This window comes from Schistosoma haematobium, chromosome ZW (genome assembly GCF_000699445.3).
Source record: "Schistosoma haematobium chromosome ZW, whole genome shotgun sequence".
Taxonomy (NCBI): domain Eukaryota; kingdom Metazoa; phylum Platyhelminthes; class Trematoda; order Strigeidida; family Schistosomatidae; genus Schistosoma; species Schistosoma haematobium.
Window position 1 is genome coordinate 4,608,249 of NC_067195.1, and position 72,089 is coordinate 4,680,337.

Consider the following 72,089-nt stretch of genomic DNA (forward strand, 5'->3'; position numbering starts at 1 on the left):
GTGATGAGTTCCACTCAACTGATTGTTCGACGATGATCCGTAGTGTCGTGATTTGGTCTGTGCACGACCGATCCTTACGGAATCCAGCTTGTTGATCTCGAAGTTGGGCGTCTACTGCATCTTTCATCCGGTTCGGCAACACTCTGTTAAAGACCTTCCCTAGTATTGACAGTAGTGTAATGCCTCTGTAGTTTTCACATTCGCTCAGATCTCCTTTCTCTGGAATCTTGATGAGGTGTCCTTCTTTCCAGTCCATCGGCACTTGTTCCTCCTCCCAAATCTTTTTGAATAGAAGGTAAAGCATGCTTGTGGTTGCTTCGACGTCTGATTTCAGTGCTTCAGCTGGTATGTTGTCGGGTCCTGCTGCTTTCCCGTTCTTGATTTGTCTGACGGCCATTCTAATTTCTTTCGTCGTTGGTAGTTTGACATCTATGGGAAGATCTGTGTGTGCTGCTTCGATGTCCGGTGGATTCATTGGAGCTGGCCTATTCAGGAGTTCCTCGAAGTATTCTACCCATCTGTTATGCTGTTGTTGAATTTCGGTGATTGGCTTGCCTTCTTTGTCTTTGACCGGCCTCTCTGGTTTACTGTATTTCCCTGCTAGTTTCTTCGTTGTATCGTGAAGCTGTTTCATATTTCCTTCTCTAGCAGCTTTTTCTGCCGTCGTTGCTAGTTCTTCCACGTATTTCTTCTTGTCGGCTCTAATGCTCCTCTTCACTTGTTTGTTTGCTTCTATGTATTCAGCTTGTGCTTGAACTTTCTCTGCTCGTGTTCGGCTGTTGTTAACTGCTGCCTTCTTGTTCTTCCTTTCTTTGATCTTGTCCAGTGTTTCTGTAGAGATCCATTCCTTATGATGGTGTTTCTTTAGACCGAGAACCTCCTGACACGTTGAAGTTAATGCTTCCTTGATGCCCTTCCAGTTGTCCTCTATACTAGTTTCTTCTTCATTCAGTAGATCTTGTAAGGCTTGGAACCTGTTGTTGAGAGCTATCTTGAATTCATTGAGTTTGTCAGTATCTCGAAGGAAGGCTGTATTGAACCTTTGTAGTGCTGTTTGTCCACTTGTACAGTTCTTTCTTAGCTTCAGTTTTAAATTGGCCACAACTAGGTGGTGATCTGAAGCTACGTCAGCACCTCTCCTGGTTCTCACATCTTCCATTGTCCTTCGGAATATTTTGTTGATGCAAATATGATCTATCTGGTTCTCTGTAGTGTGATCCGGTGAGATCCATGTAGCCTTGTGTATACGCTTGTTTGGAAATATTGTGCCTCCTATGACCAATTTGTTGAATGCGCATAGATTTGCAAATCTTTCTCCATTTTCGTTTCTCTGTCCCAGTCCATGTCGTCCCATAATATCTTCATATCCAGTGTTGTCTATTCCGACTTTGGCATTTAGATCTCCCATCAGAATAGTTAGGTCCTTTTTGGGCATTTCTCAATGATTGACTGTAGCCGCTCGTAGAACTGATCTTTAATGTCGTCGTTGCTATCATTGGTGGGTGCATAACATTGGATAATATTCATTGTGATACCCTCCTTCTTTGTTTTGAATGATGCTTTGATGATTCTGGATCCGTGAGATTCCCATCCTACAAGTGCATTTCGTGCTACTTTGGACAGCATAAGAGCGACTCCTGAGTGTGTGAAGCATTGTCCTCCTCGTGACCGGAGTATAGCAGCATCTCTCCCGTAGCTAGCCTTTTCTGTCCAGCTTGGGTCCAGTGGGTTTCGCCGATTCCCAGTACTGCTAAGTTGAATCTGCTCATTTCCATTGCTATTTGACTGGTCTTCCCGGTTTCCCACATTGTTCGAACGTTCCATGTACCTATAAAACTTTTTGCTCTGGTTGTTAGGAGGGGCATCGGCCTCGTGGCTTCCGAAGGAACTCGGCTTTCACCATGAAGCGTCATAATTCTTCTAACTGAAGACCTTCTAACTCCCAGGGTAGAGTTAAAATGGTTCAGATTATTTTTTCTGGTAAGCGTTTTTTTAGCGAGTTAGTTTTCTACGGGATGGGGACGCTAACCCCATGCCCAATCCTCCTCCTTTACCCGGGTTTGGAACCGGCAGTAACTCTGGAAGAGCTACAGGTGGAGTTATATATTATGACATAACATTAAATCAAAGCAAATCGAAGAATAATAATAAATAAGTTTAATTTGATGCTTTTAGACTCTATTCATAGTTGTGATGTTGGATTATTTGTTTTAGTGTAGATCTTTCTTTGTAATCGATAGAATTTCATTAATATTGAGGATTAGACCAATATGACTACTGATGTGGTGTAGGTTACTTATATCCACATAAGCAGTATATAATAGTGGTCAGACATAGAAGGTATTTCAACAAAAGATCGATAAGGGCGGAACGGAACAGTCAAATTTGAGATAATGGATTGATATTTTGCAAATTAACTATTTACTATATGGTTCTCAAATCTTAGTGTAATGCTCTGTAATTTCGTGTCTTATACATTCGATTGTCCCCACTGGTGTTCTTGTTGACTACACTGGTATCGTTCAGTAATTATTTAGTGTCAACCAGCTAGTTTATAGTGGCCACGTATCAAATGCATGATTTTCATATTCAAAGTCAGTAAAACGTCAGAAAAACGGGGATAATTTCTGTTTCCTTATCAACCAATCAAAGACTAAATATCTTTGACAGAACAGATGTCTTCATTTCCTTCATTAAATGTATTCAAGAAAAAAGAAACACAAACTCATAGACATTCGAACCTTTATAAAGCACAACATCATTTATGTGCTTATGGATAATTCATCATTTTTACTGTTACATCTTAATTTACCGGTGATTTTTCTTTCACAAAATCTAACGAACTAAAGTGAAATGAACGTAACGATATGAAGTGCTATGTAATTTTCGTGCACAAAAGACTTAGGTTCTCAAATATTTCCTATGCTAATGTCACATAACTTTTTTAAACTCTCAGTAAGACTAAAACTGATGAACGACCTTTGAGTGACATTAAAGTGAACTTGAGAATGTTCATTTACTTACTAAGGCTAAATGATGGTTATTAAACCAGTGCGAAAAATTAGGATTATGATTGACAGTTGATAGTTAGGGTTAGGAATTAGATTTATGGTTTTCATTACGAATCAACACCAGCTAAACTATTTAAACGTTACTTAGCGGACTGCTTGAATATCGGAGCTACCTGTTTCTGTTATCAATATATTTCAACAAGTTGTCTGTTTTTTTGTTTGTTTCAACGAATCATTATGTCAATGAATTACATAACCTGTTCAGGTGTGTTTGTCAAAAGTTTACGACCTTTCATTGTACAAATTACAAAAATTTACAATCGAAGACATTGTAATAGCTGGCAATATGCATCGAAAAGAATGAATATTATTCAGATGTCAACTTCTGAAATGTTAATTTCTAGTCGGTGATTTCAATAGTTGAGATCATGAGTCAATTAAAGCTAGACCACCATGGGTTTGAATCCCACGAGGCAGGTTCGTGGATGCCCATCACTGAGGAGTCTCACAATGCGACAAAACGGCCGTCCAGTGTTTTCAGATTTTCCATAGTAATCTAGCTTCAAATAACTCATGATCTCAACTACTGAAATTACTACAATCTTCACAAAACCCCTTCTGATCTAACTGGTGATCATTCAATATTTATCATCAGGATCAATCAACAAATAAGAAACTGAAACTTGAAATACTTTCTACTGAGGAGCTTATATTGCACCAAAAATATGATATTGAATAAAGCTAATAGTAATAATAATAACCAATGGAATAGATGAATTTCCCGCCAAACTCCAACACATAATTCGTCTATAAATTATAGTCTTGCCAAAGTTTATGCTAAGTTATGCGAGTCTTATTTAGTTTAAATACTATTCCATTGGTATTATCGTCCATTTAATATCATTATAATAATTTGGCTGATTTATTTCAATCAGCTGATCAGTTTATTTCTTATGATATTTTATATCTAAGAATTTACTGATTAAAATTGATCTAAACAAACAATAAAATAATTCTCATGAGCATTATGTTTATACGTATCTGTATCTATGTGACTAACAAAACACAATACAGACAATTCAATGAAGAAATGAGATCATTCTCTGAAACAATACAACCGTGTATATATACGTAATTAGAATATGATAAGATAGGAAAATATATATCACATCATATAAAAACTAATCAGAAAATAGTACAGCAGACCAAACTGAAAATAATTTAAACATAGAAAATGATTGTCAACTTAAAAGAATAAACTAAGTAAGACAATGATGTAATGATTGAACAACTAATGGATACATACTGCTGATGAGTTTCATACGAGGATGAAACAGTGATCCAATGCTTCCAGAATTTCGATGATGATCTAACATTGATCCATTTATTGAACTCAATCGAAATGAATAAAAAAATATGTTAAAATATTTTGTAAGAACAAAATAATTACTGATTAGGTGAATATTTAAATAGTTGAAATCATGAGTCAATTGAAGCTAAACCACTATGGACAGATAGATCCTGGGTTCGACTCTAGCGGTGGGGGGATCGTGAATGTGCACTGTTGGTCAATAGCATTCGATCTGCACTAAATAAGGACTTGACACACATTACATTGATCACCACCTAGTGATCAATCAATTGTGAATACATCTCAGTCCTACAAGAGGTCGGTCACGGCCTGGATTGCTCAGTGGTAACATCTCTGAATGTGAAGCTGAGTGACATGAGATCGAATCAGTCAGGGAGCACCAGTTTCCTCAAGATTACAGGTACACTTTACTGACGAGTGCCAAGTAGCACGAAACCCGGGTCCAGGGTTTCCTGTCGACTACCTCCAACCACCATCTAATCGCACTGTTGAGGAGTCCCACAATAGGATGAAACGGACTTCCAGTGCTTTCAAGTTTTCGATGGTGATCTAACTTCAATTGACTCATGATTTCTACCATTGAAGTTAGCGAAATCTCCACAAAACCCTTTTTGAATATTTAAATGTTATCATAATGAAATCTAATTAATAATTTTGAAAAAAAATAATAAAAATCGAGTATTTAATATGAAAGGTTAAAATGGGGAAATTTGGAATCATGGTAAAATAAAAAAAGAGAGATTGAACATATTGCTTTAGTACATAGAGATTAAGCTGAAATAATTGAATTATTAAAACTTAATCTGTAATCCCTGTGAATCAGATTGTTTGATTTTGAAAAGATATTCAATTGAGATGATATAATAAATGTTTAAATGGTATTTAAGTGTTTAATTATTGATTGATTTCGGTAATCTTTTTGAAAAACTATATAGGATAATACTTGGAGATATGTTTCCATTGAACTTAGTGATATCGACTACTTTTTCAAAGGAAATGAACTTGTAAATGTTAAATTGTCATGATTTCTTCTTTAATGATTCAATTGATTTTATTCATTCATCCAACTAATCTGAAACTGAAAATCACTTCATGACACATGTGTACATACTGTGAGTATTGCTTTGATATTGCCTTAATTTACAAGCATTATAAGTAAAGATGGATAATGGTTAACAATGGAATCCAGGATGCATGTTTCGTCCTATTCGGGACTCGTCAGCTGTAAATGCCTGCATCTCATAGTTGATAGTTACTCGCTTCAAACATCATCGCGTTATCCACTCAGCTACTGAGTTCTGTCAGTCACTTGCTTATGCAATCGGATGAGATTGAAATTCACTTGGCATTGTTCACTTGAATCTTCCAATTGATGTTTAGAATTGTAATTGATCAGTATGTTATTATCATATGTGAGTACTATGCATATTGCCTCGATATTGACTTAATTCACTAGCATTCTAAGCAAAATGAATGGATAGTAACTAGCATTGGAAACACACAAACTAGTTTCCATTCCTAACGACTATCCATTTTAACTTATTATCTGAAACTTGTTAATTAAAATACATACATTTCACACTTCCATAATTATTTTACTTACATTGGTCATGATGTTCAATACATTGAAATGATTTTGAAAATTAAAACAAACAAAGAAAAATGGGGACCATTCTGATTTTATCAAAAATTTTAATTGAGATCATGAACCGATTCATGTTAGGCCATCACAATTGAAAACCTGTAAGCAGTGGACGGCTCATTCGTCCTATTGTGGGACTCCTCAGCAGCGCGCATCCACGATCCTGATCGCGGGATTCGAACCCAGGGCCTTCGATCTCGCGCGTGGACGCTTAACCAACTGGACCACTGAGCCGGCATCCAATGGCGATAGTTTCTAACATCAACCAATTCACGAAATTGCGCGACCAACTTCCGTTGTACTGAGGTAGATAACTGTCTCTACCCGACAAGGACTAGCTCCACTGGTCACGGCTTCTCACTAGAACTTCGAGAATTCCCGGATGCCGGCTCAGTGGTCCAGCTGGTTAAGCGTTCGCGCGCGAGACCGAAGGCCCTGGGTTCGAATCCCGCGATCAGGATCGTGGATGCGCGCTGCTGAGGAGTCCCACAATAGGACGAATGAGCCGTCCAGTGCTTACAGGTTTTCAATTGTGGTGGTCTAACATCAATCGGTTCATGATCTCAGTCCAAAAAAACTTAACAATCTCCACAACCCCTATACTAGCAAAAATTTTAAGTTTGAATATTTCATTTACCTTAGAAAGATGTAAAAACTAGTTGATTGGAAAAGTGTAAATGAACTGATTCAAACGATGATATTGCAGTGTGTGCTACTTATATTGACATAAGTAGTAGACGATGTTAATCGTGAACAGAAGGTCTGCCAGTAGAAAGACAAGAGGATCAAACAGTAAAGAATGGAAACAGGATGCAATTTGTATGAAAATGTAAGAACAATGAAGTCTGAGTTATTTTGAGACAGTGGATGGACAATTTGCAAATTACGTATTTACTGATTGGATTGTTATATTTTATTAACAAGTCCTATAATTGTATGTTGAATACATTCGATTGTCCCCACCTGTGTTCTTGTTGACTACAATATAACTAAAGTAAAAGGGCTTTTTTTTACATTCTACGTAGTTTGAGTATTGTCTGTTTGTTTGTTTTTCTTTTACACCTACTATATTGGATAAAATCAAGCAGAAATAAAAAAATATGGATACTTCTATGCCAAATAATGTGATGGAGTTATCTTCGAATTCCTATTGATTTAGAATCTTTTTGTAGATTGTTGTAGTAATATTTTTTAATAGTTGAATTTATGAGTCGATTGAAGGTAGAATATTATGGAAAACCTGGAAGTACTAAATGGATGTTTCATCTTAGTATGGAACACTTCTACCGAATGTCCTGTGTTCGAATCCCGCGAGGCGGAATCATCGATGAGCACTGCTGAGGAGTCCCATACTAGGGTAAAACGACCTTCCAGTGTTTATAGGTTTCCCATGATGATCTAGCTTCAATTGACACATGATCTCAATTATTAAAAAAGTATAAATTTATTCAATCAATTTGGGTCATATAATTATTACACATCAATCATTTCAGTAATTTATCAAACAAACAATAACTTTATAACATGATTAGATTTGATATAACGATGTTATTTAGATGAATCGAATTTTTTTTATATTATCTTTTACCTTATATTACTGACATGATGAAATGAAGTCAATACACCGAGAAAGTCTAATATCAGTTATGTAACCACTTGAAAGGATAAAGGATCGGACAACCATTTTTCTTTAGATTATGACTTTTTACCACGACATACAATGCTAACCGGTGTTGGAGACGGTTGGAAGAAAGTTAGGGGTGTCCAAACCAAAACGTGGTATCAGTGCTTGAAGTCACTAACTTCTACTCTGAGCCATGCAGACTACTTGGTTGGGGTCCGCGTGACTATCGTAACCAATGGTTGGAGACTCTTGGTGACATGGCTCAGAATCGATAACAATGGCGTCGGTGTGTACACTCTCTGTCTGCCCTTAAACTAAGAAATTGAAACCGCTTCATATCTTTCTTTCTACGTACTAATTCTTTCTTCCTGTTCTATATCCTTATATGCAAACTTTCTTTTATATATTACCACCTCTGGGTTAATTACTTTTATGAATCCGGTGTTCATATTGTTGTGTTCATTAGGCATGGCAACTTGGACCGATGCATATATATGCCTGGTCCTATTTTGTAGCTGACTGACTGACTTTTTAGAAGCACCTATAAACATGTAGAATTGACTGTACTTATTAATTTATACTAAGTCATTATTTACAAAGTACTTAGTCTCTATTTTCAGTATTTAAATGATTTGAGTGATCTTCGAGTAGTAACTAAGTCACCTTTCATCTGTTCATTATAGCTAATTGAACTTTATCAATCTAGTTGAGAGATGACCAACAGACTAAGTGAGTTGACATTTTGTGCACTATATTTTACGGTAAGACAATTCTATACTGTCACCAAAAAACTTTTCATGATTCGTGTTATGCGATAGTTGCCACTTATCATCAAGACATAATTGCTATCCTGAAGTAGAATAGTTGCTTTTTGTAGGATTTACACAAACTACTAGTGAAAATATTCGCATAATGCATCAATGGACATAGTGTTCAATTGAATTGGAGAGCTAGGCAAACTCCATACATTTTGAGCAAAGATGGATAGTGGCTAGTAGTGGAATTCAGGACGTGTGTTTCGTCCTAGTTAGGACTCGTCATTTGAATGTACCTGCATCCTACAGTCGATGTTCACCTTAGGACTCAAATGTAGTACCGTTCGTTTTAAGCGCCATCGTGTTATCCACTTAGTTATTGGGGTCCGAGTCCCAAGGTACATAGATCTGGTCAGTCCTAAATAAGAAAAAACATACGTCCCGAATTCCACTGCTAGCCACTATCCATCTTTGCTTATAATACTTGTGACTGAAGACAATATCAAGGCAATACGAACTGGATGCATAAATGCTAATAACAGACTACTCAATTGCAGTGCTTAACATCAAGTAAAGAATATCAAGTGAATCTATACATATGATTTTAATTAAACAGAAATACCATATATTTCGGTAAAATCTGAGAATCATACAGTAAATACTTCATTTGCAAAATATCAGATTTGATTGTCCCATCGTTCCCATAGCAACCATTCAGTTTTTTCGTTCTCTTTTCTTCGATCTACTTAACCTTTTGCCTCTTACAAAGCTAGAAGTAAATACTTTGAAATAAACACTGATGCAGAATTCTTGATGTTTATAATTTAAATCGAGTTGAATATTATCTAATTCCTTGAAATATTCTACTCTCACTAGAGTATTTTTAATATCATAATTTTATCATAAGTTTAATTTATTTATTGAGATCATGAACCGGTTGATGTTAGCCCATCATTGAAAATCTGTAAGTACTGAACAGCAGTTTCGTCCTATTGTGGGGGCTCCTCAGCAGTGCGCATCCACGACCCCGCCTTGCCGGCTTCGAACCTAGGACCTTCAGTCACACGCTTTAAGTTTAGTTACAGTAATTCATCATTCTACTCATGGTGTTTTCCTGTTTTCTCAACAAAAAAATATGTGAAATCGGCAATGTTTTTTAATGGAAAAGATAATGGATCATTCTTTTTAACTTGTGGATTATATATGTTGTTTGAATAAACTTTCATTGAAAATTTGAATTAGAAAATGTCTAATTGTGTATATACATGCATCCATGCATGTAATAACATGTCAAATGACTATCTGTCTAAGTTTGGTAATATAAACACTATGCCTAATGAAATGTTTGATGAAACAATGTATTTGTTTACTTGTTCATTTCAATTATTCATCCATGAACATTTTATTATCATCATCAAAGTATATTGTTCAATAACTGTCAAAGGAAACCATCAAGATCCACAACAACAACAACAACAACAACAACAACGAAATGCAACATACGAGTCAAATTTTCAATTTGTAAAATTTTATTTCTTTAAAAAATATGAATTGAACGTCAATAAAGTTTTCTCAATTGTATTATATATTAGTAAGTTTTAGTTTGAAGTTGTAAAGATCAATGTTAGACCATCATTGAAAACTCAGAAGCACTGAACCGGCCATTTCGTACTTACATAAGACAATATGAAGCAGTTATCCATTGAAGATAATAAAGGATGGTTGGGCAATTGTTATATCCGAGTGGAGATTAAATTACAGGTAACTCCCGAGGACTATTAATGCACTGATATTCTATAAATATTCTTATTGTATAATTATTCAACAATTACATTACGTATATTTATATTCCTCTTATTATAAGCTTTATTTTGACCTATAACTTATTATTGTACGATTTACGGTTCTTAAGTTATGTTCAGCTTATTAACTACTGCCTCCCACATTCACAGCCACTTTTTGGGCTTATTTGTGTACAAATATTATTTCCTATTTTATGGTACGTTGCGGTCTGTGTGATTGATATATAAACCATGTATGCCTGAAATAAACGATTCGATTCATATTCGGAAGCTGGTATTGTGTTCTGTACTCAAGTGGAAGGGCTCGTAGGACATAGGACCAATAAGGACACTAAACTGCCCACACCGGTTGAACGTCATTGGTTGGCCTAGTGTGAAGATTCGTATAAGTCGTATTCGGATTGGTAGATAAGTCGTGTGATCAAAAAGTCAGACATCCAAGGTCATAACAGCAATATCATGGATTGGTTGAATGCCGTCTCAGTGGTCTAGAGGTTAATTGTTCGTGCACGAGACCGAAGTACTTGGATTCAAATCAGGCGTGTAGGATTGAGGATAAGCATTATTAAAGAGTCGCATACTAGGCTGAAACTTCTGTCCAGTGTAATCCAGTTTGATGCATGTTTCATTCTATTTGGGATTCGTCAGCTGGACGTACCTGCATCTCAGAATTGATGTTCGCTCTGAGATCGGAACTCACTACTGTTCGCTTCAAATGCCATCACATTATCCACTTAACTACTGATTCCTAATAGCAACTAGCTTGTGCAATAAGGGGAAGTTTAAATTCACTCGATGTTGTTTGCTTATATCTTCGCATTGTTGCGTCAGGAGTGCAACTGATCAGTCTATTATTAGCGTATGTGCATCCTGTGCGGATTACCCCAATATGGCTTTAAGTCACAAGTATTCTCAACAAACATGGATAGTAGTTAGTAGTGGAATCCAGTTTGATGCGCGTTTCTTCCTATTTGAGACTGATCAACTGAGTGTATCTACATTCCAAAGGTTGATGTTCACTCTGGAACTCGAATTCAGTACCGTTCGCTTTAAAATAAAGTTGTTAATGTTGATATGATTCATATGGAATGTTAACTTGAATTAACTTATATGTTAAGTGAAATTTTTAAGATCTAATATCAGGATAAATATGGGTCAGATAGGTTGAGAAAAAGAATAGTGCAATTACAATTCGATCAAATTTTTAGTGGAAGTCTATATTGTATAGAAAAGTATTAGTAAAACATAACGTAGGACAAATTCTAAGTAAATGAATCATGTATTAGGGAGATTAATATTGATGTTTAACCAATAGTAATAATAATATGTCAAAGATTTGTCAATAAAGATAACAGAGACAATTACATTTGACTACGAAAGGTTACAAGTACAATAGTCAAATTAGGTCATTCAACAGCTGAGATTACTATTGATTAATTGACCTTGAGGTTGACCAGAGGAAGAGAAACGTTTGAAGAAATTTCATCTGTACGCATAACTCCAATTTCTTCATCCGGATGGTTAGTACTTCAGCCATTTGAAGGACTTTAAGTCGGACAAGCTTAGGCAAAAAATTACTGGCCCGATAAATAATTGAAAGAGATCGGTTTACACTGGTACTATGACCCGTTTGTACTAAATGGGCCAACATGGAGCTGTTCACTTTCTCCACTCAATGCTCAGTTTATACGATACTACTGACCAATGTTATTTTAATCTCAGGAGCATACTCATTACTTAGTTCCAACACTTGTATCTCATTCAACATTTTAGTGAAAGTAACATTGTTATACCAAAAATGAATTCCTTATATAATCTATAAAAGTCCGTTTTTTCACCATTGTATCATTCTTATGCATGTGATTTTTCAAGAATTTCATTTCTGACATAGTTTCTGGTTGTTTTAGGCTAATGTGCCACCGAACATTTTCGAAAATAATTGATGTCAAGTTGGGTGTAAGAAATACTCACTTTCATACATTCAGATACATTAGTTCATACACTTCACTCAATTCTTGATGCTACGTGATCATCCCTGATTACCATAGCTGACAACTACCGCACAAATTACTTAAAATATAGCCGTCAAGAATTCTCATTAGTACTTACAGATTTCACCCTGAATATAGTTACATGAATCGGAACCTACTTTTATTAGGGTACAGCTATTTGAATTCAACCAATAACTTCTGGTTCTCAATAATTCTCCAACTGACAATGATGAGTGATGTAGATCAACTTCGCGATGATAGCAAGGTCAATAAATAAATCTCAATAGCCTATTTAATGACTTCCTAATAAATAATTTCATTCCATTATACACCATTTTCAGAGTGAATTAACAATGACAGTTGCTGGGGTAAATACTTACTTAAATACCACTTTAAAAGAGATAAATGTATAAATAATTCAGTTTTAAAGCATAGTCTATCGGATTCTGCAATGAATTAAGTGAATTACGTAGCTTTTCAACGGAAAACAAGTAGAAGATAATATTTACCCAGAAGGGACATCAACACTGAGATTCAGGTACATCCAGCTGACGAATACCAAATAGGACGAAACGCGCGTCAAACTGGATTCCACTACTAGCCACTATCCGTCTTTGCTTAGAATGCGTATAAATTAGGGCAATATCGAGACAATACGCACAGGATGCACATGTGCCAATAACCGACTGATCAATTAAAATCCTTTATAACAGTAGGAAGATAAAAGTAAACAACATCAAGTGAATATAACTTCACCCCATTGCACCAGCAGGTGACTGTCATGACTCAGTAGTTAAGTGGATAACGGGATGGCGTTTGAAGCGAACGGTACTGGGTTCGAGCCCTGGAATGAACATATATTCTGAGGTGTAGACACATCCAGTTGACGAGTACCAAAGGATGGGACGCGTATCAAACTGGATTTCACTACTAGCTACTGTTTATCTTTGCTTATAAGGCAGGAGATAATTATCTCAAATATATGACAAACTAATATAATAATCTCCACAACCCCTATATTAGTAATTAACAAGTGCTCACTAGTGATTAGCTTAGTGAGTAAATTCTCGGAGTTCTAGTGAGAAGCCGTGACCAGTGGAACTAATCTGTGTTGAGTAGAGACAGTTATGTACCTCAGTACAATGGAAGATGGTCACTCGATTTCGTGGATTGGTTGATGTTAGACAGTAATATCATTGGATGCCAGCTCAGTGGTCTAGTATGTTGAGCGTTCACGCGCGAAGGCCTTGAGTTCGAATCCCGCGGGCTGGATTTTGAACAAGCACTGTTGAGGAGTCCCACAATAGGACGTAATGACCGTCCAGTGTTTCCAGATTTCCGACGGTTGTCTAACATCAATCAGTTCATGATCTCAATCAAAAACATAATATAATTTCAATTAGAAACAAAAAAAATCGATTATCAATTTTTATTCAGAAGAAACATGAAAATCAACAACATTTAAAAAGAAAACAGTACACTTCACAAATCAATGATAAAATAACATTTTCAAACAAAACAAAGGATATATATATACGAAGCTCAGTCATTACTACTTACTATTTATGATTACATAAGTAGTAATATAAGTAGTATATTATGCAATAAACAAAAACCACAAAAAACAAAATCACATTTATTCACATGAAAACAAAATTCATTTTATTCTTTCAAAGTTTTTGTTTGTTTCGTGATCATCAATAATTTAAACAAGATTGTTCAATGTACAATACAAACTAATGGACAATTGATGAAACGAATTCATATCTAAAAATATACAAATGACTTGTAGTAGTATATATGGTTATTATTATTTTTTATTTTCTTTTAAAAATAAAAAAACGGCGAAAATAAAGAAATTTTGTTTGGTTGGTTTCCATGACACACATACACACGCGAAATTATACACGCAAGCACATACACACACACACATGCACATGCACAGAAACACTTTGAAGAAATCAATTTTTTCATTTTCACAAAAAATAAAAAACCGGCAAAATTGCACAAACACACACACACACTGTCTTTTTGTTTTTTTTGTTGTTTATTTTTTGTTTTTTTTTAGATAAAATGATCAAAATCCGAATGTTCATGTTTTAATGATAAACGTGGACTATTATTATTATTATTATTTGTTCGTGTTGTTTGATAACGATCAATTGAAGAAATAGTATTCACATCTTCAGGTAATATAACTCCTGTTAATTTTAATGAAGATGATGATGATGATACTAATGGAACAGGAGGAGGAGGTGGAGATGGTAATTGTCTACGTTGATTTGTTCCAACCTCTTCTAAACACGAACTATGACGACGCCAAGATTGATTTGTAGAAGAAGAATCATCATCTAAATTATTTATATCTGAATTTAAATTATTATTATTATTATTAATAATTACGGATGGTGTTAAAAAATGTTTAATATTTAATGAATTTGTTAAAGAATTTCCACTAGATAATGAATGATTTGGTGATATGGATCCTTTATTTGTTGAAGTTTTTTTAATTTTAAATGAATCTTGAAAATATGATTTAGATGATGATAAGATTTCAGATGATTTTCTTAAATATGATGATTGTTTAATAGAATTTATATTAGATTCTGACAATTTTCCTCGATTAGTATCATGATCATGATGATCATTTTCTTTGGATGATGATGATGATGTTGAAACTTGAACTTGTTTAAGTTTGTTTAAATGTTCATTCCCTGAATCTTTGTTACTTATATCCCTTCTAAAATATAAAAATAAATTATTACTATTTATAGAATCTTATATTATCATTATATAAAGATGGTAGTATTTTTAACAGTTCAATTTATTCGTTGATCTAAGCTAGAGTATTATTGAAAATTTGGAAATAATAGATAAACATTTCAACAATTTAGATCATGAGTCAATTGTAGCTAGACCATCATGGAAAACGTGGAAGCACTGGACGGCCGTTTCGTCCTATTGTGGGACTCCTCAGTAGTGCGCATCCACGACCCGACTCGCGGGATTCGAACCCAAGACCTGTCAGTCTCGCGCCAGGCGCTTAACCAACTACAGCACTGAGCCGGCATCCAACAGTGTTAATGTCTAAATTCTTAGTATGAGACTTCTTAACAGTACATATTCATGATTCCACTTATATAATACAAATTCAACACTTTCGGTTCAATAGTGTTGATGTCTAACTTCAATCTCGATCCATGATCTTACACAATCATTCATTCATTGTCTGAAGTGAATAACTGTCTCACCTTTCATACGAATTGAACTCCACTAGTCATGATTTCTCACTAGAACTTCAAGAAGCTAGTCACTAGTGAGCATATCATAATTATCAGAATGAGAATTTGTGGCGATTGTAATAGTCAAATCCACACTAGATGGCCGTTTTGTCCTATTGTAGGACTCCTCAGCAGTGCGTATCCACATTCCTGCTTTGCAAGATTCCAACTCAGGACCTATCAGTCTCTCACGTGAACGCTTAACCAACTAGACCACTGAGCCGGTCAGCATCCAACAGTGTTAATGATGTCTAACTTCGACCAATCCACCAAGTTGCGCCACCGTACACCATTGTCTTCAGTGAGTTGATATCTCACAACAGACTTGGTTGAACTCCACTGGTCACTAGTTCTCACTAGAACTCCAAGAGTATCTCTTGAAGTCAGTCACTACTAGTGAGCAGGTGATTATTATCAGAAGTTGTTTTGTGGAGATTTTAGAAATTTCACTGGATCGTGGATGAGCACCGCCACTGAGGAGTCCCATACTAGGACGAAACGGCTGTCCAGTGCTTCCAGGTTTTCCATGGTGCTCTGGCTTCAATTAACTCATGATTTCAACCAGTGAAATTTCTAAAATCTCCACAAAACCCCCTCTCATAAATTATAGTCTCACTGTTTATTGTCCTAACTAATAAAACCTTTTTTTTGGATCTATCCCATATGTGGGAACATATCAAAGTAATTAATAATATCCTAAAAGATGAAAGATCGAAATAAGAAAAAATCTACTTTAATTAAAGAAAAATATAACTGGAATCTTACAAAAGCAGATAACGTTGTCTTGCGATTAATTCATCATAATTTTGATAATCACCTCTACATAATACATGAGAATATAACCATTCAATATGTAATGTAATTGCATTATCACTTGGACGTGAATATCCAAAATTTGAACTACATACCTAAAATCAAAATTGTAATAATCAATGTTCATATTAAAATGAATGATACCTTTATCAATATAGAATAATCATATTTAATTCAAAGTATAACCAAATATATATAAGAGAAAGCTTGTTAACTATAGTTTAGTGACCCTATATATCTGACTCCATTTGGATCATGTGAATGATTGTTGTCAAGATATACATCCTGACTAGTCTGGGATACTATTAATGAACTTAATCCGTCTTAGTGTATATTGGAATTCAATAAGTCAAATACGAGAATGAAGTTTTGAATATGTATACTTTGTACAATCATTGATCCAGTTAGACAATCAACGGAATGGAGTGGAGAAGGAATGTGAGCTAACTCCTTTTTAATCAAACATTAATCAATATTTATAGTTAAACAAAAATAACCTACAGATATGTGTTAAGTAGGATAAGATGTATACACATATACGCTCATATAAAGATAGTTAAGGTTGATAAGTGAATAATTAACAAGGTTTAAAACATTTGACTCAAGAACAACGGATAAATTGACCAGTCTAGAAGTCAGAATAAGGTATTTGGGTTTAATACAGTAAACGACACTACAATAGTATAGATGAAAAATACCCAGAAATATAAGATATCACATGCTGAACGTTAAAAACGGAAGTAATATTGAACAACCCGATCATTACTACTACCTTGACGTGATAGTCAAGCATGCCTAACGTGATGAACCAATCGAGCTATATTGGCTGGAAAGTCCTACTATGCCAGACAGATCGGTTGAGGAACGGTAAGCCTAAAAGCAGCAAACCCAAAGTCCGAAGGTGAAGTCGTACTTCTGACTGTACAGAGATGTGACAACAGTAAGGTGTTTCCTTTAGACAACCAACATAACAGCTATGTTGCCTTCCCACAAGGAAGGGTGAGGTTAGAAAAGGTCAACCCTAAAAATGCACACCCTGCCTTATCCCATGGGTATCCATCTACGGCGGTAAGGTCCCAGCAAGTACGGAGCTAACACGAAAATTACTGGCAAGAAGTTCATGTGTGACCGACGTCAAGCAGTTGTTCCTTAGGCACTGCAGTCAGGCTCTCAGGTTACAAAGATCACCTTTAAACCAATTTTATTCTGAGGTACCTCAAGAAGAACCCTTCTATGGTGTCAGTAACCAGGAAGTGATAACCATCCTCATACCTCCGACAGCATTCAAGATTACTAACTGACTGAATGTTGAACAAGAGTCATGATGAGTCAAAAATTTAATTCTACTTTTTCGTCCTGTCACATCACTCTTCATCTAGTTCAAACCTATGTTACACAGTTAAAGACATGCACTGTACTTTACGTGTCCACGTTATCTTCCAACGATAATGAGCTATTAACAGTGACCAAATACTGAAAAATAGCGATTATTGTGGATGATTTCAAAGTTTCAAAGAAAGATGAATTGTGCTCAACATTGAAAAATGTAACTAACATTTCATTCTGATTGAAAGATATCAACAAGAATATTTACTTACATTCAAGTGTTAATTATCATATTAGAACTTGAATTCAATACATTTTATCATAAACATCAACTCATTATTTATGTGTTATCAAGGGCAAAGATCATCATTGAAGAAGTTTTGATGACATTCTGTTGTGGTGTGTGCTACTTACCTGTGTTCGAATCTCGCGAGGGGCGGGGTTGTGGATGCGCACTGTTGAGGAGTCCCACAATAGGACGAGACGGCCGTCAAGTGCTTTCAGGTTTTCAATGGTGGTCTAACATCAATCGGTTCATGGTCTCAATCAAAAACTTAACAATCTCCACAACCGCTAAACTGATACTTTATGATTATTACATTTTATTAACAAGTCCTGTAATTTTGTGTTAAATACATTTGATTGTCCCCACCCGTGTTCTCTTCACTACACTATAATACATATAGTTTTGTAATTATGTTTATCATACCACTTTCTTAGTCAACTTAATGATTGAATATGATCTGATGGAATGTTCTAAATTTTCAATCTCTACTTATTTTAAAGTCTTCTCAATTCACTTGACAATTAATGTGATGAACTAATTTTAGTCAGATAACTACTGAAAACCAACAAGACATTTATACAAAAATTCGTCAATATTTAAATAAGCAGTTTGAAAAGAAATTAGGCATCAAATACATTGAGATGTTATGACCAATGTAGTTCAATCGGATCAAATGTGATAGGATTACTTTCTAAAAGAAGACAGTTACATAATATCGTAAATGGATTAGAATTATATATAATAATCATTGAATACTGGTCATGAGACTTATACATAAATGCACCCAAATGCGCTGGTACAACCAAGAGTGGAGAGAGTTAGCTCTATTCTTCGAAATGCTCTCATATGGTCACGCGTATACAATCACAGTCATGGAAGTCCTACTTACTACCTTCATGCAGTAAGGGTGTTGTTTATAAAAATTGAGGGGACAAAAAGTGAATGACTGGTGTTTTAACCAAGTTGGTGGATACGAAGAGTCCACCTAGGGGAGTTGGAAAACCCTGACTTCAAACAAATGGTACACATGAGTACCCAGATCCTAAGGGAACAAATGAAATATGAACTATTCGTTGGTCACCGAATACAATAAGACATTATGATGTACACTATTAAATTTATCAATCTCTTTTGATACTTTTATAGTAATACTATTTGTTTATCTTTAAACTGATTAAGATACATTACGAATCTATCATGGTTACACAAAAAAAAATAACATTTCGATAATGAATAAAAAGAGGCGTAAAATATTCATACTTTTACAATAACATAAATATTCTATTTATTTCCGGAAGAATATTTATCAAAATAAATGTCATTTAAATGATTTATTAATTTTATATTTCATTTATTTCCGGAATAAATAAAATTTTTAGCGGGACTCTAATTTATGGACGACGAGCCAATCAGAGGCGTTTTAGAGATTTCAAGGTCACGGCGCCAACTTCAGTGCTTAATGTTAACGTACGATCGGTTCACAGTGGATTTTATACAAAACGTGATATTTGAACGGCTATAACAAATAAAATGGCGTGACTATAATTTGTGGACGAAACAATCAGTTATAAGATAATAGATCTGGGATTTTAATGCGAAAGCCTTTCATCCATTTGACTAAACAGAGTTTTGACATTATAGCTGATGTCAGTTCGTGATGAAAACCACATATATAATTTCTAACTAAGGCAAATTACGACAATTATTGAGAAGTGGATAATAAAAGCACCAGTAAAACTGGATGCAGTCAGATACTACAATATATACGGATGTTTGGAGAGCGTACAGATTCCTACACAGGCTTGGTTATGTGCATCATGTCGTTATCCACAAGTAGCATTTTGTGGACTCAACAACCGGAGTGCACACAAACAATATTGAAGCTATATGGTCGAAGCTGAAAGAGTTTTTGCAACCTTATCATGACTCCAGAGGCCGACTATTCTATAGCCATATGGATGACTTCCTCTACTGCATGCATTACAATTTTGGAACTTCTGAACCTCTTTCTAACCTTGACAAGTTTTTGAACGACGTATTCAAAGTGTATCCACTTTATTTCCTTGGTTTCGTATAACATAGTTTTACTTTATACTGACTGTTTGCTGATTGGCTAATATTTCTCCAGGTCGCCTAAAATTCGTTCAAAGGTCGTCCATAAATTAGAGTCTCTCCAAATTTATCATTACGTAGCACTTATATAGATTATATTTATTAGGTTTTCTTATTTCGTTAGTTGGGTCGTGGATGTGTACTGTTGAGTAGTCCCGTAGAGGACGAAACAGTTATCTAGTGTTTCCAAGTTTTCAATAGTGACATAACATTGGTATTCCAAGTCAAAATGTAGGAAAGTTGCATAAAATTTAGTATTTCATTTCAACCCAGGTTGTAGGTTCGAGTCCCGTGTGTGGGATTGTTGATGTGTACAGCTGAAAAGTTCCGTACTAGGACGAAACATCCATCCAGTTCTTCCAGGTTTTTAATGATGGTTTAGCTTAGATTGACTTATGAATTTAACTATTAAATTTACTACAATCTCCACAAATTTCCATTCTAATATTTTATTTCAACTAAAAATAATAATATAACTTGAGAAGTGTGAAACTGAATTTAAAAGATTTCACTGCATAGTGTAAGTTGTTTCTTCATAAAATAGGCAACATTTTTAATTCAGTATACATTGGAACGGTTTGTTACTGTTTGACTTTAGCTGGAAAATAGAGTATAACTGTCTAATCTATAGCACATCTATTCCATAGATTCCATCTACATAACTCAAGTTTCTCATGGAAAGTGTTACTTTTCAGTTACTGAATTGGTAACCAGTAGTTCAGATTTCTAACACAACTTGATTAATCAGTATTGAACAATTTCACTAGCTGAGATCGTGAGTCAATTGAAGCTGGACCACCATGGAAAACCTGGAAGCACTAGACGGCGGTGGATTAGTTGAATTTAGATATTAACACTGTTGGATGCTGACCGGCTCAGTGGTCTAATGGTTAAGCACTCTCGCGCGAGACTGATAGGTCCTGGGTTGAAATCCCACGTGGCGGGGTCGTGGATGCGCACTGCTGAGGAGTCCCACAATAGGATAGAATCTTTTCGAAAGTTCGTTTTTACTTTAAATCCATCTTAACAGTAATTTCATATTAAATAATAGATAAGCCACAATTATTAACAATCTAAACATTTATTATAAAGAGTCTGCATATGTACACATGCCCAACCGTTCTAGATTAAGTTATTGATTGAGATTATGAACCGATTGATGCTAGACAACCGTTGGAAACCTGGAAGAACTGGACGGTCATTTCGTCCTACTGTGAGACTCCTCAACAGTGCTCATTCAAAATCCAGCCCGCGGGGTTCGAACTCGGGGTCTTCAGTCTCGCGTGCGAACGCTCAATCCACTAGACCACTGAGCCGGCATCAAATGGTATTAGTGTATAACATCAACCAATCCACGAAATTGTGAGACCATCTCCCATTATACTGAGTTAGATAGCTGTCTCTATCCAACACTGATCATGGCTTTACACTAGAACTCCGAGAATTCCTTCACGAAGCTATTCACTAGTAAGCACACGGTAATTATTAGGATGGGGTTGTTGATATTATTAAGTTAATGATTGAGATCATAAACATTATTACGGTACTGGTTATAAAGTGCCAAAGTAAAAACTACACACAAAATATTTATTACATCACTTCATTATGTAATGTTGGTTGCAATGTTTAATTCATATAGCTTATTCTAGCTTCCGAATGGGTAAATTTATTCATTCTTCTCGAGTCACATTCTGATATTGTTAATTATTCACTTATCAACTTTGACTGTTTTATGAAAGCGTATGTGTGTACATTTCTTATCTCATATATCTCATGTCTGTAACTTATTTTTGTCTGACTATAAATATTCATTACCGCTTGATTAAATTGAGTTGGCTAACATGTCTTCTCCAATCCGTCTCATTTTGTTCTCTCCTCTACGCTTTCATCGTTCCGTCTTCCAGACTATCTGTTCAAATCAACAATTGTATGAAACATACTCATTGAAAATTCATTCTCTTATTTGAATTATTTAATTCTGTTATACACTAATATGAGTTAAGTCAGTGATTATATACGAGGATTGACGACAATGTATAAGTCGATAACGTTAACTACACAATCAAATAGGATTCAGATATTGAGCCAATAAAAGTAGATATTTTAACTCATAAAGATATATATTAAAAGCTTGAAACAATAAGATATTACGTACATTGTTTTATGGATAACAGAATATTTCGATAATGAACCGGGGAAATATCGGTAATCATGGATTAGAGAAAACTCCGCCTGGAGTCCCTCCGGGGGCTACTGACGGTCCCAAACCCGGATAAAGGAGGAGGGTTGGACATGACGTTAGCGACCCCATCCCGTAGAAAACTAACTCGCTAAAAATCGCTTACCAGAACAAACTATTCAAACCTTTTAAACTCTGCCCTGGGAGTCAGAAGATCTTCATTTAGAAGAACTATGACGTCTCATGATGAAAGTCGATGTGGGAAATAACAAACCAGACAGCAGAGGAGGAAGAAATTAGGAAGAAGCGCTGGAATTGGATAGGACACACATTGAGGAAAGCACCCAACTGCGTCACAAGACAAGCCCTCATTCAGAATCCTCAAGGCCAAAGGTAAAGAGGAAGACCAAAGAACACATTACGCCGAGAAATGGAGATGGAAATGAGAAAAATGAACAAGAATTGGATGGGATTAGAAAAGAAGGCCCATGACAGAGTGGGTTGGAGAATGCTGGTCGGCGGCCTATGCTCCATTAGGAGTAACAGGCGTAAGTAAGTAAGTAGATTAGAGAAAATATCTGTCTTACTAACTGTATAATTTAACTAGATCGGATCATTTATTATTAATATTTTGTCTTCTTACATATAAATAAAACCATTTATGGTTTAATAAAACCAGTTTCATTAGCTAATACTTCTAGATATCCTTTCTTAAAAGTATTATAATTCATGTTTGAATCTTTCTATTTCAATGTTTGATTTAAATGAACATCATTCAGCCATTTAAAGTAATGCGTATTGATATTTTTTATTGATCCTTTTCATTTGGTACCCTTGATTCTACTGATATATCACTCAAGTTCCATATATTACTTACTTACTTACTTACGCCTGTTACTCCTCGTGGAAGAGCTTTGGCAGCTCACTAGCATACTGTATCCAACCCTGTCCTGGGCACAATGTTCCAGATATAAGTATGTTTATTTACTAAGTACGTAATAATTTACATTGAGAACTGATTTTAACAAAACGATTATTAAACATGAAATTGATCAGTTGTACATATATTCACAACCTAATTGGGAATCGAACAAAGTAGCTTTGATTTTCATGGATGGAAAATTATATTTAGACTAGTTAAGGTCTTTTATTTTCAATATCAGTCAAATTACAAGTTTGAGAGACTAGTTTTGTAACTATACACTTTAAACGAGAATCCTAAGAAAGATGTTGACTTAAAAGTTGTTTCCATCGAAACCTCATATCAACTACAGAGATTCACTGTAAACCTGCTAATATTATACCCTTTTATTACTCTAATTTTAAGCCCTTCAGGAGCTTAATATATATAGGTTATAGGTTATATCCTGTGTAAAATATCCGGTGTACACTGTCGAGCGATTTTGAATTAATAACTAAAAGGTAATTTTTAAACCCTCCATCTTCATTGCTACTTTAGATGATTTCATTGAATATTTAGACCTAGATTCAAACACAATCACATAACTAATTAAAATGTTGATTTTCTTCATAGAGTTTTTAAGAAATATACTACAATTTATAATAGTTCGGCACAATAAATTTCTTTCTAATCTTGGATGGTTCAACAGTACACATCCACGATCCTGGAATCAATAACGGAACACAGGATATTTAGTCTCGCTCATGAACACTTAGCTGTCTCATGTATGAGGAAAGCACTCACCAAAGACAATGAAAATTAGTTGCGCTAATATCATGAATTTATTAGAATTAGACATTATCACCGTTAGATGCTAGCTCAGTGGTCTAGAGAGTAGGTGTTCACGCGCAAGATTGAAGGTCCTGAGTGTAATTCCTAGATGCAAGGTTGTTGATGTATTGCTCACGCTTCCATATCAGAACAAAATCGCTATCCAACACTTCCATGCATTTAATAGTTGTCTAATTTAAATCAATTTTTAATTTCTAAGCAATTCAACAATTTCTACAACTCCAAACTGATATTTAGATATTTTATTCTAGTAATTGTTAATTAATCAAAGGTTTGGTTTCTGAACATGTACCAAAATGGTTGCAGAAACAAATAGAACCAAGTGACCCAGTAAGAGTAGAGGATAAACATCCATCATCTTTTATTGTTAAACATATAATCGAACCAGGTCATAAGATTGATCTTAACACGGCTTTTGTGATGTTGTATAAAAGTGTTAAAGGGAGTATACTAAGGTTTATTGGAGCCTTAGACATATGAAAATTCAAACCCTATTTGTGTATTCAAATACAGTTTGTTCTCATCTTAAAGCTAACCTGGTAATATTGGCTTATTATCCGTAGAGTGATTAGATTTTAAATTATGTTCACATTATTATTATTAATACTCATATTATTATCCTTGTCTCCTCTTATCCCCATTTCCAGTGTAGTTGTCCTTTTATTTTCTCTATATGAATGTTGTTAACAAGTATGTAATGTCTGATCAGATTGTTCGAAATGTATGTACTGGTGCTCGCTGACGGATTCGATCCCGTATCACCCAGCTTCACAATCAGAGACGTTACCACTGGGCTGAGACGAAACAACAATTTATTGATCACTGGGTGATGATCATCACATAGTACTGATAATCTTCGTTTTCTTCCTATCACATTATCGAAATTTATCAAAGAGACACTAATTGCTTTAAGTTATTCTTCCGGCCTATTTTCAGAATTATCAGAAGGGATTTTGTAGAGATTTTAGAAAGTTCACTGGTTGAAATCATGAGTCAATTGGAGCCAGACCACCATGGAAAACATGAAAGCACTGAGCAGCCGTTTCGTCCTATTGTGGGACTCTTCAGCAGTGCGCATACACGACCCTGCCCCTCGCGAGATTCGAACAGAGGACCTATCAGTCTCGATTCAGGCGCTTAACCAACTAGACCACTGAGCTGGACAGCATCCAACAGTGTTAATGATGTCTAACTTCAACTAATCCACGAAGTTGCGCCACCGTACACCATTGCCTTCAGTGAGTTGATATCTCACAACAGACCTGGTTGAACTGCACTGGTCACTAGTTCTCACTAGAACCCCAGGGGTATCTCTTGAAGTCAGTCACTACTAGTGAGCAGATGATTATTATCAGAAGTTGTTTTGTGGAGATTTGAAAAATTTCACTAGTTGAAATCATGAGTCATTTGAATCTCGACAACCATGGAAAACCTGGAAGCACTTTCGTAAGACGGATAGATCCTGGGTTCGAATCTCTTGGGTGAGGGTGGGATCGTGGATGCGCACTGCCACTGAGGAGTCCCACAATAGGACGAAACGGCCGTCCAGTGCTTTCAGGTTTTCCATGGTGACTTGGCTTCAATTGACTCATGATTTCAACCAATGATCTTTTCAGAATGTTTATAAAAGTCGTATATAGATGATACATCAAATAAGATCAATGATATAATACATATTTAATTTTTTCATGTAATTAATTTCAAAGAATAGTTTGTTCCTTAATAGAACTTACCTTCATTGTAAACTAAACATATATGATCTTCTAGTTTTAAATGTTAAAATTAATTATTTTTCTGTTTTTAGATTTTGGTTATCATTTATATAAATTATGTATTATCTAGTTAAATAACGAACTAAGTCAAACACATACATTTTAATTAAGATGATGAATTTATGATTGTTAGACTATCATTGAAAATCTAAAAGTAATGGATGATCACTTCATCCTAGTATGAGTTTCCCGCTCCGCAGGATTCGAACTTAGAACCTATCGATCGTACACGCGAACCTCTAATCTCTAAACCATTGAGACCGCGTCGAACATAATCAATGATCATCAAATTAAAAAGAATAATAACATACTTTTTCAACATCTAAATTTAAAACAATTTCTTGATAATTTGTATTAGAATTTTGTTTCAAGATTGTTTGATTTGTTGTATTATTATTCATTGAAGTATATATAACATAAAATGGACTCATTGATTTAACATTATTTAATGATTCATTATATGGAATTAATTGAATTGACCATGCAGTTGATCTAACTTGTAATTGATATTCATTATCATTCAAATGTTTATTATTATTATAAGTAGTATTATAAGTAGTATTGGAATGATTTAAATAAAATAATTTTAAATGTACTAATTTCCCTAATATATCACTTATAATAAACCATTCTATACCATATGGATCAATAAATTGTGTACAATTTTGATTGATATGTGGTAGTGTTGGTATTAATTGTATTAAATTAATATATGTAATTGAATAAAAATGAATTTTAATAGAAATTTTATGTTTTAATTTAATCATATTAGAGATAGTATTATTTAAAAACCAATTTAAATCACCAATTAATAATGGTTTAGTTATAGAACTATGATCTGGATTAATTAAATGATCTAATAAATCTGTAGTAAATTCACCTAAATTATACCAATGAATAGATATGATATATTGTATTCTAATCCAATGTTTTAATGTATTATGCTTTTGTAAATAACATTTCGGTCTATAATCATGAATGACTTTAGTATCTTTATTATTAGTAGTAGTATTATTGAATAAATGATTCCAATCAATAATAAAACTCCAATCATTATTAGAATATGTAAATGTTGTAGATTCAATACATTTACAATGTAATATATCTTTAATATTTTTCGATATATGTAATTGTTCTTCATAAATTGTCATTAATTGATTCAATTCAATTTCTAATAAACAAGTATCATTATCAAATAAATAATATTGATTAGTTAATAATAAATTTGATTGAATCCATGATGTTAATTGATAAGATAAATTTTTATTTGTAAAATATAAATTATTCATTTGATGTATTAAATTTAATGTATAATTATATTGATGAGGAATAGTAAATTTAATTGATTTTAAATGACATAATAAACCATTAGATAAATGACATAAATGAAGTGATATACCTAAGGGTTGTTTATTATATTGTATAAATTGTTTACTACTATTATTATTATTAGTAGTAGTAGTAGTAGTATTAGTAGTAGTAGTATATTGATTATCTATATTGATATCATATTCCATACGTATATACCAATAATGACCAGCATAATAGAATTCATTAGATTGGACACTATGTAAAAACCCTTTAATAAATTGTGGCGGTATTATAAATGTAAATATTTGATGATTATTATATTCATTATCAAGTTTTATTATTCTATATAATTGTAAAGTGGATTGTTTATTTGTTGTATTTAATTGATTATTCATTATTAATAATTAATAATACTAATAATAATAAAACAATAAGCATATATATATACGCAAGTAAACGTTTTATGTGGAAAGGACTCAATGGAGAATATGGATGGGCAATCTATGCTCCTCAACGAAAGGTAAATGACATAAGAAACGTTTTATAATTTAATATAATGAATTCAATCCAAAAATTTTTTTTTCGTAGTATATATATAAATCTTTTAACCAATAGGAAAATTGTTTTAAAAAACTATAATCTGATTGGTTAATAATATGAGTCAACATTCTCTACGAAAGTACATTTATGAAAGTTATGTAATCAAGATTTTACATTGGGGTGTTTTTTTTTTGTTATTTATATTGTTTATTGGGAACAAATAGTTATATTTATATATTTTTTTAGTTATGTAAGATTGTTGTTTCTAGGGCAGTTATAATAAAGTTCATATAATTATATTATCAACCAGTATTGGTGGATTGTTCAAATATCTGGATTAATTGTCCCAGATATCTAGATATTTCAAAAAGTTATTTAATATTTGAATGAACAATATTCTTTTCAGGTCCTTCAATTCATACATTCAAAATAATAATGTGGAAAAATGGTCCAGGTTAAGGGCAAAGTGTATCGTTTCAAGCATGTGAATTTAGAATTATAAAACAAAATAGAATATATTCACTTGATGTTGTTTTCTTGTAACTTCCTATTATTGTTTAGGAATTCATTTGATCAGTCTGTTATTGGCATATGTACACCCTGTGCGGATTACTTCCATATTGCCTGAAGTCACAAGCACTCTAAGCAAAGATAGATGGTGGTTAGCAGTGGAATCCAGTTTGATACATGTTTCATCCTATTTGGGATTCGTTAGCTGGACGTACCTACATCTCAGAGTTGATGTTCACTCTGTGATTCGAACTCACTACCGTTCGATTCAAATATCATCACGTTATACATTTAACTACTGAGTTTTGATAGCTACTTGTTTGTACAATGGAGTGAAGTTTAAATTCTTTTGATACTGTTTGTTTGTATCTTACAATTGTTGTGTTAGGAGTGCAAATGATCAGTCTGTTATTGGCATATGTACACCCTGTGCGGATTACCTCAATATTGCCTAATTCACAAGCATTACAAGCAAAGATGGATAGTAGTTAGTAGTGGAATCCAGTTTGATGCGCGTTTCTTCCTGTTTGAGAGTGATCAACTGAATGTATCTACATCCCAAAGGTTGATGTTCACTCTGGAACTCGAATCCAGTACTGTTCGCTTTAAAATAAAATTGTTAATGTTTATATGATTCATATGGAATGTTAACTTGAATTAACTTATATGTTAAGTGAAATTTTTAAGATCTAATATCAGAATAAATATGGGTCAGATAGGTTGGGAAAAAGAATAGTGCAATTACAATTCGATCAAATACACACTGATGAGAATTCCTATACTAGGATGAAACGGCTGTCCAGTACTTCCAAGTTTTCAATGGTGCTCTAACATTGATCCATTCATGATATCAATTTAAACTCAATAATCACTACAGTGCTGTACTGATATAAAATAATACTTATTTTATAACCATGAGAATATCAATGAAAGTGTACTATATATAATTTCAAAAACGATGGAAACTAATCAATTGTGAAGCCAATATTTCATACTGCATACATTGTAAGATTTCAACATAAGAACCTGTTGAGTCGGCTTTCCGAGAACTGCAACGGAACCTCCAGAGGTCCTAAAGGAGCCGAGGGGTCCTAGCCAATCAGAGAATGATGGAGCTTTCTAGAATGTCAACATGGCGTGCTACTATTAGTCAGTAACATAATGTCTTTTAGCGGATATGATGTTGATTTAACAAATGTTAACGTCTATAAATACCCATGTTTTTCTGTACAAAAAACGAACCTTTGGAGTAAAGTGTTTTTTGCTTATTTTGCGCCTTTTCTCTCGAGTTCAGGTCGCTGCGTATTTCTAGCTTGCGGTTTACCAGAATAGCTTAGGAACCGAATAAAGCGTTCAAATTAACCTTTTTCACGCATAAGAGTTATCAGTACTTTCGTTAACAATCATTAATAAATGGATTGATTGTTGATAAATAAGCACATTTATAAGGGATACTTCATTTAAATGTTTCGACGTTTACATATTATGTTTTTAATGCTACTGAATTTATCACTACTAAAATAGTTATATAAGCATCTAACTAATCGTAAATGTAATAAAACTCTTAATGAATACTACGCTAAGACGTAATTTACAAAGGATAATTGAAGAGTTGTAAATTTTTTTTTAAAAAGTTGTTATATTCACGATCCCGCTCACAGGATTCGAACACAGGACCTATCGATCTAGCGTGAGAACTTTTAACTTCCAGACTACTGAGTCGGCATTCAACGGTGTTCATGTTTAACTTCAACCAATTCATGAACATTTATATTTTTAAGTAAAAGTGTAAAAGTTTATGTATGAATAAAGATATGTTATTTCAAATGTTAGTAAGGAATTACTATCCATAACACTCTGGAAATTCTATATTTCTTTACATTATGGACTGATTTGAATGAAACCATTATCGAGAGCCAGAAAGCCTTAGACAGTCATTTCACCCCAGTGTGGGACTCATCAGCTGTATGAATTTACAACCTCACTACAGTAGATCGAACTCATAAATCAAAGGTCTCGTGGCGAATTCTTAACTTCTATACTCTTGAGACAATATCTAATAATATACATGTCCGACTTTAATTAATCCATAATATTTTTCAACCATTTCCCATTCGAATTGGTTGTATTTCAATGTGTTTTCATGTAACAAATATTGTAGTGAACGATCCCCAGAACTCACTTGCGAAAGGACCTAATTTTGTAATTTTATTCAGAAAATTTGAATTTCTTTGTTTTCGTGCCAAAGGCGTTCTTGTCACCTTCATGTCGTATTTCCCACTGGGAAATATCTTAAATGCTATTGGTCCGTTGAGTATTTTAGTATGCTGTTTGGTAACTCTCCCCCAAGGACGGTTTTGTACGGTATATATACGTTTTGAATTGTGTTTCTTGTTATCTCTCGTTTCCGGATGTTTTGAAGAATATACTTCCCATTCCAAGCTTGGACTTCTCCCTTTAGTTAGTGGAGCTAGGACCATCAGTAGCTAGCTTACTGATCTTTGGTCACCGAGTCTTGTTCTCGTTCGCAGACTAAGTGAACTCGTGCTAGCTTCAAACCTAGCAGTAGTTAAGGTTATTTTGTGTGTCTGATCGAATTAATGATAATTATCTACAATTAGAGAAATTAAAACGAAAACAGAGAGCATGGAACAACAAAGCAGTAATTACCAAAATATGTCAATCAGGTCTACCAAAATGCGTGTATCATGTGACACAGTGATATACTGTTGATGTTATTCAAATTAGTTAAACTTGCTGGGGACGGTATTAACATAAAGTGCCAACAAGTAGGTGGTTTTGCTTAGGTAATTCACTAATAAATATGGTTAAATATTTAAATTTCCTATAATATTACTTATGGAATGAGATACACTTACAGGTGCTAAAATATAAGTTGGCGAAATCCGTATAAAAGTTGAAACAAATTCATAGACTACAGTAATCTACTCGATATAGTTAAATTTTATTTCTAATCTTAATGGTATTTGTATTTAACTGTTAACAGTAGTAAGATATACTCTTCAATTATTAATAACATTACTCAATGTAAATCTAAAGTCATTGTAATAAAAATATATGGATTACACAATCTTTCATAATAAATCTTCATAGTACGATACACGTTGGAGTTTTGTACGCTGAGCTGGATGGTTTGGTTGTGGAGCTTTCATCGTTCTTCTGAACTAAATCATCAGCACAAACTGAAGTTTGTGCACCACATGAGATACAAATCTTTTCTACGATACACTTTGTTAACTGTTCATAAATACACTGCTACATACACATCTCTCATTTTCAATTGCATGTTATTATGATAACTAAACTCTAAAATATCTATTATCTACATGTATAGACTACAACCATATTTCTTTTATATACTACATCTGACTATATCATTGGAATCACAACAACCCTATTGGAATGATTAATTCCCTATAATTATAGATTATGGTACCAAATACAGATCGAACATGGCAAAAGCCTACCAATTTAAGTAATGCTCCATAACTTTCCTTTATGTTTATCAATTATATTTTATATATTATAGCATTAACTTTTGGATATAATAACTTGATTGTATATTATGAGTTCATATAATATTCGGTCTACCATACAAAAAATATCATACTCTAATGTTTTTAATGAAAGTTATAATTATGTATAATTAAACAGCTAACCAAATATACAATAAAAATGGACTTGAAGTTGATATATTAAAGTAGAGGTACAGAAAAAAATAGGTTCCCCACTTAACTATTTCCTCATTTTGAAAAAACAACGAAAAAAATTATCGTGAATAAACACATAGAAACTGTCCATTATAATCAATAGAGTAAACAATATTCATAGATGAAATCATGAGTCAATTGTAGCTAGACCACCATGTAAAACCTGGAAGCACTGGACGGCTGTTTCGTCCTTCTGTGAGACTCCTCAGCAGTGCGCATACACGATCCTACTCGCCGTATCTCAACAAGAAACTTAATAATCTCCACAACCCCATAATGATAATTACCATGTGCTCACTAATGACTAAATTCGTTAGGGAATTCTCAGAGTTCTAGTGAGAAGCCATGACCAGTTGAGCCAATCCGTGTTGGATATAGACAATTATCAACCTCAGTACAATGAAAGATCGTTGCGCAATTTCGTGAATTGGTTGGTGTTATACACTAATACCATTGGATGCCGACTCACTGGTCCAGTAGGTTGAGCGTTCGAGCGCAAGACTGAAGGCACTAGATTCGAATCCCGCGAGCTGGATTTTGAACGAGCACTGTTGAGGAGTCTCACAATAAGACGAAATGACCGTCCAGTTCTTCCAGGTTTCCAATGGTTATCTAATATCAATTGGTTCATGATCTCGATCAAAATACATGGTATTTCTTACATAACTATCGAATGAAGAGTAAACATAATAACAACTCTAACGTATAGTGATTAGAATTTTTTCACAATACAACTAGTACATTTCAAGTTTTATCTTCTAAAAAAAGAAAAATTTGAAGTACACTTTGAAGAGTTTACAAAGAAGTAAAAAATAATGTAACACAGTCATGTTCATACCTTATTAGAATAGGATAAAATAGGAAAATATATATGGCATCATTACAGAAAGTGATCAGAAAAGTGTTCAGTAGACCGAATTGGAAACAATTTCCTCATAGAAGATGTTTGTCAACTCGAAAAACATTAAGAAAATTGTGATAATTAAGAGTACAAATTAGGAATCCCTCCACTCCCCCCTGCGTACAGTGTCGCAGGGAGCACCAGTTCCCTCAAGATTACAGGTACACCTTGCTGACGAGTGCCAAGTAGCACGAAACCCGGGCCCAGGGTTTCCTGTTGACTACCTCCGATCACCATCTAAGAACGAGAGTTTGCCAAATATACTGTAATGTATAAGAGTATTCGAATGATAGTATGAATTAGGAATCCATCCTCCCCCCCCCACAGAAATAACACAATATAACCAAGAAGTATTACATGAGCATGAATGAATGTATTGTATTCGGAAATTGAAATCAAGCAGACATCAATTACAAAAGAATCATTAGTTCATATAAACATCACATCTGTAACAGTCTATATGAGGATCCAAATTTCTACAATCTATTGTACCTATTCTCCTTAGGTTCATTATGTATCTGTCCGATTGTGTATTGGATTTAGACTATATATGATATACAATATACTCATTAGTATTAGAATTAACAACTGAAATCGGAACAGACTCATCTGGGTTCTGGAACCGCATATGATCAACATTTCGGTTGTGTGAATTAAGGCAATATCGAGGCATACGCACAGTATGCATATATGCCGATAACAGACTGATCAATTGCAGTCTTAAACCTTAATGGGAAGATACAAGCCATACAATATCAAATGAACTGAAATTCACCCCATTACACAAACAAGTGGCTATCAGGACTCAAAATCAAGATGAATTACAGATATTCTAGTGAAACTGTATGATCAGATAATAACCTAAATGACTGAAGTTAACATAATATAACTTTAATTACCTATTCCATAATCATAAAGTAATATTTCCATCAAGAGACTCAAATTACAATCGATTTGGTTATTACAAAACTCATGAAGGCACATGCTTGAAGTTTCATATATTCAGATGAAACGATTGTTCATTATCCTTTGGCTTTCAATGACTTTCCAATCAAAATATAAGAGAGAGTTATACAATATGTACTCCCAAAACTGTACAGTATAAAACACTACATATATTTATAATATTATTTTGTAACACTTACTCTCTAAACTTGGTTGATATCATCTGTGGTTTTTGATAATAACACGATGTCAAGTCAAAATCACATTTTTGGTATTCATTATGATTATTTCTTATCATTACTTTTTGTTTCTAATTCAATATTGATAGAATAGTTTTCTTCTCTCTACCCCACTTCGAACTCACGCATACTAGACTGAAGGTTAAGCCAGTCAGCCTGTCGCGTTAAGGTCTTAATCTAGATTAGGCAAGTTGTCCTCAGCATCAAAAGTAGGTAGGCAGATCATGGATGTAACAAATATAATGATTGTTCAATGTAGTATTTTGTTTGTTTTGTGTTTTTTTGTTTTTCCAGTATAATATTTTATCCGGTAAAACATTAATTGATTTGAGTGTAATGTATTTTCAACAGTTGAGATCGTGAGTCAATTGAAGCTAGATTATCATGGAAACCCTGGAAGCACTGGACGGCCGTTTCGTCCTATACTGGGACACCTCAGCAGAGCGCATCCACGACCTCGCCCCGTGCGAGATCCGAACCCAGGACCTATCAGTCTCGAGTCAGGTGCTTAACCAACTAGACAACTGAGCTGGCCGGCATCCAACGGTGTTAATGTCTAACTTCAACTAATCCATGAAATTGAGCGACACATCCACAACTGTCATCAGTGAGTTACTATCTCATATGAGACCCGGTTGAATTCCACTGGTCACTGCTTCTCACTAGAACTCCAGGATATATCTCTTGAAGCCAGTCACTAGTGAGCATATGTTGATTAGTATCAGAAGGGGTTTTGTGGACTAATGATCTCAAATGTTGAAATTACTACAATCTCCACAAAACCCCTTCTGATGTAATGTACTTGTTTAAGATACAATATTCTTGTATTCCATTAATATGCACTAAGCCCAGTATGTAGTTTTTATTATAACTCTGGATATTTTTCATTGTTAATGATGTCATCCTAATTAATACGTAACATGGGTATACAAATCAATATAAAAATTAGTTCATTTTCGACTAGGGTCGTCGTCATGGTTTATAGGGTTAATAAATCTTCACTTGTACCAGTCTTGATGTTCTCACTTCGTGTAGTGGGAATTTCAATGGTTCCCCGTTTATATTTTAAATTATAATTAATGAGAGATGTGGATAAAACCGTTTTCTATGCAAGTTTTCAGATTTTGATTTATTACAATATATGAGATAGTAACACATTAAACACAATAGTGGAAAGTGGCCCAATTTCGTGAATTGTGTGAAGTTAGACATCACTAATACCGTTGGATACCGGCACAATGATCTAGACATTAAGCGCTCGCGTGCGAGACTGATAGGTCCTAAGTTTGAATCTTGAGAGTCGGGATCGTGGATTAGCACTTCTGAGGAGTTCAATACTAGGACGAAACGGCCGTCCAGTGGTTCCATGTTTCCCGTGGTGGTCTGGTTTCAATTGACTAATGATTTCAACCAGTGAAATTTCTAAAATCTCTACAAAACCCCTTCTGATAATTCTGAAAATAGGCCGAAGGGAAAACTTCATGACAAGACCGATTTATTTGTATCCTACACTGAATGACATACATTCATATTATTTTGACTGATCATTTACTTGAAGAAGTTTAGACTAGACTACTAAATGAAGTAAACGAAGATGGACGGTGGCTAGCAGTACAATTCACAACTCATGCTTCATTCAATTTGTGACTCATCAGATGGATGTACTTGCATCCCACAGTTGATATTCACTCCAGGACTCTAACCCAGTACCGCTTGTTTCAAACGCCATCACATTATCCACTTAACTACTGAATTCTGAAAGCCACTTGCTTATGCAAAGGGGTGAAGTTTAGATTCATTTCGTGTTGTTCGTTAGTATCTTCCGATTGTTATTTAGGACAGCAATCGATCAGTCTGTTATTGGTATATGTGCATCCTGTGCATATTGCGTCGATATTACCTTAATTCACAAACATTCTAAGCAAAGATGGACGGTGACTAGCAGTGGGATCCACGATGCGCGTCTCATATTATTTGGGACTCGTCCTCTCTTATAAAAGCTTGTGACTTAAGGCAATATCGAGCTACTGTGCAAAGGATGAACATATTGCCAATAGGAGACTGATCAATTGCAGTCCTAACAAAACAATAGGAAGATACAAGCAAACAACATCAAGTGAGTTTTTACTGAATGAAATATATGAATTATTTATAACTGTAATTGGTGAAAGTAACATTTTCCCCAAAAAGTGTTAACTCTTAACTAGAAATGGCATTCAACTTTTTGTTTAAACTTAATTTACTCGATTCTACTTGCCCATCAAATTCACAACAACCATTGGAATTTTAAGCAAAGATGGATAGTGGTTAGCAGTGGAATCCAGTTTGATGCGCGTTTCGTCCTATTTAGGACTCATCAGCTGGATATACCTACATCCCAAACTTGTCGATGTTCACTCCGGGACTTCAACCCAGTACCGTTCGCTTCAACCATTAGAATTGCAACAATTCTAATGTATCTGTAGAGTGAAATTTTTATTACTAGCAAAAGAAAAATCAAAAAAAGATAAATTTGTTTGTTCCGCTTTTTTTCTCTTACTATTTGATTAATTATGAAGAAGAGAATAAATCAGTTTTATAAATATCTGAATAGTACTTCTTTAAGAAATTATAAACTTAGTCACATTCAGTTAGATAAACTTAGTATACAAGTGGAGTTCAACCGTATCTGATGTGGGATAGTAACTGACTGATGACAATGGTGTATGGAGGCGTAACATCGTCGATTAGTTGAAGTTGGACATCACTAACACATTTGGATACCGGCCGGCTCAGTGGTCTAGAGGTTAAGTGTTCTCATGTGAGACTAATGCCCTGGTACGACCGGGAGTGGGGAGAGTCAGGTCTCCCTCTCGAGATGCTCTCATATGGCCACGCGTACATAGCCTCTACCAGGGAAGTCCTACTCATTGCCTTCTCGTAGCGGGGGTGTCGTTTATGAAATTGACAGGATGAAAAGTGAATGTCCGACGCTTTAATCGGGTTGGTAGACATGGAGAGTCCACCTAGGAGAGTTGGAAAACCCTGATTCCAAACCAATGGTGCACATGATCTCCACGATTCTGATGGAACAAATGGTGTATCAATCAATCGTTTGTCACCGACTACCATAAGACTAAATCTCCACACGATGCTCCACTGTCTTGTGGGTCAGACATTTAGGTCAAAGGCTCGGTGTGTGGCCACCTAAGAAAACCACTTGCTTCGGTTTGGGCACCCGGGAAGTATCACAGCCCTCACACAAATCGAATGATTTATGTGGCGCATATCTACTTGGTACCTCCTTGTGCCAATGTTTATGTGTTTAAATAATAATAATAATACAGATGTTTATAAACTGTTTTTTGTTTAATAATCCTTATAAGCTAAATATTACAAAAATATACAGAAAAAATATTTAGGGGGGGAGGGGGGATGGTTTATTATATTGTATATTATATTGGATAAAAATGCTGAATGAATGTACCCCCATGTTCCATATTTCATTTTAAGGTAAAATATGTCAGTTACAATAATATTGTTCTTCCAATTTATCTATTAAACTAAACTGAATTATAATGAAATGTTTAAATAATCGAAGACTAAATTCGATTAAATAGACAGTTATTGTTAGAATGTAATGAATGAGAATATATTATTGAATAATTTGATAAAATCTCAAAACCATATAATCAATACTTCATTTAGACATTAACACCGTTGGAATCCGGCCGACTCAGTGGTCTAGTGGTTAAGCGCTCACGCACGAGACTGATAGGTCCTGGGTTCAAATCTCGAGGAGGGTGGGATGGTGGATGATCACTACTGAGGAGTCCTACTATACGACGAAACGGCTGTCCACTGCTTCCAGGTTTTCCATGGTGGTCTAGCTTCAACTGACTCATGATCTCAACCTTTGAAATTATTCAATAATTATTTGGAACTATGTTGTTCTTTCATTTTCATACTAATTACTGTTTGTTCTTGTTGTCTTCTCTTTGATTTTCTTAATTTTCTACCTATAGGCATTTCACTTTGGTGATATATATATATTACTTATGTCTATCGATATCAGTAGTACACACCACAATAACAATAAATTGTCATCTAAAATTGATTTTTATTGACATTTCTCAAGAAATATATTCATCAATTGAGATATGGTTCTCAGATTCATAGTAACTGATTGAGATTGAAAAGCTGGAGTCATGAATAAGTATCATGAACAGTACGAAATCACTCTACAACTGTTTTCTTCCAATAATTTTAACGAGTACCACAGGAATAGATGATAATGTACATAAACATTTTAAGTTGAGTTTTAAGCCATATCTTTTTACTCAAATAAAATTACTCCTGTTATGAAATACTTCACTTTTCAAGAGTTACGTATAGAAACTAGACTTGTAAACTTTATCAATATAGGGTTGTGGAGATTGTTGAGTTTTTGATAAAGATTACGAATCGATCAGTGTTAAACCACTAATGAAAATCTGGAATCACTGGACGGCTGTTTCGTTCTAATATGGAACTACTCATTAGTGCGTGATTCCGTATAAGAGACTCGAACCCGGGACCTTCAGTCTCGTGAGAGAACACTTAATTAATAAACCTGATGTATTTTTTTGTATACAAAGGACCTTTTAGAAGTTATTAGAAGGGAAGTTGCATATGTAAACATAATCAATAGAGGACCACTGAACAGCTTTTTATCAAAGCTTAAAATCTCTTTAGCAATATTCACAGATATTTCTTAATATGGTTATCAAATCCAGGATCTTCAAACGTTGATATAAGCATGATAAATTTAGACTTATATGTTGTAGTTGATTGGGATTCATTTCCAATGTTATCCACCTCTTATTGTATTGATATAATCATCTAGTCCCATATCTAATATCTATTTCATTACTGTAAGTATTGAAATCTAGTTTGAAGTCCTACTTAGAAACTATCCATTGGTGAACACATCAATTATTGCATACAGAGGTGATTTAATGATTTGTGACATTATATCTAGATCACCTTGAATTATGGATCAATCAAGGTCATATAGTGAACACTTACATTTTGACACAATGATCTAAAGTTATCATGATTACATTGAAACTATATTGTCATCAGTGAGTAATATGAAGTAGTCATAAACCTACACAAAATGTATGTCTTCTATACAATTTTTCAACAATTCATTATATTTTTTTGTAAGCAATGATGAATAGTAGCTAGCAGTGAAATCCAGGACGCGCGTTTCGTTCTATTTGGGAGTCGTCAGCTGGATGTACCTGCATCTCAGAGTTGATGTTCACTCTGAGACTCGAACCCAGTACCATTCGCTTCAAACGCCATCGCGTTATCCACTCAGCTACTGATGCAGTCTTAAACCTCAATGGGAAGATGAAATTTAAACAATACCAAGTGAATTTAAATTCACCCCATTGCACAAGCAAGTGGCTATCAGGACTCAAACCGAATATTGGTTAGTATTATGTTAGATAGTTAAAGATAGTTAACAAGAAACCATGAACTGCCAACATCTAACTGGCGATCATTCAGTATGTTATCGTCAATATCGATCAAGAAATAAGAAACAGAAACATGTTGAAATACTTCGTGCTAAGAATCCTATATTGTACCAAAAATATAATATTGAATAAAGCTAATAATAACAGTAATAATAATTTGTCTAATAAATCAAGCGAATACATATAAGCATTGCGCATCCACGATCTCGCTCGCGGGATTCGAACCCAGGGCCTTCAGTCTCGAGCACGAACGCTTAATCTCTAGACCATTGAGCGGTCACCCAACGGTGTCAATGTCTAACTTCAACCAATCCACGATATTGTGCGACCGTCTTCTATTGTACTGAGATAGATATTTGTCTCTATGTAACACTGATTAGTTCCACTGCTCACATCTTCTTATTAGAACTTCCAGAATTCCCTCACGAAGCTAGTCACTAGTGAGCACGTAGTAATCATCAGCATAAGTTTTAATAAAATTTTCTAAGCAATCATAGTCACTTTGGTTAAAGTTCTTGAAATGCTAAAAATCACTTGTTAAATAAGTAATGTATGCACCAGGCTATGTTCAATGAATGATATGCAGGTTTATAATATTATTAAACAAATCGAACCAAGGTACATAAAATAAATTTCAATCTGTCAAATTCTTATAATTATCAGTATAGAGTTATGGAGATTATTAGGTTGTAGTGTCGGTCATTTACCTTATTCTAGTTTTCGGACAAACCAACTTATTCACTCTACTTGAGTCATATATGTTGACCTTGTTAATTATTCGCTTATCATCAGTCTTGACTGTTTTTATATGAGCGTATATGTGTGTGCCCTTCTTATCCCATGACTCATCACATGTCTGTAGCTTATTTTTGTCGGCCTATAAATATTGATTAACGCCTGACTAAAAATGAGTTGGCTTACCAGCCGTCTCCACTCTGCGTCATTTCTCTTCCTTCTATTCCATTCACCTCATATACAAAATATATGTATTCAAAATCCCATTCTCGTTATATGACTTATTTAATTCCGTTATTGACTAACGTGATTAAAGTCGACGATGATATACGAGAATAAGCGATAGCAAACATTCGTACGATCTAATTGGAGTCAGATCCACGGGCCACTAAAAGGTTATTGATTAAGATCTTCAACCGATTGATGTTAGATCACCATTGAAAAACTAGAAGCACTGGAGACCGTTTCGTCCTATTGTGGGACTCTGCAGCAGTGAGCATCCACGACTCCATGAGCGCACTAGTAGTTAAGCGATCACGCGCGAGACCAATGGTCCTGGACATGAATCCCGCTCGCGGGATCATGGATGCACATCACTGAGGAGTCCCACAATAGGGCGAAACGGCCGTTCAGTGTTTCCAGGTTTTCCATGGTGGTCTAACATCAATCGGTTCAACATCTCAATCAATAAATTCTTTTAAGTTAAGTCAATCTTACGGTATAGATTTGTTTCACTATACAACAAAATAACCTGTAGTGTTTACTAGTCATGAAAACAAAAAATACTACTCCTGCATCCTTTTTTAACGGTATATTTCGATTCATATACAATTATTGAAGAAATTTTTTCAGAACAGCAATGAGATGGTTTTTTTATGTGAATTCTAGTGAGAACAAATATGCCATGTTGTTAAAGACAATCAGGAGGAAACCATAAACCTACATTTCATTTTATTTAACAACTGTCAATAAAGCCTACCAATAGTTCAGTACCCTGTTGAAATGAGTGATTTATACTAAATAATATACAAAATTGAATAGATTGGAATAGAACTCATCAGCAGTGTACATCCATGACCCAGCACACAGGAACAGAACTCAGGACCTTCGATCTTGTATATGAACACTTAACCTCTAGACCATTGAGATGACATCGATTAATGTTATATCTCACATCAATCAATTCACAATATTGCACAACTCTCATCCATTGTCTGTGGTGCATAAATGCCACACACTCGATACGGAATTAATTGTTAACCTTATCAGTAACTTGTCAGTTGTTGATTCTGTTTCTCTGACTTGTTGATGTTCTTTCTTCTGGAATCCTTGATTACGTTAATTCACGTTCATTTGGTTTTTGTGACTTCATTTAGGAACTCCATGTTTTTTTTCTAAAGCCTATTGAATGAAGCTACTTCATCTAATGATTTCTTGAAAAGAAAAAAACATTTCAATGTTTTCAGTCTGTATTTAGGGATCTTTTCGTTAAGATTTGGTTATTAAATAAAAAACATGACATCGGGAATCATTTTATCAATAATACTGTTATAGTTCATTGAGATCATGAACTGATTAATATTAGATCACCATTGAAAACCTGGAAGCAGTGGACTGCCGTTTCATCCTAATGTGGGACTACGAAGCAGTGCTCATCCATGATCCCGCTCGTGAAACTCTATCAACAATCGGTTCATGATCTCAGTCGAAAACTTAATAATCTTAACAATCTTAGGATTGTAATTGATCAATCTCTTATTGGTAATATATGTATCCTGTGAGCTTTAAGTTATAAGCATTTTTGTAAAGCAAAGATCGATAGAGTAATGGTGTTTGAAGTGAACGGTATTGGATTCGAGTTTCCAAGTGAATATTAATTGTGAGATGCAGGTACATCTAATTGACAAGTCCTAAATAGGATGAAACACGTGTCAAACTCAATTCCGCTGTTAGCCACTATCTATCTTTACTTATAAAGCTTGTGACTTAACGCTATATCGAAGCAATATGCACTGGATGCATATATGTCAATAAGAGACTGATCAATTGCACTCCTAAATAACAATGGAAAGATGCAAGTAAAACAACGCCAAGTGAATTTCAACTTCACCCCATTGTACAAGCAGGTGACTATCACGACTCAGTAGCCAAATGGACAATGCGATAGTATTTGAAGTGAACGGTACTTGGTTCGAGTCCCGGCGTAAACAACCACTCTATGATACAGGTACATCCAGGTGACGAGTCAGTGATAAGACGAAACGCGCGTCAAACTGGATTCCACTGCTAACCATTATCCATCTTTGCTTAAAAAATACATTATTAATGTCTATTTTATTAAAAAAAAAAACTAGTTCACAGAATTTTGATATTGTTTTATCGTCTTTAAATTATAGTAAATTAATTATAAAACTTTACCTTTATTCCTCTATGCCTTAAATGTTCTACTGTGTACATAGTAAGATTGATTATTGACCGTAAATTATAGTTTTGATTGTTATGTGTACAAGTAAGTACGTTTTAAACATGCTTAACTCTGTGAGGTTCGAACAAGATGATTAGAGATAAAATGAGATTATTGTATGAGTTATTAATCGTCTAATGTACATAGTGACTATGTGACAAGACTTATCTTAAATGGGTGTTCTAAATAAAAAGAATCATAACACAACTTCTTATCGTGTTTAAATAGTTTTCTGTTATATCCCGATGAGAATAATCAATGGTAACTTTTATTCTCTGAACTGAATGGTTTGATCGTGGAGCTTTCATGGGTCTTCTTCTGAACGATATCATCAGTTTAAATAAGCTGTGAACTACAATGTGAAGAAATTTGAACACTTTATTACTATCTGAAATTTGTGTGTTATATCCCAATAGGAATAATGAATGATAGTTTTTGGGATCCATTTATGGACCAATACTATACGTATATTTTTATCATATAATTGTCATGTAACTAAACTGTTCATATTCATTTCCCTCTCATTATGAGCCTTATATTGACCAATGAACTATTATTATACGATTTACCATTCTTGAGTTATGCCCTGTCCATTAATTACTACCTCCCTCATTCACAGCCACATTTGGCTAATGTTGTTTCCTATTTTATTGGTACGATTTGGTCTGTCTGATTGGTACATAAACCGGGTATGTTTGAAATAAATAATTCATATCACAGAGGCTGAGATTAGTGTTGTGGACTTAACTGGCTGGGCTAGACAGGAAACAGGACCGATAAGGACTCCAGACTGCTCACACGTGTTTTATGTGTCATTGGTCACTGCTCTCTAATTTGCGGTATCATTACGTTATACATTAGCAGGGCACTCAGGTCACAAGTTATAACATTTTCAGTTGAACTTAATATTGTCAATATTAACACTTTTCAGTTCACCTATCAAGGAAATCATTTTGGATAAACTTTTTTTTCTCTAGTTTAAAAAAATGCAAACCAGATCATCTCAGATTAAATGGTACTAAGTTCTTCTTCAGCATTATCCCTCATCACTTTATACAGATGGAGGTTGCAGTGTAAATTCTCCACGTCCTTCAGACATCAACAATAAAAAAAAACTGAACTATGCTTTGAATAGGCGAAACCCTGGCAATCAAAAGACATCCACTAGAACCATGCATTCATAAAGAATCACATGCTAGTTTACATTTGATTCATTTATATTACTAAATTTTCCTTAATGGTTTGTTGCTTTGATGTGATTTCAGCTGTTTAGACACATTTTAATGAGTACAGTTTTCAAACTTCATGATTAGTTTATACCACAAAACTGACCTCAACTAGATAACCGTTAAAAATTGACAAACACTTAACAATTGTTTTATTTTAGTAAGGGATTCTTCAACATGACCTATTCATAATCATTCCAGAATCGAACTGAAGAACTTTTAGCCTCATAATACATTCAGATAAATGGTTCATATTTCTAACTTCAAATCAATTTGTCATACTGTACAATTGTTATCATTTGACATTGATGTTACCTTTTATACTTCTGCAAATATCCAAACTTTATGGATCGGGTCTTCTCATTAGAAATTCATCATTAATGTTCAAATAACAAACTCAGCTTACCATATCTATGAATTGTAAAGGCATATAAATTCATATTTACAATATGATGATTTGCTAGACTTCTTCAACTATACTAAAACTTATCCCCCTTACATTCACTGACTAAAAATGTTGTTTATTACTTAAATGGGTAAGACTTTTCGGCAAGACTATAATTTATGAATGAAAACTCGAAATCTAATTCCTAATTTTAATTATCAACTATAAATCATAATTCTAATTCCATACACAGGTTTATAGCCCTCATTTGATCCTAGTTATTAGATAGACACTCTCAAGGTCAGTCTAGTGTCGTTCAATGATCTTCCATAAATTATAGTCTAACTTTCAAAACTTCAGGTAAACTAAAAGTTTCAAACTGGAAAAATCCAAGATGATCGTCGAAATTCTGTATTGAAAATGTTGGGGTAACCCAGAAAATTTCTCGAAAAGGTCAAGCAAGGATCAAGAAAACACCAAGCGTTCCTCCAATCAGCATTCACCTGAAGTTTTAGCGAGAAATGTCAAGGGGGGCGAAACGCCATATGCAGAAGTTCGGATAGGCTGATTGCTACACTGCTACTATGTTTTGTAGCATTTCCAGAATCTTCTAGCAACCCAAGGACATTTAAATATTATAAAAACCTTGTATTTTCTGTATTGAAATGAACCTTGGAGTAAAGTACTTCTCTCATACTTTGTGTCTTCTCTCTCGTTGTTCAGGTCGCTGTATAGTTCTAGCTTGGGGGTTACAGAATAGCTTAGGAAACGAATATAGAGTTCAGTTGGATGGCCGTTTCGTCCTATTGTTTTTCCGTTTAGTTCAGTGTTTCCAGGTTTTCCATAGTGGTCTATCTTCAATCGACTCATGATCTCAACCATTGAAATTAGTATAATATCCACAAAAACCCCTCTGATATGAATTCAGTGTGGGTGTGTGTGTTTACATTGATAAATCGTCATGTTACATAACTTTAGAATAGTTCCCATCCGAATCTTTACTAATTTGTAATGTTATGTAGGAACTGAAATATGTATCAAATTTATAATGAATATATAATTAATTATATTATTAATTCCATTGGAACAATGTATTCATCTTATATAATTAAATCCTATTATTCTACATTGATAATCACAATAATAACAATGTAGCTTAAACTAATTACCCTGTAGATTATGTTCAATTTATTGTGTAAACAAAACAGAATGTTATATTAAATTAACGTGATATTGATTAGTATGATTAAACGATACTATAGATTTCAATAGCTCAACTAATGAAATCTATGGGTCTCCTCAGTGGTAGTGCGCATCCACGATCTCGCCACTCGCCGGATACATCATCCATAATTGGTTACCATTTTTTATAAGTGAAATCCATTAAAAGTATAACCTTATCTCTACAAATTATCGTTTCGTGTCATGTCCCAATAAAAAACATCAGCAACTATTTTATTTTAAAATAAAAAAATTCTTAAAAAATATATAAAACACCATAGAAAAATAGATTTCCCACTTAGCTACTTTCTCGTTTAAAAAAAAACAAAAAAGAAATTACCATGAAAACAAACACATAGAAAATGTCCATTATATACTACTGAGTAAACAATATTCTCAAATGTAATTGTTTCTCTTTAATAGAAGCAATTATAAACTTCGATTTAATCATTAAATAGATAATTATTGCAACAGTGGAGATAATGAATAAATTGAAGTTAAACTACCATGGAAAACCTGGAAGCACTGGACGGCCGTTTCGTCCCATTGTGGGACTTGTCATCAGTACGCATCCATGACTCCGCCTCGCGGGACTCGAATCCAGGACCTATCAGTCTCGCGCACGAGCACTTAACCACTAGACCACTGAGCCGGCATCCAGTGCTATTAATATCTAAGTTCAACCAATCCACGAAATTGAGTGACAAATCCCTCATTGTCTTCAGTGAGTAACTATCTCACAACTGAAACGGTTGAACTCCATTGGTCACTGCTTCTCACTAGAACTCCAGGAAGTACCTCTTGAAGCGAGTCACTAATGAGCATATGTTGATTAGTATCAGAAGGGGTTTTGTGGAGATTGTGGTAATTTCAATAGTTGAGATCATGAGTCAATTGAAGTTAGACTACCATGGAAAACCTAGGAGCACTGGATAGCCGCTTTGTCCTATTGTGGGACTCGTCATCAGTACGCATCCACGACTCCGCCCCACGAGATTCGAACCCAGGACCTATTGGCTGGGAAAACGTTTGTCTTTTAGATCAAGGGAACTATAAAAAGAACTAGAGAAATTTTTAAGGTATAGCCTTCAAATAATTCGATAGTCAATACACAAATCGATATTAAATCGATTTATCAACCAGTTAAAGAGATTCTTGTCGACCATAAAGTAATTTTGAAGCTTTCATTGTCTTTTTGGGCAATATCATCAGCACAAACTTCGGATCACATACGACTTCTATCCTGTTTTTTTCGACTTTGATTCTCATTGTTTGTTGTTAACCTATGTTCTCTCATATTTGTGATCATAGCTACCAATGGTTCGACAAAACGTTTAACGTTGTACATGCTAAGATATTTTCTAACAGACTGATCTCAATAAGTTGGCTGATAAATGACTTTAATCACTAAATAGGTCATTATTGACTAGGAAAGCATTTATCTATTGGATGGAGGGAACTATAAAAAAGACTAGAGAAAGTTTGGAAGTATGACTTCCACAAATCGACATCAAATCGATTTACCAATCAATTAGAAAGATTCTTGGAGATTATAAAGTAGAAAATAAGTTACTGGTCACAAATGGAATTTGATCAGTAGTGGAGAAGATTTGTAGCTCAGATGGATGATTTTGATGGAGTTTTGTTCTCTGAGCTGGATGGTTTGGTCAGCACAAACTTCAGATAGAAGTGAAGTGTTCGAATTTTTCCAATGACAAATTTAATGTCAATAAGAACCAATCAGCATCGAGGTGCACAGAACAAGCTGTGAAACACATATGGAGAAATTCGAACACTTCACTTCTATCTGACGTTTGTGCTGATGATGTCGTTCAGAAGAACGATGAAAGCTCCACGACCAAACCATCCAACTCAGAGAACAAAACATCAAGATCAGTAAAATTCAATGAACACTGAAATGACTGAATCAACATAACATTGATCACCAATTAGTGAACAATCAATTGCATTAAGGGCGATGTAATTGATGAAATCCTCCAGAAAATACTTCTCATCGGTAAAAATTATCTTATCATGTCATGTTCCAATGAAAAACGTTACCGACTATTTAAGAAAAAAAAACTAAATGGAAAACACCATAGAAAAATAGATTACCCACTTTTATAATTCAATAAACTGAACTATTTCCTCATTTAAAAACAACAACAATAACAGAATTATCATGGAAACAAACACATAGAAACTGTCCATTATAAACTACTGAGTAAACAATATTCTCAGGTGTCTTTTTTTTCTTGATAGAAACAGTTATATACTTCACAGTTCATCTACTTTTATTCAGTATAGGAATGAGTAAATATTTCCTGTTCATTGTTAATTACCAGGTAGATTATAGATTTAAAACTATTCAATGTATAATGATTTCAGAGAAGAAAGTGTAGATGGCTTTTTATGTTTATTTATTTATTTGAACACAATAGTATTGGTACAAAGGGGCATTGAACACATATACGCCACACAAAAGTCACTTGATTTGTGTGTGGGCTATGATAAAATCTCGGTGCCTAAACTGAAGCAAGTGGTTTTTCTTGAGGAGCCACACTCGAATTCTGCAACCTAAAGCTCTGATCCACAAGTCAGTGAAGTAACTTCAGGAAATCCAGTCCCATGGTAGTCGGTGTGACCAATAATTGATTCATACACCATTTGTTCCCTCAGGATCATGGAGCCCATGAGCACCATTGGTTTGGAATCAAGGTTTTCCAACTCTCCTAACTGGGATCCTCCATATCCACCAACCCAATTAAAACGTCAGACATTCACTTTTCGTACTCTTAATTTTATAAACAACACCCTCACTATGAGAAGGTAGCGAGTAGCACTTCATGTTCCAAGTTCTATTTGTAGAGTTCATGATAGATTTATCACGGATTTATTGAAGTTTCTATACAGGATTATTGTAGCATCCATTTGTAACAATATTTATCAGTAACTGATATTGTTAAACGTTTAAGAAAACAGTTTAACAGGTAGACAAAATGTGAATTAATCTATTTAGGTTATCTCACATTTCATCTCAGTAGACATTTTCTTGGATAGCAATTTTATTTATTTATTTATTTATTTCAACACATAGATAATGGTACAAAGAGGCACCAAATACATATGCGCCACACAAATCTCATTCGATATGTGTGAGGGCTGTGATACTGCCCGGGTGCCCAAACCGAAACAGATGGTTTTCTTAGGGGGCCACTCCCCGAGCCTTCGACCTAAATGTCTGATCCACAAGGCAGTGGATCATCATAAGGAGATGCAGTCTCATGATAGTCGGCGATTAAAGATTGGTTCATATGCCATTTGTTCCATCAGGATCGTGGAGCCCATGTGCACCATTGGTTTGGAATCCGGTTAAAGCGCTGGACATTCGCTTTTCGTCCTCTCATTTTCGTAAACAACACCCTCGCCACGAGAAGGCAGTGAGTAGGACTTCCCTGGAAGAGGCTGTATACGCGTGGCCGTGTGAGAGCATTTCGAGAGGGAGAGCGGACTCTCCCCACTCTCGGCCGTACCAGGGCATTTAGTAAGTAAACTCAATGGCTCGCACAATCATTAATTGAAAAAGATACATATGAATGATTATGACGTTCATGAACAAGGAATAAACATTCAATATGAGTAATAGTTTACCATAACTCAATACTCCATCAAAAATATCAGTAAAAATCATTAATGAAATCGAACTATAGGATTCAAAGAGACCATAAAGATTTGTTCACCTAAGAGAACTTAGTAATTTAATCATTCAAACTAGAGTTATGTACAAATACATATAATCTTTAAGCAAAGATGGATGGTAGCAAGCAGTGTGTCTTTTATTGAATATTTAACATAATCTTAACAATTCAAATAATGATCATTTATATCAAGCGGTAAGATGAAGATAACAGCCTAACGCAATAATTATGAATATAATATTCCTAATATCTTATGAAAGAACTGTTTACATAAGAATCTATTCAACTTGTAAGAAACATCTTTAAAAGGTTTTCAAACTGATGTTTATTGTATTTTTTAGACAAATTCAATGGTTAGTTTTGTTTTCTGTTGTACGAATTAGGTATTAAATCACTATATTTGTGTTTCAACGTCCTGGATTCCACTACTAGCCACTATCCATCTTTACTTATAAAGCTTGTGACTTAACGCTATATCGAAGCAATCCGCACAGAATGCACATATGCCAACATGAGACTGATCAATTGCAGTCCTAAATAACAATCGGAAGATACAAGTAAAACAAGACCAAGTGAATTTCAACTTCTCCCCATTGTACAAGCAGGTGGCTACCAGGACTCAGTAGCTAAGTGGATAACGCGATAGCGTTTAGATCGAAGGGTACTGGGTTCGAGTCCCGGAGCGAACATCAACTCTGAGATGTAGGTACAACCAGCTGACGAGTCCGAAATAGGACGAAGCATGCGTTCTTCATTCCACTGCTAGGCACTATCCATCTTTGCTTATAAAGCTTGTGACTTAAGGTTATATTGAGGCAATCCACACAGCATGCACATATGCCAACATGAGACTGATCAATTGCAGTCCTAAATAACAATGGAAAGATAAAAGTAAAACAAGACCAAGTGAATTTAACAAAAGAATGCTTTATGAAATAATTTATTTTATTACCTTTGACTTCCTCCTCTTTTGTTTTAACAATCAGCTGAACAGTTTATGACAATATATAAGGTACTTGTATGATTTTATTGACATTAAAAAAGATTTTTTTATTATGAAATGATGCGTAAACGTCTAATCAATGATTGTTTATCTGTTCTATTTTAATTTAAAGCTCTTAATTAGTACCCTTTATCAAGTCTGAAACATTAAAGTATAGATGGAAACACAATATCGTACAGTTGATAAGTCAGGTATCAATAGCCTAAATGTTTAGAACTTGTATATGAATGCTAGAATGTTAGTTCATGAGCTAACAATGCTAGACTAAAATGAAATAGCTGTTTATTGAGTTCAGGCTGCCACTACTTTTCTAGTTGATTTGAATTCATGACTAGCTTCGAGACGTAACCATTAGAATTCAATCCCTGTTGGGTGTGAGACAGTTACTCACCTCAGACTATGGATAAGGGTTACATATATCGTGAATTGATTGGAGTTAGACATTAATCCCACTGGACTCCGGCACAGCGGTTTAGAGGTTCGTGGGTTCCATTCCCACTCGGAGGGTCATAAATGATCACTGCTGAGGAGTCCTATACTAGGAATAAACAGTTGTCCAGTGCTCACAGGTTTTCAATGATGATCTACCTAAGATCAATTTGTAAATTTAAACTATGAACGAACCATCTTAAATCCGAAAATAGTATTCAAAAAACTGTTACCTGAATGAATAACTCAAATGGTTATTCTTGAATTTGAGAAATTTAAAAGCTGAGATCATGAGTCACTTAAATCTAGATTACCATGGAAAATCTGGAAGCACTGTACGGCCGTTTCGTTCTACTTTGAGACTCCTCAGCATGTTTGGAAATATTTTTAAACCATTTATATACATTCTTTTTTCATTATCATTATCTTATGTTCGAAAGGAAATACTAAATATATAGAAGGTATTCACTTACCTAATCTCATGAAACCTTTTCACATTAAAATAATGATTTCAGTGAAATCTAATATCAACTAACAAACCACCGAAGATTGCGATATATCACAAATTGATTAAGGTTAAAAATAAATATGGACTATTGAATGACTTAACAATCAATGACTGATTGATCTAAATCTTTTACCTAAGTCTAAATGTCTTAATTTCAATTTTGTGGTTGTTATTATTATTTATTTAAACACATAAACATTGGGACAAGGAGGCACCAAATAGATATGCGCCACATAAATTATTCTATTTATGTAAGGGCTGGAATACTGTCCCAGTTCCCAAACCGAAACAGGTGGTTTTCTTAAGGGCCTCACCCCGAGCCCTTGACCTAATAGTCTAGTCCACAAGGCAGTGAAGCAACGTCAAGAGATGGAGTCCCATGGTAACCGGTGACCGTCAATGGATTCATACGCCGTTTGTTCCCTCAAGACCGTGGGTCCTATGTGCACCATTGGTTTGGAATGAGGGTTTTCCAACTCCCCTAACTTGAATCCTCCGTTTCCACCAACTCGGTTAAGGAACCGGACATTCACTTTTCGTCCTCTCAATTTCGTAAACAATAGTAATTTCGCTTGAACGCAGTAAGTAGGACTTCCCTGACAGAGGTTGTACATGCGTAGCCATGTGAGAGCATTTTAAGAGGAAGAGCTGGTTTTCCCCACTCTTGCTTGTACCATGGCATTTGGGGGACGGATATTTAGTACAATTTAACTTCTTATGATTACCTTAATTTAGTTAATTCTAGAAACACGAAAATATAGTTTCTATTTATAAAATAGATTTTCAGTTTAATTTTACTATAATTTATATACCAAATAACTATTAAAATATAATCAGTTCCAAGTCAAACTTTCATTGTATAAGATCTAGTGTTATTACCGGATCGTTCAATCAGAAGTAAATGGAAAGTGGTTTGAACTTAAAATCTAATGATTAAAATGTCAAGTACTTAACTCATAAAGCAATCTCTTTACAATGAAGTTCACTATTTGTTGAAAATGAAGTTATTTTATAATTGTAACTTGTAATAATGAAGTAAGTTTAATTAAATACTCGGCTTTTGTAGTGTTCTACAAGTGTGAAAGAGTGAATACTAAAGTTTATTGAAAAACAGTTTGTTCTCACTTTAAACCTACCGTTGGTAATATTCGCTTATTATCCAGGACTGATGAAGTTTCAAACTGAATACCAACGTATAAACTCAGTATTTTGTATTGGATGAAAATTTATTAAATCTAATATACCACTGAAAACTAGGAAGCATTGAGCAGATATTTCGTCTCAGCATAGGACTCTTCAACAGCTCAAACCCCATGATCTCATTAACGATCAAAACTATGACTCGTGACAAGCACACTGCCGGGAAATTTCATACAATTATCTGGTCCCTGTATTTTAATGGTATGCCAACTGAGACTAATCTAAGACGAATAAAACCTACACATTAGACCAACCTCCACGAAACCCTCTCAACTAAAGTAAATTTGAATTGCATTTAAAACCCTTGCATACCTATAAGACCATCGTACTATAATATTAGAGAAGCACAATTAATCCCCGAGTGAACATTAATTCTGAGATGCGATCATATTCAGCTGACATAATAAATGATGAACTTTTCAGCTATTTACTCGCTGGAAAATTTATCAATGATACTCAGCATGGATTTCTTAGAAATCGATCTTGCATGACATGTCATTTTGACTTCTTTGATTTTGTCTATCCTCTACGTAGCCAAGGATATCTAGTCTTAGTGCTATATCTGGACATTTCTAAAACCTTCGACATGGTTAGCCACCAACTTCTTATAGGCAAACTCTCATCTTATGGGGTTCAAAATCCTTTGCTAGCTTGGTTTGATTTCCTTTCTCAGCAATCGATATCAAATAGTTAAATTAACTCTTCATTGTCTAACGCTGTCCCTGTTAGAAGTGGTGTAATACAAGGTAGTGTCTTAGGTCCTTTGCTCCTTTTAGTGTTTATCAATGATATTTGTGAAAGCTTTTGTGTGGGTAAGCCCCTTCTATGTGCAGGTGATCTTAAAGTAGTATATTCGTTTTCTCCACATGAGCTGAAAAATGTGAAAAATTGCATCAGCATGGAGCTTAACAAGGTAGCGCAGTGGTGCTTAAAACGGCAACTGGAGCTTAATACGGCTAAATGTGGATGGATATGCTTCGGCGATACATCACTCAACCTAGACCTTACCATAAATGAAGTGTTATCTGCAATACATGTACTACCTAAACAGTTACTGAACTAGTATACCTAAAACTTTCTTCTACCACATGTTTGTTCTGTACATCTAATGTTACTATTTATATTAAATTGATCATGCCTGTAAACTGGAATGAATTCTGTAATTATTATTTTCAGAATATATAAATTATTATCCTCTATTGCCAAACACATAATTAAAACAGGTCATTAGATTTATCTTAACTCAGCTTTTGCGGTGTTGTACAAAAGTGTAAGAGTGTATACTAAGGTCTATTGAAACATTAGCCATACAGAAATTCAAACCTCATTTGTATATTCAGGAACGGTTTGTTCTTATCTCAAACCTACTCTGGTTTCAAACTGTTTTTTCATATTATTTTCTTTATTACTCTTGTCTCCTCTTACCCCGTATTTCTAGTCTAGTCGATCTTTTATTCTTCACATAAAAATGTTCTTCACGAGTGTTTACAATTGATTGATCACTGGGTGGTGATCAATATCATATATGTCAAGTCCTTCTTAGTGCAGATCGAATACTATCTATCAAGTTGCAATGTGGTCACCAGTCTACGTGACTCGACATTGCGTGCATTACGTCGAGATTAGATGGTGATTGGAGGTAGTCAACAGGAAACCCTACACCTAGGTTCCATACTACTTGGTACTCGTTAGAAAGGTGTACCTGTAATCTTGAGGGAACTGATGCTCGCTGATATATTCGATCCCGTGTCACCCAGATTCAAAGTCAGAGACATTACCATTGAGCTATCCTGGCAGTGGTCTCCTTTAGGATTGTGATGTATTTACAATTGATTGATCAATGTCATTTATGTCAGGTTCCTAACAAGTGTGATTCGATTGATTGTGTTGTATCGGAGAATCTTGCTTTCCCTTAGTGTATGTTGAGACCTACTGCTGCTGAAGCTGCTACTACAGTGGTCGTTTTCTCCTGAATTTGTCGTTACGATTGCGATAGGTGGACCAGATCATTTGCTAAGTCTATATAGACGAAATTTAAAAAAATGGCTACATAAGTGACCTTGAAAAACTTCATCCAGTTACTGCTTGATCAAAATGTAGTTAATACGAATAAGTTATTACAGAAAAAGCAAAAAAACTAAACTACAAATGAACTTTTTGTCTTAGTAACAAACTTATGAAGATTCGAAATAGGTTTAGGAGTTAAAATTCAAGATTAGGCTTCGTGCTAGGAGTTTGATATTAAGAGTTCGCATTACGATAGAAGAACGCATTTTAGTCATATGAATAAATGAATTGGTCAGTTCTTTAAATCACTAAAGCGTTTTAATTATGCTTCAAAGCTCATAAATTAGGCTAAGATGTTAAATGCATTTAAATTTGAATTGTTACCCATGAAAAGATAACCACTTTTCTGGGGTTAATTTTAGAATTACTCTAGTTTGTTCCCATTCTTTATTTTAGTTACATTTATCAAGTTAATAGCGTTTTGTGCTAACTAGATACAGGAAATTTGTCACTTTAATATGGAACTTTTCCCGAACATCCAAGAGGTACTATCACAGTTATGATTGGTTCTCAGGTAAAAAGTATCCCTGTATCCTTGTAACTTCTTTTATCAAATACAGATTTATGTACTGAGCTCTGAGTCATAATGCTTGTCAAAAACTTCACAATGACACATCAATCATCGAAACGAAATAGATGAAGTGATATACGAACATATAATCATATGGTATAATCTCCGATACTTCAAGAATAAAATCATCTCTCCTTATTTTTAAAAGTTGTACAAATTTATACTCGATAACGTTGTTAGTGAAACTTGGGGAAAATTCTCAAATAATTCATAAAATATCGAAAGTCATACATATAAACAACTCACTGAAGACATCTTTTAAGCTGATCAACCATTACCGTAATGTTTATGTTAGCTATAAAGATAACTCAGGGCTAGATTGACCATTAACATTCTACATTAATGAAAATTTCTAATAGATGCGGTCTTTTTATACTTTCCAGAATAAAGGGAAATCGTCAGTATACAAGTGAAATTTTTGAGGCATCTGAGGAGTATGACTCCTAAGCATTTTTTATATTTCTCATAGATACATAGTATTCTGAAGGGAACAAGACTAATATACTATAAATTATATAAAACAGGTTTTTTATAAGCTCATTTGGTGAGACTGTAATTTATGGACGACCTTTGAGAGACGTCAGTTCTACTATATGGGGCGGAAACTTGGAAAACTACGAAAGCCATCATTCAGAAGATACAAGTGTTTATTAACAGTTGTCTACGCAAAATACTTAGGATCCATTTGCCGGACACTATTAGCAACAGCCTACTATGGGAGAGAACAAACCGGATCCCAGTGGAGGAAGAAATCAGGAAGAATAGTTGGAAGTGGATAGGACACACATTGAGGAAACCACCCAACTGCATTACAAGGCAATCCCTCATATGGAATCCTCAAGGCCAAAGTAAAGGAGGAAGAACAAAGAACACATCACGCTGGGAAATGGGGATAGACATGAGAAAGATGAAGAAGAATTGAATGGAGCTAGAAAAGAAGGCCCATGACAGAGTGGGTTGGAGAATGCTGATCTGCAGCCTATGCTCCATTGAGAGTAACAGGCGTAAGTAAGTAAGTAAGTACGTTTGAAAAACGGTAAAGTGACCTTGAGAGTGTTCACCTAATAACTAGAATCAAATGAATGTTATAAACCAGTGTGAGGAATGAGAATTACGACTAACAGTTGGTGATTAAGGTTAGAAATTAGATTTAAGGTTTTCATCATGAACTGACATCAGCTAAAATGCCAACACACTATTTAATCAAAATGGATGAATGAATTTCACACCAAAATCCAAGATCTATTATCCTATGTCTGATTGCTTTGTCCATAAATTATAGTCTCGAGGTTCATTTTCTTTAACAAAGTAGTATATGTAAAGTTTTTTTCAAAATAATTCACGTACATACATCAGTTCGAGTTGATATACCACATTAACACAGAGATGCAGTTGTCGACTCAAATTCCGTAGTGGTAGAAGTAGTAAGAGTATAAGCAGTAATCGGAAAGATTAGGGCTTGAAGATGTTATTCAAGGAATATAATACAGTGAAATAAATTTGAAAAGAGAAAAAAGAAAGGAACATGAAGAATTCAGAAAATTAGAGAACATAAAGAGTGGATGCACGTGCACCACTGCAAACGATTTTGAGCCATGTCATTCAGGGTCTCTAACCATCTGTTGCTATCATCTCGTGGTCCCCAACCAGGTAGTCTACACCTACCAACATTACTCAGTTCACTTGTCAGTGACTTCATGGATTTGTGCCATGTTTTGGTCTGGCCGCCCCTCGCTTTCTTCTAACTTACTCCTACACCAGAAAACATCGCACGTCGAGGCAGTCGGTGGTTGGACACACGTAACACGTGTCCCAGCCATCTCAACTGGTGAAGTTTTACTACATCATCAATTGGTTCGTCATCCTTACCTAGTACCCGTTTCCTAACAGTTGCGTTACTTACTCGGTGGTCCTAGGATATACGAGCAATATTTCGAAGACACCTATGATCAAATACTAGTAACCTACGAATATCCTCTTCTCTTTCACTACCGTAACGTAGGACGGAACGGACTGCTGCGCAGTAAACACGTCCTTTGATTGGTAGACGGATATCTCGCCTACGCCATAAATGACGCAGGTTGGCAAAAACTAGTCGAGCCTTCTGTATCCGTGCCGAGATTTCGTCACACAACAGACGACAAGGGCTGATGAGACTTCCAAGATAAGTGAAGCAGTCGACACGCTCAACTACTTCACTCCCTAACATTAGTTCGGGTGTCGATGCAACTCAATCCTGAAGTAACATTTTGCATTTGGAGGAGGAGAATCGCATCGCGAACATGCTTGCATTGTTGCTTAGAGTGGTCAAAAGACTCTCTATACATTTATTACTTGACAAATATCCTAACGAATTTGAGATGATGAAGAAGATTTATAGTTCAAGTGGATGATTTCTATGAAGTTTTATTCTTTGAACTGAATGGTCTGATCGTGGAGCTTTCATGGGTCTTCTTCTGAACGACATCATCAGTTTAAATAAGCTGTGAACTACAATGTGAAGAAATTTGAACACTTTATTACTATCTGAAATTTGTGTGTTATATCCCAATAAGAATAATGAATGGTAGTTTTTGGGATCCACTTATGGACCAATACTATGAGTATATTTTTATCGTATGATTGTTATGTAACTAAACTGTGAATATTCATGTCGCTCTTATTATAAGCTTTATTTTGACTTATGAAATATTATTTTACGATTTGCCATTCTTGAGTTATGGTCTGTTAATCACTACCTTCCACATTCACAGCCACATTTGGCCAAATCTTGTGCAAATGTTGTTTCCTATTTTATGGTACGATGTGGTCTATCTGATTGGTATATAAACCGAGTATGTTTGAAATATAAGGATTCATATTGCAGAGGCTGAGATTGGTGTTGTGGACTTAACTGGCTGGGCTAGGCGGTAAGCAGGACCAATCAGGACTCTGGACTACTCGTACGTGTTTTATGCGTCATTGGTCCAATCGATAATTCTCTGCTCTCTGATTGGCGGTATCCTTGCGTTCTCCAATATACAGGGCACACAGATTCACAAGTTATAACACTATGCTGATAATGTCTTTCAGAAGAAGAAGAACAATGAAAGCTCCACGACTAAATCGTTCAGTTGAGAGAACAAAACTCTATCAAAATCTTAACGAATTTCATTGAAATCTATAAACTTAAACTTATTTCAATGGTTAAGATCATGAATCAATTGAAGCTAGACCACTATGGGAAACCTGGAAGCACTGGACGGCCGTTTAGTCCTATTGTGGGACTCCTCAGCAGTGTGCATCCACGACCTCGCCCCCTGCGAGATTCATACCCAGGACCTACTGATTTCGCGTGCGAGCACAACCACTAGACCATTGAGCCGGCAGGCAACGGTGTTAATATCTAACTTCAACCAATCCACGAAATCGAACGACACATCCACCATTGAAATTACCATAATATCCACAAAACCCATCTGATATTAATCAACATATGCTCACTAGTGAATGGCTTCAAGAGGTATATCCTGGAGTTCTAGTGAGAAGTAGTGAACAGTGGAGTCCAATCGAGTCAGTTGTGAGATAGTAACTCACTGAAGACAATGATAAATGTGTCGCTCGATTTAGTGGATTAGTTGAAGTTAGACATTAACACTATTGGATACCAGCTGGTTCAATGGTCTAGAGGTTAAGCATTCGTGCGTGAAACTGATGGGTCCTGGGTTCGAATCTCATGAGTCGAGGTTGTGGATGTGCACTGCTGAGGAGCCCCACAATAGAACAAAGCGGCCATCCAGTGCTTCCAGGTTTTCCATGATGGTCTAGATTCAACTGACTCATGATCTTAACCATTGAAATTAAACTTATTTAACAATAAATTCTTCTAATTCTTATGTAACAATTTATTTTAGAATATAAAATTAATCATTTAAAAGCATAAGTCGCCAATTCAAGGATGCATATCATTTTTTTATTCCCAACTCATTTCTATTTCATTACCTCTTATATATATATATATATATATATATATATATATATATATATATATATATATATATATATATATGTACATACACCATCACCACCAACCACCTATATTAGGTTTATAATAGAAACTCTGTATATTCTCAATCGGAATCCGCAATAGTTGAATGTAATAACCGTAGGGAAATAATTATTCCTTTTGTCTACTTAGAAACTTATAAAAATCAAAATAAAACGATATAATTGTGGTTATCAAAACAATAAAGGAGATTTCAATGAAATAAAAGATAATCTAATGTCACGTAATTTTTATGTATTTCATATTGTCCATAATAAATAAACGTGTATAAAGGTATACCGAATAATAATAATAATAATAATAATAATAATAATAATAATAATAATAATAATAATAGTAGTTATGCTAGACCTTATACCCCTATCAATAAAATGACGTAATAATATCGTCAATTAGAGAACAGTGACTTATCAACCAAACTAATAATACCTAGAAACCCATACGAACAGTTTAGAGTTCTTATCAGTCCGTATCCTTATCTAGACCTGCCTGTTGAGTTCAGAACACTAATCTCAACTTCTGTGATATATATCATGTATTGTAAACATACTTCGTTTATAGGTGTCATTACCAAGGTTTGATTTGATAATTTCGAATAAATTGAGCATTGGGATATTACAAATATTTTACTTTTATTTATACTTCGTTTATATACAAAAACCAAACAGACCACATCGTACTATAAAATAGGAAACAACATTTGTATAAGATTTAGTCAAAAAGTGACTGTAAATGTGAAAGACTGTAATTAATTGATTGGGGCATAACTTAAGAACGGTAAATCGTATAATAATAGTCTATAGGTTAAAAATGCTTATAATAAGAGGAACATGAATATACATAGGTTACTTACTTAACAATTTACACAATAAAAATATATGTATCGTATTGGTTCATAAATAGTTCTCCACTATTCTCGTCGGGATATAACAGTTAAACATTTATTTAAAAACACGAAGTATAGTGAAGGGATCTCTTTTCAACGAATTTACTATCAAGCTGTACAATCGTATATACATGAAAATTCTTTTTTGTTAAAGTACTAGTTCCGTGAGGACATATGAACAAGGAGTAACCACAATGATGCAATCGAAAGATTACAACGCTAGATTGCGTAATATGGATGATAACAATAGACTAACTAAGTTAGTAACGAATTATAACGTGAATGTAGTAAAATGACTAAAATGTTTCTGATTGAGATCATGAACCAATTGATATTAGACCACCATTGAAAACCTGAAAGCATTCGTACGCGAGACTGAAGGCTCTGGGTATTCGAATCCTGCGAGCGGGATCGTGGATGAGCACTGCCGAGGAGTTCCACGATAGGATGAAACGGCCGTCCTGTCCTTCCAGGTTCTCAATGGTGGTCTAACATCAATCAGTTCATGATCCCAATCAAAAACTTATTAATCCCCACCATCCCTATACTGATAAAATGTTTTTGTTACAGTAATTAAAGGTCATCAAAGGTCATAGAGGTGTAAAAAAAATAATAAAGTTATGGGAGGCAAAATCCGACTCACATGTCCGTGTCGTGTCTCCTGGATAATGAGATGAATGACTCATGAACCAACGTAAGCGGTAACCCGGGTGGTGGAGATCGGGATAATCACTCACTCTTACCTATACCCACCAACAGATTACGAACTCCACAGATAAACATAGCACAATTACATTTGGAATGGAAAACGACAAAAAAATTTCGAAAGTGGCACATGTATCATATGGAGTTGCTCGTCATTGGGCAAACTCCAAAGGATTGCAGAAACAACTATTCTAGCCCCGGTAGTTGTGCCGTGCTTTGATGTGGCCTGTTTCTCACTAGAAGGGCCTACTAGGCTTCACCAACTTGTTTGGCTGGAAGGGGCAAATAAAGTGATATGATGACTACTTATGAATAAAATAATGGGAATGTGAGACATAAGTAAAGGGGGGATGCAGTAATAATAATAATTTAGGCCAAGTTAACGATAACGATAGGACGTTCTTTTGTACGCATAGTTCTGCCTTGAGCTCATGGATTTGCCTAGTAAATATTAGAAAATTTAGTACAATAAACTGAAATCAATAGTTGAAATCATGATTCAATTGAAGCAAGACCACCAGGGAAAACCTGGAAGCACTGAATGACTGTTTCGTCCTGTTGTGGGACTCCTCAGCAGTGAGCATCCACGACCCCGCCACCCAGGATTCGAACCCTGAACCTATCAGTCTCACATTTGAAAATAAACTTTGAATACAAATTGATTGAAAATATGAAATTAGGTTTATTTCTCTTACCTGATTTTTTTAAAAATGAATCGTTTCGTTTTAATTACCATTAAAATTAATTGTTTCTTTAAAATTTGAATTATAGTCATTTTTGATAACTGAAAGAAATGTAACAGGTTAGAAACTCTACACTACCTGTATCGAGTTTTTATTTATTTATTTAAACACATAAACATTGGGATAAGGAGGCACCAAACAGATATGCGACACATAAATCATTCGATTTATGTGAAAGCTGGAATACTGCCCCGGTTCCCAAGTCGAAACACGTGGTTTTTTTTAAGGGCCGCGCCCCGGGCCTTTGACCTAATAGTCTTATTTATTTATTATTTATTTTAACACATAGATATTGGTACAAGGGGGAACCAAATACATATGAGCCACATGGATCTCATTTTATATGTGTGAGGGCTGTAATACTGCCCGGGTGCCCAAAACGAAGTAGGTAGTTTTCTTAGGACGCCCCCACCAGAGCCTTTGACTTGAAGGTCTGATCCATAAGGCAGTAGAGCATAGTAAGGAGATGCAGTCACGTGGTAGACGGTGACCAACGAATGGTTCATACGCCACTTGTTCCATCAGGATCGTGGAGCCCATGTGCACCATTGGTTTGGAATGAGGGTTTTCCAACTCCCCTAGGTAGACTCTCCATATCCACCGACCCAGTTAAAGCGCCAGGCATTCGCTTTCCGTCCTCTCAATTTCATAAACAACACCCCCGCCACGAGAAGGCAGTGAGTAGGACTTCCTTGAAAGTGGCTGTATACGCGTGGCCATGTGAGGGCATTTGGAGAGGGAGAGCTGACTGTGGTGGACCAAAAGTATAATAACCAAAAATTAGCGATAAAGTTATTACGTTCAAAAGTTAATGTAAAAATAACAATTTATAAATCAGTAACACAAAATAAAAGTTCAGGGACGTTACTTAAATCAGCTAGTTGTTGCGTGTTCCGTTGAGTTTTGGTCCCAAAAATCCACAATTATTTATGAGTAATAACTCCAATGAGGTAAATATGACTCCAGTAAGTTTCTTTGACGTAGGATGTAATAGAAACAGCACAGCAGTCTAAAATGTGGATAATATTCGATTTAGAATGCGATTAGCTCGATAACGAGTGAGAATAGAACAAGGAGCGTGTGTGTGTGTAGTAGTGTATTTGCGAACAACCAAAAGTGTGTCACGCTATGTTAGTATCACAACGGAAAAAGTGTTCAAGGTCATTGACTAAAACAACACGTACAGTCATTTAATGATAAATGTACATACAGTGAAAAATTGACAAAACAAATACAAATAATATTAAAAACTATTTACAAAATAAGCTTGTCAGTCATATCTCCACATGACTCTACCCACTCTCGGCAGTACCAGGGCATTTGGGGGCGCACCGAGTTTAGATTTCCAGATTGTTTTAATCTCAATATAACGTTACTGTTGATTGTTATCTGTTGCTTTCCATATTAAATGTAAGTGTATTTTGTAAGTTTTCTAGGTCATGTGTTAATCTTTTTTCTTATTCTTCTCTTATTCAATTCTCCTCACTAATGCTATTCTGAGTATTCCCCTAGTACACAAATTAACTTCTGGTTAAACGAGAATTGCTAAAGAGGATCAATAAAAATGCAATGATGTCATTTATCAAAATGTAATTGGTGTTTGGTGAAAAATCAAGTGGATCAGAATGCATAATTCAATTTACAATATTTGATTAATTGATATCAGTATGATGATTTTAAGTAAGTTTCTTAGTTTATACGAATTTAACCATTAATCAAAACGTAATAAATCAAGATAGTTAGTAAGTTGTAAATGTATTTTTCATATCAAATGAGACCTACACTTAACTGTTTGTCTCTTCTTTATTTACATTAAGTTGCTACTTTGACGTGGTGGCCGGAGCTAACACGAAAATTACTCACAAAATGGTCGTGTGTGACCGACCTCAATTAGTTGTTCCTTGGACACTGAGGTCACGCTTTCAGGTCATTAAGACCACCTTCAAATAATCAGAGATAAGTCATAACTCTGTATATGAGTTCATCATTAAATAGTGGCTAACAAATTACAATGAAAGAAACTCAATACACATCATTAAGGGAGAAATACATCTAAGAAGAAATAAACCATTCCGACGATATTAATTTACTGATTCTGTACAATTGTATACACGACTGACGGGTACGAAGGGTCTCGCAAGATCATGGATTGATTGATCTTTAAGTGTTCGCACACGAGACTGAAGGTCCTGGATTCGAATCCCTCGTGCGGGATCGTGGATGCGCACCGATAAGTAATTCCATACTGGGATGGAACTGTCGTCCCGAGATTCCAGATTTTCAATGGTGGTTTGGCTTAGATTGACTCATGAATCCAACTTTGAGAATACGAAAGCGTAGAATTGGTTTATGAAGCTTAACTAATTAGTTTTAAGGGATACTAACAAGCTGTTTCCATTCTATAATGGAAGTGAACTATCACCTAGCAACATATATTCAATCTAACTGTTGGACTTACAAAAAAAACAAAGGAACTGCAATCGATTTATCTATATCATGAAATAATAGGAACGACAAAGCTAGGACGAAGTTACAGTTCCGTCTAACATTTAATTAAAGATTTGGATGCGTTCTGTAAATAACGTATTTGTTATCCTCCTGTTTTTCTTTTGAAGTAGGCTAAAGTACGATAATCCTGAAATTACAAATGACTGGAAAATTCTTACAAGACAAATGAGACCTGTGTGAACTAGAAAGACCGGGCGACAAATACGCTACAACACTTTAAAATTAATAATTCCCACACGAATGGGAGAAGACTGAGCTTTCAGGATGGTTATCACATCAGCAACACAAGTCAAAATTGTGGTGAAATAACACTGTCCGTACAGCAACAAGAGTGCTTTTCAGGCACATCACAAAAGTAGCAAACTAGAAGCAAAAACAATCAATTATATAACTGAAAGTCACTGGGGAAATCAAGATTAGGGGCTATTTCAGTTGCCCTAACACATGAAGACTAAACTTTTTAAAAGAGAAACTAGATAACTTAAAGTCTTCACGGCACTTCTGAAGAGTTTAAATTGGAATCACTAATAAGTTGGACAGTAACATATTTGATGACCGCAACTTTACAAAAGAAGAATAGAGAAATGAGATCCCATTCTCGGATTTATTAATCTGTAAATTAAACATATAAGTATAAGAATCACAAGTATACAGGAAGCCAAGTTATATAGAACAACATGAGCAACCTACAGAACAAATTGTACTAACTGCGAGAAACAATATATTAAACAAAGTAAATGATCCCTTTACCTACGTACACGCAGACGCAGATTGAAGGTGGCAAGACACGATATGCTGTTGCTTATTTCAATGCATCCACAAAACCGTGGAAGAACGTACAGTTGAGAAAATATAGAAATTCGCTATGAAGGAAATCCCGGTAGCATTGCTTTGTATCAATGTAAACATCCAACACAGAGAAACATTCTACGCATGAAATTACGACTGTAACTAGTGGATATGATGATTTTAAATAAAAGTGATAAACTACTCATTAGTAAACAAAATATTCCCAAAACAATTTCGCACAAGACTCAGGACTTTTACAAATTCATCAAGTTCACAAATCTATCTATTCAAATTTAAACTGCACTGTTCTATGTGAGACCTATTGACATTATCCACAGAAATAAGGTAGATCTGAACCTAAAATCTAATCATTAAAAGTTAAATACACCGGTAATAAATCACCGATCCATGTGTTGAAATTGCTAAACAAAGACCACCCCAGTTACTACGGTCCATCTTCATAGAAGTAAGTCATTGAACAACATTTAAATTCACCATTCATAAATTATAAGCCTCATTACTGAATAATTGAATCAGAGTAACATAAACAAAAATTGAACAAGCGAATATATTGAATAAGTCACATCTGTCTGTAAAAAAAACAACAAACGTAACCACATAAAAGATGATTTTTACTTAAACCGTGCAAACGTTTCACATTATATATCACTCATACCAAACAGAGTACTACTACTGAATTAGTGATACTAATATCGTACAAAACGCCAAATGGGTTTAAAACAAAAAAGACAAGAAATCAAAAAGAGAAAGATCATTGGCTTAGTTACCATTACAAGTGATTATAATTTATAGATGTGTGCATCTTTAATTCCTATTATATAAAGATTACATAGCGAAATCAAGATAGATAGATATATATAGTAAATGAAAGAGATTTTTTCAGATTGAAAATAAATTACACATTATTTCGAATTAAGGAAAGAATAGGGGGAAAAACAATTTTTATTCAATCAAAAAAAAATCAAACAAAAGAGCCAAGAAATGAATAGTTACAGTAAGCAAACAAGATAAGATAAATGACCTTGATCACACTTCCAAACAAAACAAAAACAAAAAAAAGATTGGGAGAATTTAAATTATCAAGTAATTGAATCTAAGAATTTTTACGGCTTCTTCGATTGTGACCATTGTTTTCAAGTTTGGAATCACGTTGTACAACTGATTCATTAGTTAGTGTTGTCCTAGAATTACCACCACTAGCAGTTGTAGTAGACCAACCATTATCATCAATCGATCCCCATCCATGATCACTGCTTAAATCCCAATCACAGGTTTCATTGTTATTCCAATTGGTATTCGACAATGAAGCCCCTAAACAATAATATGAAGGATATTTGTTTGTTTAAATGATTATTCTTTTTAAGGTAACCTATTTCAAATAACTTACATAGTTTATCTAATAAATACATGGACTGATCTATATGAAATACTAACTATGGATCTAATTAAACACTGAATTGAAATCATAGAACAAAGAATGGAAAACAATGTATGAGACTCAAACACTAAAAAGCCTATAAACAAGTAATGCTACTTATCGTTTTTGACATTTATGACAGAGTTCACCATGAATCTATTCCTAAGGAACAAACAACGAATACTACCTTCTATGTTGAGGTTTTCAAGCGTATGAGTAGCCTTTCGAGTGGTATATAATGAATGGCTGCCGCAAGAAGACATTTTACTGAAAAACTAAGTAACGATATAGAAGACGACAAGATGTAAAATGGCAAGGTAACTGATGAGTCTGATTTTTGAGGATTTATAGTAGGGGGAGATGTTTAAAACAATGGAAACGAAGATGGCTCAAGTGTGTTTCTCACAAATAAGGTGTATTTTGAATGAGATAAGGTCAACCTAGTCCGAAAATCATTAAATACAGTAGTTATAATCTGGCGCTGCATTTCTTAAAGAACTACATATAAGGCAAAAAGTACTCATTAGAATGCTGATTAATCAATCACGCACATCCATGAATACATTACAAGATGATGTTTAAAAAAATAATAATGAAAGACATACGGATCTTTTCCACTCGCTAAGTAATATAATGCACTGATGAGCAGTGCATACCCTTTAACATATAGTCTAATATATTGCTTGGATCATAGATGGAGTGAGCTATTGAAAGTCAAATAAACCCTTTTGCATTTTTTTTTTCATGAAATTTTGTCGATTATAAATATAGGTCCTGGGTTCGAATCTCGCGGAGTGCGGGATCGTGGATGCGCACTGCCACTGAGGAGTCCCATACTAGGACGAAACGGCCGTCCAATGCTTCCAGGTTTTCCATGGCGGCCTAACTTCAATTGACTCATCATTTCAATTGTTGAGAATATAAATTCATCAATTTATATGTTTTCGGTTTCATTACAATTATTACAGATATGTTTACGAATGATACTTTAATTATTATTAGTCAAAACTAATGAACATATTACGTTATTTATTTATAAATTAACACAACCCATATATTGATAGAAATGTTAAGTAATAATCGAAGTACACACTACGATATCTTCCAGTTGATCCTATACAATTATCTTTCACATCAAACAATAAACTGTCATTATTACTATTTGAAATAACTAACAAGTATTAATGTTATCAATAACTAACGCTGAAAATTCAAGTAATCCAATCTCTTGCAAGTATGACATAAGTTGACAAAAGTTGCTAAGGCAAAATAGGTCCCTAAATGTATGTAATGATGAAGTCTCTGTAAAATATATATATGAGCTTGGCAACAGCAAAAAGCTGGGATTACGCGTGGTTATAGTTGTGCGATGACAGATAGAAATAGTCGGGTATGAAATAGTTGAATCGTGTTTTCGCCTCGTTAGGAGATACCAAAAGCTCTTCTGTGAAACCACCCATTTCCTCTTTTTCTTTAATTGCGTACGTTGGGAGGAATACAAATAAAACGCTATGGTTGTAGCTGACAGTAGCTGCTACCTTGAAGTGATAGTCGGGTTTGCCTATTGTAATCAACCAATCCAGATAGACTAACTGGAACACTTGTTCTTTTAGGATCCTACTATCCCAAGCAGGTCGGTTGGAGATCGGTAAAACTAAAATTACAAACTTAAGGTTCGAGAGTGAGTTCATACTGCTGACTGTACAGAGGTGTGACAGAATTAAGGTGTTTTCGATAGACAACAGGAATCTGCGACAATGAAGCTTTCTCACAATAGAAGGAAGGAGGCGGAAATGTTAAACCTCACCTTACCATACAGATTTTTCTCTGATAGTAAGACAGTTTGAAGTACGTAACTAACACACATTACAAACTTGTCATGAAAAGGTCGTGTTATCGGCCATGAGAAGTCGTCCCTTGAAGTCTAGGGTCACGTCCCTAGGCCAGTGACCTACAGGCTAATTTACTCCGATTCCCCATTACATTCTATCATTTTTATTTTCTGTTCACATTCCAAATATAACTATATTAATATATCACATAGAAAATATATTCATACAACTAGTAGTCTTGTCAGTCATCCCTAATTATTCGGCGAATTCTGTCAATAATACAGTCTCGTAACTAACCATCACTTAGCCACACATCATATCATTGTGTTCATCTATAAATAACCACTCTACACAGTGAATTTATCAACTGAAATCCCGTTTCAATAGTTGTCAAAAACCTCGTCCATAACACACAGTTGCACACGAAACATTCTTCATTTTGAATGTGAACGAAAAAGCATTACCTTTTCCTTCACTTCTATTAAACGAATCGGTTCCATGTTGTAGGTGTCGATCAAGAAACATTGAACTGGAACGATCTTGTTCACGATTACTAGCATAGAATGATTAAAAGAAATATAAGAATTCAAATAAATCAACAATTCTTGATCGAGATATTTATGTCGATCAATTGGCGTCAATCTAATTCACTGATCGATATTAACTGGAGGACTTATTACATTTGAAGGAAGTGAGGAGGGAGAATAATTGGGTAAAATGGAACTTACAGAAATCGTTCATGAAGATATATATAGGCGTCTATTTATTAAATACTTGAATCCTGGTATTTTTATATTACTTTTATTATCAGGTATCATTTCATTCATAAACTACTGTAATACACTTTAATGTTCAAAATTACTAATTAATTGTACACTTATTTCTTAGTTTTATGGTATATGTGATTTAGTTGTGCACAAATTATGATGCCTTATTTGTGACATATTGTGAACAAGTAATTGATCTATGTAATTCTTTGAGCTTTTATTTCATGACAACCACACAACACTGGGAGGTAAGTGTAATTGACATCTTCATATCCTGATTGTTTACTAGGGATTAAAAAAAAGCTGTTTAGATCAGTAAAGAGTAAAGATTTTCAGTTATTGTTCAAAGACATGTGTTATTAGTTCAAGAGAGAACATATTATTAATGGATTCAATAATATAATGTTCATATTCAATGGATATAAAGAAATTGAACTATCGAAGACTAAATAAGATTGAAGAAAGTTACCACATCTTAAACTTTGGACTCTTTACAACAGTACAAGCCTATAATCCCCACCAGGATATAAACCAAGGAAAATTGAATATATGAAACAAAATAAGATAAATAACTATGTAAACAAGCTAATTCGAAAGTAAACCACTGGAATTCATCAATAATTATACATCATCAATAGTAATAAGTTACATTAGTCACATAGGTAATACAACCAGTAGTAGTATTATGCGCAATCGATTTAACTTCATTAGTGTGATTATTCAGTTAAAGCAGATAAACTGTTCGAATCCAATCAATTCTACTAAAATGGTTTTAGTCGCTCTCGGAAATTCCACAAATTATAAATGCTAAGTAATAGCTTCTTCTCTTCGTTTCCCTTATATCTCATAGATTATTACTTTTTACTACTTATAAAAACTATTACATAATTAAATAATTAATTTTGTAAAACCTGATAAATCTTTTAATCGAACGCTAGATTCGGTTTCCTAAGCTCTTCTAGTGACCACCAGGCTAAATCTACAATGCAACTTGAACACGAGAGAAAAAGTGTGAAATATGGGAAGAACGCTTTACTTCAAGGTTAATTTATGTACAGAAAATCTAGGGTATTTATAGCATTTCAGATGGCCTTAGACTTCTGGAACCCCTTCTAAACATAGTAGCAGGATAAGTAATCGTCCAATCAGAAACGTGACTTTTCACTTTCTAAATCTTTCTGAGAAACTGCTATTGAATGTTGATTGTATAAAATGTGTACCAGAGTTTTCAAGGCCCCCTTTGAGCTTTTTTCGAGGAATTTACTGGGTCTCCCCTAAGAAAACCACTATTTTACTACAGACTAGTACAAGTAGGAAAAACTACCTATAAATACTATTCTACATATTCAAAAAACAGTATCATCAAGAATAAAATTTACTTCGCTGAAAATGTCTTGATTCTTGTTAAATAAGTTTTCCTGAAGTTAAAATGATTCATATCAGAAGGGGCTTTCGTGGATATTATAGTAATTTCAATAGTTGAGATCCACGATATTAATCAACATATGCTCATTAGTAACCCGCTTCAAGAGGTATTTCCTGGAGTTCTAGTAAGAAGCAGTGAACAGTGGAGTTCAACCGGGTCAGTTGTGAGATAGTAACTCACTGAAGACAATGGTGGATGTGTCACTCAATTTCGTGGATTGGTTGAAGTTAGATATTAACACCGTTGGATGCCGGCTCAGTGGTCTAGTGGTTAAGTGCTCGCGCGCGAGACTGATATGTCCTGGGTTCGGATCTCGCGAGGCGGGGTGGTGGATGCGTACTGCTGAGGAGCCCCACAATAGGACAAAGCGGCCATCCAGTGCTTCCAGGTTTTCCATGATGGTCTAGATTCAATTGACTCATGATCTCAACTAATGAAATTAAAATGACTTAACCAATTTTTATTGTCAATATCTATGAATTATATTATAAGACGATCATACGGATATTTGATTTTATCAGAGGATTAAAGGTTATTTTGAAAATAAGTCTTATTATTAAAGATTAGCAACGATAAATCGTTCAGCAGTGGTCTATACAGATGTTTGATTTATTGGGGAAACGTGAAAGCTATGTGTTCAACTGATCTTAGTACATCGTGAGAAATATCTTCTTAACATTAAAAAGTAATATTATCTGATCTCCACCGTATATGGCTATCAACAAATTAGTTATTAGTTATAGAATGAAGATGATCCGACACATATATTCATACCACATCGATATTGATAAAAACACTGTGAAACCTATACATACACTAAATCTTGAAGAAAATAATAGCCAGTATCAAATAATACAGTCAAACAGTCTCCTATAATTACATAATATTCTAGGGAATTATAAACCACCTAACTATTAAATAATAGAAATTTAAACGTCTGAATTGACAATCTATTACTTTACTCACTATAATGCACTAAACAGGTAGATATTGATGTGTTAGACTGAAACTTGTATACTTCTATCATATTTATGATAACAGTAAACTATAATGGAGTAGATATAATGTAAAATTCAACTTAGAACTAAATAGTGGAGACTGTTGAATTTCAGTGAAGTCAGTAACCGATAAAAATTAGACTTGTACACCATTGGATGTCGGTTCAGTGATCTTGAGGTTAAGCGTTTGCACGTGAGATCGAAGGTTCTGGGTTCGATTTATTGTTGTAGGGTAGTAAAGGTTCACTGCTAAGTCTCATACTAAAACGAAACTGTAGTCTAGTGCTTCAAAGTTTCTAACGGTTGTCTAAATTAAATCGGTTCAAGAAATCAATAAAAATTATAACTAAGTAGTTGTTCGCTGGGTGTTTGTAATAGATAATCAGTGGGGTTGAAAGAGTAAAAGATGGTCAGAAGGTGACACCACTCCACAAAGATATTGACTGTTAGATTGAGCCGTGATGATACATATAGACTACCTGGTTGAGGTCCACATTATCGCGATCAATCGTTGGAAAAATTGGATGGTATAACTAGAAACCAGTCACAATGTCACAGATGCATTCACTCTGCCCTAAAATACTTAAACTTTTTATACTGCAAATTTATTCTTTCCGTCCGAATAATTTTTTCTACTGCCACTGGTACTGTTATTGTTACTAATCTGGTATTTGTTTTTATAATTTTGCTTTATAATATTGGTATGACAACTTGAACCGATGTACATGTGTCAGATTCTATATTGATTGTGATTGTATGAATGATTTTCATAACAAATCCAGCAACTACTTTCAAATAGTAAGTTACATGTTAATGTGATACACTCTTAGTTTTACTCAGAATAGATCGATGGTATCCACACTAAGCTATGCTTTTAAGTGATGACATTCACATTCGACTGTACACACATGAATTAGATTGTTAAAACCTACTTGAAGAGAGTAGACCCATATGATTTGTCAAAATTTCCGGTAGACAAATCTGATTCAGGATTGCTGGTCCAATATGATTCAAAACTTCGAATTCCTTGCGCTTTCACTGTTTG

General features: G+C 34.6%; 2 protein-coding genes across 6 annotated transcripts in view; both read right to left on the reverse strand.

Moving 5' to 3' along the window:
- Nucleotides 1-13,041: 13,041 nt before the first annotated feature.
- On the reverse strand, nt 13,042-37,444 carry MS3_00002627 (uncharacterized protein; the record flags this gene model as incomplete). Of its 2 annotated transcripts, XM_051210233.1 has the most annotated exons (4): nt 30,263-37,444; nt 26,031-26,890; nt 16,244-16,386; nt 13,042-14,937 (listed from the first exon to the last, which is right to left on the reverse strand). In XM_051210233.1, the coding sequence occupies exons 1-4, from the start codon at nt 30,558-30,560 to the stop codon at nt 14,262-14,264; spliced, it is 1,977 nt and encodes a 658-aa protein (XP_051070203.1). In that variant the 5' UTR covers nt 30,561-37,444. The 2 variants fall into 2 exon arrangements, with proteins under 2 accessions (XP_051070203.1, XP_035588364.2); XM_035732229.2 differs by lacking the exon at nt 30,263-37,444 and having other exon boundaries at nt 14,262-14,937; nt 26,031-27,594.
- Nucleotides 37,445-59,296: 21,852 nt separating this feature from the next.
- ARFGAP1_1 (ADP-ribosylation factor GTPase-activating protein 1) overlaps nt 59,297-72,089 on the reverse strand; it is a 26,327-nt gene continuing 13,534 nt past the window's right edge. The window contains exons 8-10 of one of the 4 annotated variants that reach the window (XM_051210234.1): nt 71,977-72,089; nt 68,318-68,406; nt 59,297-65,915 (exon numbers count right to left, since the gene is read on the reverse strand). The exon at nt 71,977-72,089 is cut by the window's right edge and continues 3 nt beyond it. In XM_051210234.1, the coding sequence (XP_051070204.1) occupies nt 65,698-65,915; nt 68,318-68,406; nt 71,977-72,089 (420 nt within the window). In that variant the 3' untranslated portion in view covers nt 59,297-65,697. The remainder of the gene's footprint in view (nt 65,916-68,317; nt 68,407-71,976) is intronic. The other 3 variants (XM_051210236.1, XM_051210237.1, XM_051210235.1) reach the window with 3 other exon arrangements.